Source organism: Coregonus lavaretus (genome assembly GCF_964263955.1).
Source record: "Coregonus lavaretus genome assembly, contig: HAP1_SCAFFOLD_1896, whole genome shotgun sequence".
Classification (NCBI taxonomy): Eukaryota; Metazoa; Chordata; class Actinopteri; order Salmoniformes; family Salmonidae; genus Coregonus; species Coregonus lavaretus.
Window position 1 is genome coordinate 15,712 of NW_028163501.1, and position 72,089 is coordinate 87,800.

The 72,089-nt window shown below is 44.6% G+C and overlaps 1 protein-coding gene across 1 annotated transcript; it reads right to left on the bottom strand.

The window, feature by feature from the left end:
- Positions 1-752: 752 nt before the first annotated feature.
- LOC311118056 (voltage-gated potassium channel KCNC1-like) lies at positions 753-54,787 on the bottom strand (the record flags this gene model as incomplete). Its single annotated transcript, XM_084192931.1, has 4 exons — positions 753-919; positions 9,120-9,296; positions 15,193-16,177; positions 54,206-54,787. The coding sequence occupies 4 exons, from the start codon at positions 54,785-54,787 to the stop codon at positions 753-755; spliced, it is 1,911 nt and encodes a 636-aa protein (XP_084049057.1).
- Positions 54,788-72,089: the final 17,302 nt, after the last annotated feature.

A 72,089-nucleotide genomic window follows, 5' to 3' on the forward strand; every position in this document is an offset into this window, starting at 1 on the left:
GTAGAGGAGAGAGGAGAGAAGAGAGCAGTAGAGGAGAGAGGAGAGAGCAGTAGAGAGGAGAGAGGAGAGAGCAGTAGAGAAGAGAGAGCAGTAGAGAAGAGAGAGCAGTAGAGAAGAGAGAGCAGTAGAGAGGGGAGAGGAGAGAGCAGTAGAGAGGGGAGAGCAGTAGAGAAGAGAGAGGAGAGAGCAGTAGAGAGGGGAGAGCAGTAGAGAAGAGAGAGGAGAGAGCAGTAGAGAGGAGAGAGCAGTAGAGAGGGGAGAGCAGTAGAGAGGGGAGAGCAGTAGAGAAGAGAGAGCAGTAGAGAAGAGAGAGCAGTAGAGAGGGGAGAGCAGTAGAGAGGGGAGAGCAGTAGAGAAGAGAGAGCAGTAGAGAGGGGAGAGCAGTAGAGAAGAGAGAGGAGTAGAGAGGGGAGAGCAGGAGAGAGGGGAGAGCAGTAGAGAGGGGAGAGCAGTAGAGAGGGGAGAGCAGTAGAGAGGGGAGAGCAGTAGAGAGGGGACAGGTCACATAGTGATAAGATTTATCCAGAAACATCCCATAGACACTTGTGGAGATCTGAGAGGATTGGAGAGGCTTAATTAAGCAATAATATATGGTGAGAACTCCACCTTGCCCTCTGATAGGCCAGGTGGAGCTATCACCATATTGCCTACACCTATCCAATCAGATCTCCACAAGTGTTTAGCAGGTAGTGGCTACCGCTAGGGGTTGAGTGTGGACAGGGCCAAAGTCTCCTAGTGAACCATGCTAGAGTTCAGAGAATGGATGGGATGGGGGAGTGTGAGTGCTGGATGAGACAGGATGGACTGCAGGGCAGGGCGGAAACGCAGGAGGACGACACTCCAGAGGTGTCATGGCCGCCCAGGCCGCTCACGCTCATGCCAGACATGCTGTTTAGGGCGCTCCAAGGCTTGTCATAACCTTCAGTTGGAAAACAGAGAGTGTTTTGAGTACAGTACAGTGCAGTGTTTTGAGTATAGTGCACTGAAAGTTGAGTACAGTACATTGCAGTGTTTTGAGTACAGTACATTGCAGTGTTTTGAGTACAGTACATTGCAGTGTTTTGCGTACAATACATTGCAGTGTTTTGAGTACAGTACATTGCAGTGTTTTGCGTACAGTACATTGCAGTGTTTTGAGCACAGTGCATTGCAGTGTTTTGAGCACAATACATTGCAGTGTTTTGAGTACAGTACATTGCAGTGTTTTTAGTACAGTACATTGCAGTGTTTTGAGTACAGTATATTGCAGTGTTTTGAGTACAGTACATTGCAGTGTTTTGAGTACAGTACATTGCAGTGTTTTGAGTACAGTACAAGCCAATATGAATGTTTCCCTTTATTTCTTACAACCTGTTGCTTTCTTCTTTTTGTTTTCCTCCAAACACAAAAGTCAACAGATTTCAGTCAGTCAGCCAGTGAGGTCAACAACAGCATTATTGTCCATGCATTGACTGTGTCAGTAGTACCTGTCTGCATCAGATGAAGCAGTAGCTAGTTCAACGGCATGCATGCAAAGGGTGGTACTGGAATGGTTTAGAAGAGCAGACAACACATGTTGACAGACAACTACGCCACCTGAGTGGGGTATACTATGTTGGCAGTCTGCTACAGTATATTGGAGAATATGTTGGCAGTCTGCTACAGTATATTGGAGAATATGTTGGCAGTCTGCTACAGTATATTGGAGAATATGTTGGCAGTCTGCTACAGTATATTGGAGAATATGTTGGCAGTCTGCTGCAGTATATTGGAGAATATGTTGGCAGTCTGCTACAGTATATTGGAGAATATGTTGGCAGTCTGCTGCAGTATATTGGAGAATATGTTGGCAGTCTGCTACAGTATATTGGAGAATATGTTGGCAGTCTGCTACAGTATATTGGAGAATATGTTGGCAGTCTGCTACAGTATATTGGAGAATATGTTGGCAGTCTGCTGCAGTATATTGGAGAATATGTTGGCAGTCTGCTACAGTATATTGGAGAATATGTTGGCAGTCTGCTACAGTATATTGGAGAATATGTTGGCAGTCTGCTACAGTATATTGGAGAATATGTTGGCAGTCTGCTACAGTATATTGTTACTCTCCCTGTATACTTTGGGATTTCGTCTTGTGTTCCAATTTCACTAGATCTATATTTACTAAAAGCCAAGAGATGAATCTCCTAATTTGAGGTTTTGCATAAATGATGCATCGATGGCAATAGGAGATTTGTTAGGTCACTGTTGGATCTAACCCCAATAGCACAATATCTTTTAGATACCAGTTAAAATAGTCTGGATTAGAGTTGGCGTAGTCATGCAATATCAAATAAATGCTAAAATTTCAGGTTGTCATAGCAAATCTGGTTAAATTAAAAAATATATAAATATACAAATCAGTTGGTATTATTTAAATGTTGTTCTTGAGTAACCTCATAACCCTGTACTCCTTTTGTGTTTGCTCCACCATCACCACACTAATAACACCCATCAGCAAGACAGGGCATGCGCCATAATGACAAGCTGATTCATAATCAACATGATTATCATTAGTAGAACAAACATACATGATACAGGCCAGTAAAACACAAACAGACATGATACAGGCCAGTAAAACACAAACAGACATGATACAGGCCAGTAAAACACAAACATACATGATACAGGCCAGTAAAACACAAACAAAACATACATCAACACTTTCTTCACAAGCACATTTTATTTCATAGAAAAATTATACAATTGGTTGTCTTGTGTAAAATATGGTAGCTACATTATGTATGATACATACATTATATATATATATATATATATATATATATATATATATATATATATATATATATATATAACATATAGAGGGATTGGGCTTCTTCTAGAGAAGATAAGATATGGTGATTGTGCTTGAGTTTAAGCTTCAGTCAGTGTGAATTATAGGATATTATACGATACTGTTTCCGTCAGTGTGAACTATAGGATATTATACGATACTGTTTCCATCAGTGTGAATTATAGGATATTATACGATACTGTTTCCGTCAGTGTGAACTATAGGATATTATACGATACTGTTTCTGTCAGTGTGAACTATAGGATATTATACAATACTGTTTCCATCAGTGTGAACTATAGGATATTATATAATACTGTTTGTCAGTGTGAACTATAGGATATTATATAATACTGTTTGTCAGTGTGAACTATAGGATATTATATAATACTGTTTGTCAGTGTGAACTATAGGATATTATATAATACTGTTTGTCAGTGTGAACTATAGGATATTATATAATACTGTTTGTCAGTGTGAACTATAGGATATTATATAATACTGTTTGTCAGTGTGAACTATAGGATATTATATAATACTGTTTGTCAGTGTGAACTATAGGATATTATATAATACTGTTTGTCAGTGTGAACTATAGGATATTATATAATACTGTTTGTCAGTGTGAACTATAGGATATTATATAATACTGTTTGTCAGTGTGAACTATAGGATATTATATAATACTGTTTGTCAGTGTGAACTATAGGATATTATATAATACTGTTTGTCAGTGTTTAAGAGAGCATGTTGATCTGGAGGTTTTAACGTAATATTTGAAGATGTTTGTTTTGCAAAATTGAAACGGCTGATTGAGGTGTTGATGGTTCTATATCCCTACAGCTATATGTATCCTGGTGCTCTCCTGAGATATAACTGCTAGTATATACACTGTACAATGTTGACTCTTTTTCATGAAAGCCTGTCCACCAAGATAGTTAGGCTCTACATCATAGCTGCAACGCAACTTCCAAAAGGATCACGTTCAAATAAAAGTGCTTTATTCGATCCAATGTCAGGATTATAAGACATTAAACCAACCATTACACCTTCAGGCCTGCCTAAGGGAATGTTCCCGTCTGATTGGTCTATTATATACATTTTATTTTTTATGTAACCTTTATTTAACTAGGCAAGTCAGTTAAGAACAAATTCTTATTTACAGCTATGGCCTACCAAAAGGCAAAAGGCCTCCTGCGGGGACAGGGGCTGGGGTTAAAAAATATATATATATATAGGACAAAATGGGCCCTGATCAAAAGTAATACACTATAAAGAGAATATGGTGCCATTTGTGTCCTCTGTAGCTCAGCTGGTTGAGCACGGTGCTTGTAACGCCAAGGTAGTGGGTTCGATCCCCGGGACCACAAATACACAAAAATGTATGCACGCATGACTGTAAGTCGCTTTGGATAAAAGCGTCTGCTAAATGGCATATTATATTATTATTATGTTATTTGGATACAAAACTCAATCTGATGGCCTCATGGGCTATTCAATAATGCCCAGTAATGTCCTGACCATCGGTTTTTGCCAAAGTATTTTTAGAAGTCCCTGGCTTTCGCAATAGAGTCCCCCCCAAAATGTGTTAAGCTCAAAACATTATTTTTTACGCTTAAGTGTGTGTACATTACTATATTTATACTGGGATATCGCTTTTCAACAGGAAAAGTAAAAACATAGCTGGAGTGCGTCTTCAATTACCCGTTATGTTCTAAGGAGGTCAGAGCCCTCGTCTCCAGAGCTACAGGAAGTACAAGTTGAATCTACAAAGCCTTTAAAAAAAGACGTTGGTCAAAAGTAAGACAAAACCTTTGTAAAGTGACTGCTATCTATTGTTAGGAGTGAGACGTCTAACCAGAATGCAGATCTATAAAAGGAGGTCAAACCAGAATGGAGATTTGCTGGAACAATTTACAAAACTCATTACAGTTGGATGTTGTGGTGCCGCTCTGGCAGTTTAAAGAGTTGGTTGAGTCCCTTGTAGCTGAGGACCTAGTCGCTGAGGACCTCGTGGCTGAGGACCTAGTGGCTGAGGACCTAGTGGCTGAGGACTAGTGGCTGAGGACTAGTGGCTGAGGACCTCGTAGTTGAGGACTAGTGGCTGAGGACCTCGTGGCTGAGGACCTCATGGCTGAGGACCTCGTGGCTGAGGACTAGTGGCTGAGGACCTCGTAGTTGAGGACTAGTGGCTGAGGACCTCGTAGTTGAGGACTAGTGGCTGAGGACCTCGTAGTTGAGGACGTATTGGCTGAGGACCTCGTGGCTGAGGACCTCGTGGTCGAGGACCTAGTGGCTGAAGACCTCGTGGCTGAGGACCTCGTGGCTGAGGACTAGTGGCTGAGGACTAGTGGCTGAGGACCTCGTATTTGAGGACCTCGTGGCTGAGGACCTCGTGGCTGAGGACCTAGTGGCTGAGGACCTAGTGGCTGAGGACTAGTGGCTGAGGACTAGTGGCTGAGGACCTCGTAGTTGAGGACCTCATGGCTGAAGGCCTCGTGGCTGAGGACCTCGTGGCTGAGGACCTCGTAGTTGAGGACTAGTGGCTGAGGACCTCGTAGTTGAGGACTAGTGGCTGAGGACCTCGTAGTTGAGGACGTATTGGCTGAGGACCTAGTGGCTGAGGACCTAGTGGCTGAGGACTAGTGGCTGAGGACCTAGTGGCTGAGGACCTAGTGGCTGAGGACCTAGTGGCTGAGGACCTAGTGGCTGAGAACCTCGTGGCTGAGGACCTAGTAGTTGAGGACCTCGTGGCTGAGGACCTAGTGGCTGAGGACCTAGTAGTTGAGGACCTTGTGGCTGAGGACCTCGTGGCTGAGGACCTCGTGGCTGAGGAATTTAACTGCTTTTCTTACATTTTGTGTTGGGCTGTATTTTGATTGTTGTTTTGTTTCACATTGTATTTTGATTGTTGTTTTGTTTCACATTGTATTTTGATTGTTGTTTTGTTTCACATTGTATTTTGATTGTTGTTTTGTTTCACATTGTATTTGATTGTTGTTTTGTTTCACATTGTATTTTGATTGTTGTTTTGTTTCACATTGTATTTTGATTGTTGTTTTGTTTCACATTGTATTTTGATTGTTGTTTTGTTTCACATTGTATTTTGATTGTTGTTTTGTTTCACATTGTATTTTGATTGTTGTTTTGTTTCACATTGTTTTTGATTGTTGTTTTGTTTCACATTGTTTTTGATTGTTGTTTTGTTTCACATTGTATTTTGATTGTTGTTTTGTTTCACATTGTATTTGATTGTTGTTTTACTGTGATCAGGGAACCCTTGAGAATGAGACCCTGGGACTTCCCAGAATGCAGGTGGGTGGGTGTGGGTGGGTGGGTGTGGGTGGGTGTGTGTGCGTGGGTGGGTGGGTGCGGGTGTAGGGCTGGGTGATATCGCCAAAACATAATATCCCAATATTTTTCTCATTTTGGACAGTGTGGTGGTATTTTATGTTTCGGAATAATAAAAGTTTGGAATATGTTTTATGAGTAGTGCATGACCCTTATAGGGCAACAAATGAGTTCTAAGTAGTTTTAATATCTTTCTAAATTCTGATAGTTTTCTCCTCAACCAAACTAGGACAAAGCTGACAGTGAAGTACAACAATTTGTACAACTTTTCATTTAATTTAGCACTGTATGAAAATATCGTTATATACAGCTGTGGAAAAAAATTAAAGAGACCACTGCAAATTTTTCTTAAATCAGCATCTCTACATGTATGACAGCCATTCCATTCCAGTGTCTGTTGAATTCCAACACAGGCACACCTCATTCTACTGAATTAGGTGCTGATTAGGTGATCACCTGAACCAAATCTTATTTAACGAGAAAAAGTATAAAAACCACTGCTGTGGTCATCACTATCCTCTTGCAATAGCACCAGCTGGATGGCAAAAACAGTGCTAATAGTACCTCAAAAGTAATATGAATAAAAAAATAACTATTGACCATGCCAAAAGAGTTGAAAAGGAAAGTTTTGAGTGAGGAAAAGAAGGGGTCAATTCTGGCTTTACTGGCAAAGGGATACAGTGAGCGTCAGGTTGCTTCCATCCTTAAAATGTCAAAGACGGCGGTTCATAAGAACAAGGTCAAGCAGCAGACATTGGGGACAACAAAGCTACAGACCGGCAGAGGGCGAAAACAACTCTACTGACCGGGATGACCGCCAACTCATTCGAATGTCACTCAACAACTGTAGGATGACATCAAGTGACCTACAAAAAGAATGGCAAACGGCAGCTGGGGTGAAGTGCACGGCGAGGATGGTTTGAAACAGGCTCCTAGGGGCAGGGCTGAAGTCGTGCAAAGCTAGAAAAAAGCCCTTCATCAATGAGAAGCAAAGAAGAGCCAGGCTGAGGTTTGCAAAAGACCAGAAGGATTGGACCGTAGAGGACTGGAGTAAGGTCATCTTCTCTGATGAGTCCAATTTTCAGCTTTGCCCAACACCTGGTCGTCTAATGGTTAGACAGAGACCTGGAGAGGCCTACAAGCCACCGTGTCTCGCACCCACTGTGAAATTTGGTGGAGGATCGGTGATGATCTGGGGGTGCTTCAGCAAGGCTGGAATCGGGCAGATTTGTCTTTGTGAAGGACGCATGAATCAAGCCACATACAAGGTTGTCCTGGAAGAAAACTTGCTTCCTTTTGCTCTAACATTGTTCCCCAACTCTGAGGATTGGTTTTTCCAGCAGGACAATGCGCCATGCCACACAGCCAGGTCAATCAAGGTGTGGATGGAGGACCACCAGATCAAGACCCTGTCATGGCCAGCCCAATCTCCAGACCTGAACCCCATTGAAAACTTCTGGAACGTGATCAAGAGGAAGATGGATGGTCACAAGCCATCAAACAAAGCCGAGCTGCTTGAATTTTTGCGCCAGGAGTGGCATAAAGTCATCCAACATCAGTGAAAGACTGGTGGAGAGCATGCCAAGACGCATGAAAGCTGTGTTTGAAAATCAGGGTTATTCCACCAAATATTGATTTCTGAACTCTTCCTAAGTTAAAACATTACTATTGTGTTGTTTAAAAATGAACATAACTTATTTTCTTTGCATTATTCGAGGTCTGACAAAAACTGCATATTTTTTGTTATTTTGACCAGTTGTCATTTTCTGCAAATAAATGCTCTAAATGACAATATTTTTATTTGGGAGAAATGTTGTCAGTAGATTATTGAATAAACCAAAAATGTAATTTTTCCCCAAACACATACCTATAAATAGTAAAACCAGAGAAACTGATAATTTTGCAGTGGTCTCTTAATTTTTTCCGCAGCTGTATATTGCCAAGCCCTGTGTGTGTGTGTGTGTGTGTGTGTGTGTGTGTGTGTGTGTGTGTGTGTGTAATAATAATAATAATAAGCCATTTAGCAGACGCTTTTATCCAAAGCGACTTACAGTCATGTGCGCATACATTTTTACGTATGGGTGGCGTTACAAGCGCAAAGCTCTACAAATTGAGCTACAGAGGTGTTTGTGTGTGTGTGTGTGTGTGTGTGTGTGTGTGTGTGTGTACATGCACGTGCGTCTGTGTGTCAGGTTAGCGTTTTTCATCATGTAACTTGTTCTGGAGGCAGCTCTGCTGAATTACTAGCTAGTAAAATCAGATTTGAACCCTACCCCTTAACCACACTGCTAAACCTAATGCCCAACCCTAACCTTTAAAGGGAAATTTAAAAAAATGTTCAGCTTCATATTCATCATTTCCAGCACCACCCCAACATCAACGTGTGTGAAATTTTTTTATGTTTTGTAGTAAAAAAAAGATAAGAGGAAGATAAGTGTTACCGATGACATCATCTGTGTGCATCGTGTGATTTTAACCAATTGTGAGTGGGCATTGCCTACTAATTGCCTACTAATTGGTTGATGATGTCATTGGAAACACTATATTATTTACTACAAAACTTAGAAACGCGCCATTTTCACATTTGTTGATGTTGGGATGGTGCTGGAGATGAATGAAGTAGATTTTTATTTATTTAAATTAAGACCAAAAAAGCAAATTTTTGTTTTCATACATTTTTACAAAATAGCCAATTTTAACTTTGCAGCTGGCCAATCTAAGGGGAAATCGCTCAGTTCTGGCTCCAGGACAAGACTCATGACAATAAACGTCAACCTGCGGTCTGTGTGTGTCAGACCACAGGTTGACGTTGTGTCTGTGGTTGTGAATAATCAAGTCGTAGGGAACGCAACACGTTTGATAGTGGCCTGTGTTTGGCTGTTACAGTACGTAACTCTCCTCCCTCCTCCCCCTGTGTGGTTGGGCTGTGTTTGGCTGTTACTGTAGGTGTACGTACCCCTCCTGACTCTTCCCCCTGTGTGGTTGGGTCGTTCTGCAGCTGTGGTGACGAGACAACAAGGCCGTTCTCTCTCACTGGGGCTGAAGATCTCCTCTGGCGAGATGGCCTGGTCTATATGAGGACAGTCCTCGTTGGCTAGTGCTGCGTTGGCCGCCTCCCCATTCAGCTTGGAATCTTCAGACAGACAGACACAAGAGATTCCATAGAAATAGAATTGGAACACCTATATGATCATTATTATTATTTAAATTTAGAAAATCTCTCTGGGAGATCCAGACAACACAATCAAACACTGATCAAAAAAAGCATTTGAAATGCTGCTTGTCCAACTGCCAAACAAAAGACTAGAGAAGATGAAAGTAGAGATATGGGGAACCAATTCAATACAACTTGATGTATTCCCTGGGAAGCTAACCTCCCTTCAAATCGGTGCTGAGCTCTGGCTAAAGTTTAATAATGAGGTTTAGTAACAAACCACTACTTTGCCAGTTTAATTATCCCACTTTGAAAATCTTAGAAGATGGGGTACAATAGCTTTATGTCAAGTGCTACATTCTGTACTGCACATATCCTAGCATGCTTCAAATCAAATATTACTGACTAAATGAATTATAATATCGCTGATTTCGACAGTCAACAGTAGGATCTGAAGCATTAGGATACTACAGTGTGTACAGTAGTATTGGTGCGTGATGGTGCATGGACTCAGATGGTTAGTGGGTGTAGTGGTGGGTGTATGGATGGTATTTTAGTATGGTACGTGGGATAGTGTCAATGTGAAAAAAATATGTTAGCCTAAAACATCAACCCTCTTGACAAGTAGTAACCTAGTACCTCAGTAGCAGCCTAGTACATCAGTAGCAGCCTAGTACCTCAGTAGTAGCCTAGTACCTCAGTAGTAGCCTAGTACCTCAGTAGCAGACTAGTACCTCAGTAGCAGCCTAGTACCTCTAACAGCCTAGTACCTCTAGCAGCCTAGTACCTCAGTAGCAGCCTAGTACCTCAGTAGTAGCCTAGTACCTCAGTAGTAGCCTAGTACCTCAGTAGCAGCCTAGTACCTCAGTAGCAGCCTAGTACCTCAGTAGCAGCCTAGTACCTCAGTAGTAACCTAGTACCTCAGTAGCAGCCTAGTACCTCTAACAGTCTAGTACCTCAGTAGCAGCCTAGTACCTCAGTAGCAGCCTAGTACCTCAGTAGCAGCCTAGTACCTCTAACAGCCTAGTACCTCAGTAGCAGCCTAGTACCTCAGTAGTAGCCTAGTACCTCAGTAGTAGCCTAGTACCTCAGTAGTAGCCTAGTACCTCAGTAGCAGCCTAGTACCTCTAACAGCCTAGTACCTCAGTAGCAGCCTAGTACCTCAGTAGCAGCCTAGTACCTCAGTAGTAGCCTAGTACCTCAGTAGTAGCCTAGTACCTCAGTAGTAGCCTAGTACCTCAGTAGCAGCCTAGTACCTCTAGCAGCCTAGTACCTCAGTAGCAGCCTAGTACCTCTAACAGCCTAGTACCTCAGTAGCAGCCTAGTACCTCAGTAGTAGCCTAGTACCTCAGTAGTAGCCTAGTACCTCAGTAGCAGACTAGTACCTCAGTAGCAGCCTAGTACCTCAGTAGCAGCCTAGTACCTCAGTAGTAACCTAGTACCTCAGTAGCAGCCTAGTACCTCTAACAGCCTAGTACCTCAGTAGCAGCCTAGTACCTCAGTAGCAGCCTAGTACCTCAGTAGCAGCCTAGTACCTCTAACAGCCTAGTACCTCAGTAGCAGCCTAGTACCTCAGTAGTAGCCTAGTACCTCAGTAGTAGCCTAGTACCTCAGTAGTAGCCTAGTACCTCAGTAGTAGCCTAGTACCTCAGTAGCAGCCTAGTACCTCAGTAGTAGCCTAGTACCTCAGTAGTAGCCTAGTACCTCAGTAGCAGCCTAGTACCTCAGTAGCAGCCTAGTACCTCAGTAGCAGCCTAGTACCTCAGTAGTAACCTAGTACCTCAGTAGCAGCCTAGTACCTCTAACAGCCTAGTACCTCAGTAGCAGCCTAGTACCTCAGTAGCAGCCTAGTACCTCAGTAGCAGCCTAGTACCTCTAACAGCCTAGTACCTCAGTAGCAGCCTAGTACCTCAGTAGTAGCCTAGTACCTCAGTAGTAGCCTAGTACCTCAGTAGTAGCCTAGTACCTCAGTAGCAGCCTAGTACCTCTAACAGCCTAGTACCTCAGTAGCAGCCTAGTACCTCAGTAGCAGCCTAGTACCTCAGTAGTAGCCTAGTACCTCAGTAGTAGCCTAGTACCTCAGTAGCAGCCTAGTACCTCTAGCAGCCTAGTACCTCAGTAGCAGCCTAGTACCTCTAACAGCCTAGTACCTCAGTAGCAGCCTAGTACCTCAGTAGCAGCCTAGTACCTCAGTAGTAGCCTAGTACCTCAGTAGTAGCCTAGTACCTCTAACAGCCTAGTACCTCAGTAGTAGCCTAGTACCTCAGTAGCAGCCTAGTACCTCAGTAGTAGCCTAGTACCTCAGTAGCAGCCTAGTACCTCAGTAGTAGCCTAGTACCTCAGTAGTAGCCTAGTACCTCAGTAGTAGCCTAGTACCTCAGTAGTAGCCTAGTACCTCAGTAGCAGCCTAGTACCTCAGTAGTAGCCTAGTACCTCAGTAACAGCCTAGTACCTCAGTAGTAGCCTAGTACCTCAGTAGCAGCCTAGTACCTCTAACAGCCTAGTACCTCAGTAGCAGCCTAGTACCTCAGTAGTAGCCTAGTACCTCAGTAGCAGCCTAGTACCTCAGTAGTAGCCTAGTACCTCTAGCAGCCTAGTACCTCAGTAGCAGCCTAGTACCTCAGTAGCAGCCTAGTACCTCAGTAGCAGCCTAGTACCTCAGTAGCAGCCCAGTACCTCAGTAGCAGCCTAGTACCTCAGTAGTAGCCTAGTACCTCAGTAGTAGCCTAGTACCTCAGTAGTAGCCTAGTACCTCAGTAGCAGCCCAGTACCTCAGTAGTAGCCTAGTACCTCAGTAGTAACCTAGTACCTCAGTGGCAGCCTAGTACCTCTAGCAGCCTAGTACCTCAGTAGTAGCCTAGTACCTCAGTAGTAGCCTAGTACCTCAGTAACAGCCTAGTACCTCAGTAGTAGCCTAGTACCTCAGTAGCAGCCTAGTACCTCTGTAGCAGCCTAGTACCTCTGTAGCAGCCTAGTACCTCAGTAGTAGCCTAGTACCTCAGTAGTAACCTAGTACCTCAGTAGCAGCCTAGTACCTCAGTAGCAGCCTAGTACCTCAGTAGTAGCCTAGTACCTCAGTAGTAACCTAGTACCTCAGTAGTAGCCTAGTACCTCTAGCAGCCTAGTACCTCAGTAGCAGCCTAGTACCTCAGTAGCAGCCTAGTACCTCAGTAGCAGCCTAGTACCTCTAACAGCCTAGTACCTCAGTAGCAGCCTAGTACCTCAGTAGTAGCCTAGTACCTCAGTAGTAGCCTAGTACCTCTAACAGCCTAGTACCTCAGTAGTAGCCTGTGAATGTAATCAATGGTCAGCACTAATGTGTCATACAGTTACTAAGTATAGTGTCCAGTACATTTCTCAACAACACCTCTAAGACAGGGCTGTCCAACCCTGTTCCTGGAGAGATACTCTCCTGTAGGTTTTCAATCCAACCCCAGTTGTAACTAACCTGATTCAGTTTATCAACCAGCTAATTATCAGAATCGGGTGTGATGGATTAAGGTTGGAGTTAAAACCTACAGAACGGTAGCTCTCCAGGAACAGGGTTGGAGTAAAACCTACAGAACGGTAGCTATCCAGGAACAGGGTTGGAGTAAAACCTACAGAACGGTAGCTATCCAGGAACAGGGTTGGGGTAAAACCTACAGAACGGTAGCTCTCCAGGAACAGGGTTGGAGTAAAACCTACAGAACGGTAGCTCTCCAGGAACAGGGTTGGAGTAAAACCTACAGAACGGTAGCTCTCCAGGAACAGGGTTGGGGTAAAACCTACAGAACGGTAGCTCTCCAGGAACAGGGTTGGAGTAAAACCTACAGAACGGTAGCTCTCCAGGAACAGGGTTGGAGTAAAACCTACAGAACGGTAGCTCTCCAGGAACAGGGTTGGAGTAAAACCTACAGAACGGTAGCTCTCCAGGAACAGGGTTGGAGTTAAAACCTACAGGACAGTAGCTCTCCAGGAACAGGGTTGGAGTAAAACCTACAGGAGGGTAGGTCTCCAGGAACAGGGTTGGAGTGAAAACCTACAGGACGGTAGCTCTCCAGGAACAGGGTTGGAGTAAAACCTACAGAATGGTAGCTATCCAGGAACAGGGTTGGAGTAAAACCTACAGAATGGTAGCTATCCAGGAACAGGGTTGGGGTAAAACCTACAGAACGGTAGCGCTCCAGGTACAGGGTTGGGGTAAAACCTACAGAACGGTAGCTCTCCAGGAACAGGGTTGGAGTAAAACCTACAGAACGGTAGCTCTCCAGGAACAGGGTTGGAGTAAAACCTACAGAATGGTAGCTCTCCAGGAACAGGGTTGGAGTAAAACCTACAGAATGGTAGCTATCCAGGAACTGGGTTGGAGTAAAACCTACAGAATGGTAGCTATCCAGGAACAGGGTTGGGGTAAAACCTACAGAACGGTAGCTCTCCAGGAACAGGGTTGGAGTAAAACCTACAGAACGGTAGCTATCCAGGAACAGGGTTGGAGTGAAAACCTACAGAACGGTAGCTCTCCAGGTACAGGGTTGGAGTAAAACCTACAGAACGGTAGCGCTCCAGGTACAGGGTTGGAGTAAAACCTACAGAACGGTAGCTCTCCAGGAACAGGGTTGGGGTAAAACCTACAGAACGGTAGCTCTCCAGGAACAGGGTTGGGGTAAAACCTACAGAATGGTAGCTCTCCAGGAACAGGGTTGGAGTAAAACCTACAGAACGGTAGCTCTCCAGGAACAGGGTTGGGGTAAAACCTACAGAACGGTAGCTCTCCAGGAACAGGGTTGGGGTAAAACCTACAGAACGGTAGCTCTCCAGGAACAGGGTTGGAGTAAAACCTACAGAACGGTAGCTCTCCAGGAACAGGGTTGGAGTAAAACCTACAGAACGGTAGCGCTCCAGGAACCTTTATAATAGCACTGTAATTTCCTACAGTAACAACATTGTTGTTATCGATGCCAAATGATTACATGGTAACAATCATTAACTTTGTACCAGAACTTTAGTTTATGGAATCCCTTACATATCTTTACATAAGCCTTACAAATCTATGCATTATCATTACATAATCATGACTTTACATAATCACCCGTGACAGATCTATAGGGGTGTGTGTGACACTGGTGCAGATGCCAGACAGGTTGTGTGAGTGCCAGGAAGGCGGCAGTGAGTCATTGGCTGCGTCCCAAACTGCACCCTATTTACATTTTAGTCATTTAGCAGACGCTCTTATCCAGAGCGACTTACAGTTAGTGAGTGCATACATGTTTTTTTGTTTGTTTCGCATCCCTGCCGGCCATTCCCTCCCCTACCCTGGACAACGCTGGACCAATTGTGCGCCGCCCCATGGGTCTCCCGGTCGCGGCCGGCTGCGACAGAGCCTGGATTCGAACCAGGATCTCTAGTGGCACAGCTTGCTCTGCGATGCAGTGCCTTAGACCACTGCGCCACTCGGGAGTTGTCTATTCGTCCCAAACTCCACCCTATTCCCTACATAGTGCACTGATTCTGACCAGGGCCCATAGGACTATAGGGAAAAGGGTGCCGTTAGGGCCATGAGAACTGAGAGAATCAATAGGGGGATTACTCATGGTCACACTCAATCTCCCTCTTTTCTCCCTTTCTCAAGAGTATCATTCTGTTAAGTCATAGAGCTTATTGATCCTTGAATGAGAGATTTCATTTGTTTAATCGGATGTGGCTGAGTCACATGATTGAGACACTGGTAGGATGAGGGGAGGGCGTCTACAGACTAAACAGTGAGAACGATGGAGTTGCAGGAGAACAGAGAAGAAAGGAAGTGGACAGAAAAAGAGATACAACGGTAACTCTATAAGACAGACTGTCAGCCTTTAGTTTACAGTTTACAAACACATCTATCATGGTTTCTTACCTGGAAACTTTACTTCGAAGACGTCGTCGTGTGTCAGAGCCATGTTTTGAGCCAGAGCCAAAACGGGGTGGACTAAGTTCGGGCTTTCAGGAAGGAGCGGTGCTTTATGGGGCGTTGGAGGAGAGTTGATGCTGGACTTACAGTAGTTGGGTGATCCCGGTTGGGGTGCTCGGGGGATATGCTTGTTCTTCTTCTTTGGTAGCTTCTGCTTCGCCATGGCCAGGGAGTAATACATTCCAAAGTTGTTGACGATCACGGGGACGGGCATGGCGATGGTCAGTACACCCGACAGGGCGCACAGTGCGCCGACCAGCATGCCCGACCACGTCTGGGGGTACATGTCGCCGTAGCCAAGGGTCGTCATGGTAACAACAGCCCACCAGAATCCGATGGGGATGTTCTTGAAGTGCGTGTGCTCGCTGGCGCGCGGGTCGGTCGGGTCTGCTCCCATCCGTTCGGCGTAGTAGATCATCGTGGCGAAGATGAGGACTCCCAGGGCGAGGAAGATGATGAGGAGGAGGAACTCATTGGTGCTAGCTCGTAACGTGTGACCCAGAACCCTCAGGCCCACGAAGTGACGGGTCAGCTTGAAGATACGCAGGATCCTGACAAACCTCACCACCCTCAGGAACCCCAGAACATCCTTAGCCGCTTTAGACGAAAGCCCGCTCAGCCCGACCTCCAGGTAGAACGGCAAGATAGCCACGAAGTCGATAACGTTGAGAGCTTTCTTCATGAACTCCATCTTGTCCGGACAGAATATGACTCGCATCATGAACTCAAAGGTAAACCAGACCACGCAGACGCCCTCGATGTAGGTGAGGTAGACCACCGTCTCCGTCTCCTGGTAGACATGCTCCACCGTCACGTTATCCACCAGCTCCAGCTCGGTGCGGTTCACGATGGGGTTGAAGAACTCGTGGGTCTCCAGGCAGAAGGTGGAGATGGACACCAGGATGAAGAACAGAGAGGCCAGGGCTATCCACTGTGGAGGAGGGGAGGGGAGAGAGAGAGAGAGAGAGAGAGAGAGAGAGAGAACGGGGGATAGAGTTCACTTTATTTGAAGGGTACCGTTAAAACACATTCCTAATACATTAATAACACATTGAGAACACATTAATGAGAAGTACATAGAACTACAGAAGAATGAAGAACAGGGCTATCCACTGTGGAGGAGGGAGAGAGAGAAGGGAGAGAGGGAGAGAGAGAGAGAGAGAGAGAGAGAGGAGAGAAAGAGAGAGAAAGAGAGAGAAAGAGAGGGGAGTGGAGGAGAGAAAGAGGGGAGTGGAGGAAAGAGAGGGGGAAGAGAGGGAGAGCGGGGAGTAGAGGGGAAGAGGGAGAGAGAGGGGGGAGGAGAGAGAGAGGGGAAGAGGGAGGAGAGAGAGAGGGAGAGAGAGGAGAGAAAGAGAGAGAGGGCAGGAGAGAGAGAGAGTAGGAGAGAGGAGGAGAGGGGAGAGAGAGAGTGGAGGAGATCCTCTGCATTATCATTAACAGCAGACTTGTACATTTCCTCAGTGAAAACAATGTACTGAGCAAATGTCATATTGGCTTTTTACCAAATTACCGTACGACAGACAACATATTCATCCTGCACACCCTTATTGACATACAAACAAAACAAAGGCAAAGTCTTCTCATGCTTTGTTGACTTCAAAAAAGCTTTTGACTCAATTTGGCATGAGGGTCTGCTATACAAATTGATGGAAAGTGGGGTTGGGGAAAAATATACAACATTATAAAATCCATGTACACAAACAACAAGTGTGTGGTTAAAATTGGCAAAAAACACAAATTTCTTTCCACAGGGGCCGTGGGGTGATACAGGGATGCAGCTTAAGCCCCACCCTCTTCAACATATATATCAATGAATTGGCGAGGGCACTAGAACAGTCTGCAGCACCGACCTCACCCTACTAGAATCTGAAGTCAAACGTCTTCTGTTTGCTGATGATCTGGTGCTTCTGTCCCCAACCAAGGAGGGCCTACAGCAGCACCTAGATCTTCTGCACAGATTCTGTCAGACCTGGGCCCTGACAGTTAATCTCAGAAAGACAAAAATAATGGTTTCCCAAAAAAGGTCCAGTTGCCAGGACCACAAATACAAATTCCATCTAGACACCGTTGCCCTAGAGCACACAAAAAACTATACATACCTCGGCCTAAATAACAGCGCCACAGGTAACTTCCACAAAGCTGTGAACGATCTGAGAGACAAGGTATGCCATCAAAAGGAACATAAAATTTGACATACTGTCACGAACCGGCTCAAAGTTCGTAACAAAAGGGAGACACCGTGGAGACAAGGAATACCAAAATATATATTTATTAACTAAAGTAAACTAAGCATAATTAACAATGGTGTGTGTAATCAGTAATCAGTAGTGTAAGTGAGTGTTTTGCATAAATGTAATAATGCAAGGTGTTGAAAGGTGCCAACGCAAACAACCAAAAAGCCACAAAAATACCACAACCAAAATCAATCAAGGTGTCTGCATGGAGAGAGTCTCCTCAATGAATGTGGAAGAGGTCCATTTATCCTGGGACACGCCCAAGCCCAGGTGTTTCCCATGTAGCTGACGACCCTCTCAACTCCGCCCACCGACATCCTAATAAGGAAACAAGAGCAAAGAGAGAGAATACGGCAGGCAGAGTGGGAGGGGCGTCACAATACCAATTAGGATCTGGCTAAAAATACTGGAATCAGTTATAGAACCCATTGCTCTTTATGGTTGTGAGGTCTGCGGTCCGCTCACCAACAAGGAATTCACAAAATGGGACAATCACCAAATTGAGACATAAAACCGGGGACCAACAAGGACCCCGGAACAACGTACCAGCCTCTGCGTCCCAAATTAACAAGTTGTTACATGTTCACACCTCCACTTGCCCCAGCCAACATCCTCCTCCCCAGACCTCAGCATCCTAAACATTCAGGAACAGGGCGCACGAGAGAGCGCATCAGCAATCACGTTATCAGTTCCCCGGATGTGCCGCACATCTAGATGGAAGGATTGTAAAAATAAAGACCATCTCATTATCCTCTGATTAGGACACATCATGGACCTTAAAAAGGTGAGAGGGTTATGGTCCACAATAGGTACTACTCCCGACCCGACATACACTTCGAAGTGTTGCAGCGCCCATATGAGTGCTAGCGCTTCTTTTTCAATGACCGAATAGTTCAACTGATAAATGGTTAAACTTTTTGGAAAAGAAACTAACAGGCCTCTCAACCCCAGACACATCTGCTTGCAGCAAAACTGCATCTGCCCCCACATGACTAGCATCCACCTGCAAGGTAAATGACAAATCCACACGAGGAGCAGCCAGTACCGGAGTTGAGGTAAGCAACCTCTTTGCATCTTCGAAAGCCTGTTGACAACGAGAAGACCATATGTACACAGCCTTAGCTTTCAGCAAATCTGTCAAGGGAGAGACCACAGTAGAGAAGTTCCTACAAAAACCACGATAATACCCAATCATTCCCAAGAAACGCATCAGTTCCTTTTTAGTAGTTGGTGGTGGAAAAGCATCAATAGCTACCACTTTAGCCCGAACAGGACTCACTTCACCCTGCCCAACCACCTTTCCAAGGTATGTAACAATCGCCTGAGCAAACTCACGTTTAGCCAAATTTATCGTGAGGCGACCCGCAACCAGACGTTCGAACAAGGCTTGGATACGGGACAGATGTTCCTCCCAAGTATCGGCATATATCACTACATCGTCCAGATAAACAGCGCACCTGGCCAGACCAGAGACAACCCTGTTCATAAGTCGCTGAAAAGTGGCAGGTGCATTACGCAGGCCGAAACTCAGTGACATCGTTTACCTTACGGTAGTCTGTACAAAATCTGTTTGTTCCATCCGATTTACTGACCAAGATACAGGGAGAAGCCCAACTGGAGAAAGAAGGCTCTGCCACTTTACTCTCCAGCATGTACCTGACCTCAGCATCCAGACAACGCAGTTTCTCTGAAGAAACTCTATAGAACCGTTGATGAATGGGGTCAGCATCTCCAATGTCAATATCATGTTCTATTACATTTGTAGGTGTATCAGAAAACAACCCTGGAAATCTCAGAATCAGACCAACCATCTCTTTCCGCCCATCAACAGGTAGAGTAAGAAGGCTATCTAAAATCTCCAGTGTCTCTGAATTTTTCAATCTACCCTGCAGTATGCAATCGTCGGGACCAGGAACATCTTCCTCCTCATGCAAAGACCTAGCATGACCAGAACCCAGGGAAATAACAGTATCAGCCAAAACAACAGTTTTACCGTCCTCTGTAGACTCCCACTGTTCAGTCTTAGAGGAACGTGCATAATAGGTTTTTAACAAATTTACATGGCACAGTTGGTGTGCTTTCCTCCGTTCTGGAGTGGCAACTAGATAATTTTGCTCAGTGTACTGGCGCACCACTGTATATGGACCTTGAAACTTGGCTTGAAAAGGAGAACCAACAATTGGCAGCAGAGCCAAAACCTGATCACCTGGACTAAAGTGACGAGGCTCAGCTCGGCGATCATATATGCTCTTCATCCTGTCCTGTGAAGATGATAGCTTCTCTTTAGCCATTTCACCAGCGGCATACAAGCGTCGCCGGAAATCACACACATATGATAACAGGGACTGAGGAGGCTCGGGAGACTTCCAGTCATCCTGGAAAACAGATAAAAGCCCACGCACCCTATGTCCAAACACAAGGTCATTTGGACTAAAACCCATGCTCTCCTGTGAAACCTCCCTAGCGGCTAACAGTAACCAAGGCAACCCCTCCTCCCAATCCATCTCAGTACAATAAGCTGTCAACAAAGACTTAAGTGTTTGATGGAAACGTTCCAGTGCTCCTTGACTTTGCGCATGATAGGCACTAGACAAGTTGTGTTTAATATGGAGCTGTTGGAGAACCTGACCAAAGAGATTAGAGGTGAAATTAGATCCTTGATCACTTTGAATGACCTTAACATCCTTATCATTTATTGCCCTCCAGGTTCCCTTGGAGAGTTCATCAATGAGCTTGACGCCTTGATAAGTTCCTTTCCTGAGGATGGCTCACCCCTCACAGTTCTGGGTGACTTTAACCTCCCTACGTCTACCTTTGACTCATTTCTCTCTGCCTCCTTCTTTCCACTCCTCTCCTCTTTTGACCTCACCCTCTCACCCCTACTCACAAGGCAGGCAATACGCTTGACTTCATCTTTACTAGATGCTGTTCTTCTACTAATCTCACTGCAACTCCCCTCCATGTCTCCGACCACTACTTTGTATCCTTTTCTCTCTCGCTCTCCTCCAACACTACTCACTCTGCCTCTACTCAGATGGTAATGCGCCGTCGCAACCTTCGCTCTCTCTCTCCCGCTACTCTCCCCTCTTCCATCCTATCATCTCTTCCCTCTACTCAATCCTTCTCCCTCCAATCTCCTGATTCTGCCTCCTCAAACCTCCTCTCCTCCCTTTCTGCATCCTTTGACTCTCTATGTCCCCTATCCTCCCGGCCGGCTCGGTCCTCCCCTCCTGCTCCGTGGCTTGACGACTCATTGCGAGCTCACAGAACAGGGCTCCGGGCAGCCGAGCGGAAATGGAGGAAAACTAGACTCCCTGCGGACCTGGCATCTTTTCACTCCCTCCTCTCTACATTTTCTTCCTCTGTTTCTGCTGCTAAAGCCACTTTCTACCACTCTAAATTCCAAGCATCTGCCTCTAACCCTAGGAAGCTCTTTGCCATCTTCTCCTCCCTGCTGAATCCCCCCCCCCCTCCCTCCCTCCCTCCCTCTCTGTGGATGACTTTGTCAACCATTTTGAAAAGAAGGTTGACATCATCCGATCCTCGTTTGTTAAGTCAAATGACACCGCTGGTCCTGCTCACACTGCCCTACCCTATGCTTTGACTTCTTTCTCCCCTCTCTCTCCAGATGAAATCTTGCGACTTGTGACGGCCGGCCGCCCAACAACCTGCCCGCTTGACCTTATCCCCTCCTCCAGACCATTTCCGGAGACCTTCTCCCTTACCTCACATCGCTCATCAACTCATCCTTGACCGCTGGCTATGTCCCTTCCGTCTTCAAGAGAGCGAGAGTTGCACCCCTTCTAAAAAAAAACTACACTTGATCCCTCCGATGTCAACAACTACAGACCAGTATCCCTTCTTTCTTTTCTCTCCAAAACTCTTGAGCGTGCCGTCTTTAGCCAACTCTCTTGCTATCTCTCTCAGAATGACCTTCTTGATCCAAACCAGTTAGGTTTCAAGACTGGTCATTCAACTGAGACTGCTCTTCTCTGTGTCACGGAGGCTCTCCGCACTGCTAAAGCTAACTCTCTCTCCTCTGCTCTCATCCTTCTAGACCTATCTGCTGCCTTTGATACTGTGAACCATCAGATCCTCCTCTCCACCCTCTCCGAGTTGGGCATCTCCGGCGCGGCTCACTCCTGGATTGCATCCTACCTGACAGGTCGCTCCTACCAAGTGGCGTGGCGTGAATCTGTCTCCGCACCACGTGCTCTCACCACTGGTGTCCCCCAGGGCTCAGTTCTAGGCCCTCTCCTCCTATTCTCGCTATACACCAAGTCACTTGGCTCTGTCATATCCTCACATGGCCTCTCCTATCATTGCTACGCTGACGATACACAACTAATCTTCTCCTTTCCCCCTTCTGATAACCAGGTGGCGAATCGCATCTCTGCATGTCTGGCAGACATATCAGTGTGGATGACGGATCACCACCTCAAGCTGAACCTCGGCAAGACGGAGCTGCTCTTCCTCCCGGGGAAGGACTGCCCGTTCCATGATCTCGCCATCACGGTTGACAACTCCGTTGTGTCCTCCTCCCAGAGTGCAAAGAGCCTTGGTGTGACCCTGGACAACACCCTGTCGTTCTCCGCTAACATCAAGGCAGTGACCCGATCCTGTAGGTTCATGCTCTACAACATTCGGAGAGTACGACCCTGCCTTACACAGGAAGCAGCACAGGTCCTAATCCAGGCACTTGTCATCTCTCGTCTGGATTACTGCAACTTGCTGTTGGCTGGGCTCCCTGCCTGTGCCATTAAACCCCTACAACTCATCCAGAATGCCGCAGCCCGTCTGGTGTTCAACCTTCCCATGTTCTCTCACGTCACCCCGCTCCTCCGCACACTCCACTGGCTTCCAGTTGAAGTTTGCATCTGCTACAAGACCATGGTGCTTGCCTACGGAGCTGTGAGGGGAACGGCACCTCCGTACCTTCAGGCTCTGATCAGTCCCTACACCCAAACGAGGGCATTGCGTTCATCCACCTCTGGCCTGCTGGCCCCCCTTCCTCTGCGGAAGCACAGTTCCCACTCAGCCCAGTCAAAACTGTTCGCTGCTCTGGCACCCCAATGGTGGAACAACTCCCTCACGACGCCAGGACAGCGGAGTCACTCACCACCTTCCGGAGACACTTGAAACCCCACCTCTTTAAGGAATACCTGGGATAGGATAAAGTAATCCTTCTAACCCCCCCCCCCCCCCAAAACAAAAACATATTGTAAAGTGGTTATCCCACTGGCTAAGTCGCTCTGGATAAGAGCGTCTGCTAAATGATGTAAATGTAATGTAAATGTAATTCCGTTGCGCCTCGATTAAATCGGAGCGGGATACAGATAACGGGATGACAGGGAAAACAGTAACAGACTTCTTTGTGGTATTCTCGTTAGCCAGTTCCGTGACCAGGTCGTTATGGATCATAGAACGCGTCACTGCACACACAGAACACCTCTGGGAAATTCTGCGCACTCTCATCAGGAATCCCTACAATTGACGGCTTAGTGGAAACCACTAAAGATGGAGACACGATAGGCCACACACGCTCCCCAGCCAAGTTATTCCCAAGGATCACGTCAATACCCTCAATAGGCAATGAAGGACACACCCCCACAACAACCTCACCTTTCACCAGTACACAATCCAACATCAGTTTATGCAATGGAACTGACAGAGTGTTCAAACCTATTCTCCTAATTAGAACACTATTCCCCGAATCAGTCTCCGCAGAGAAGGGTAACACAGATTCCAACACAAACGATTCAGGCATCTGTGTCTCTTAGGATCTTCATTGGCACTAAGTTCTTACTTCCTAACATAGACACAAAACCCTCCGTAATGAAAGGTAAATAGTCTGGATCAATATGGCCTTTCACATGCCCCTGGGTATGAGACAATGTGTCAGGAGTGAACTGATGTGGAACAGGCGCAGCTAACGCCGTAGGCTTAGATTTAACATAAGCACCTGTACTGAATTTACCCCTAGACCTGAGAATCGGACATTCGTTTTTCCAATGACCTAAGTCTTGACAGTAGTGACACTCTTGACCAAAGTCAGTTTTACCACGGGAATCGGGTTCAACCCTAGTTGAATGAAACTCTGCCCGTGAACCGAAGTATCTCGGTGAGCGAGGCCCAAATCTCTGTGAACGCCCCCACTCACTCCGAATACGGGGTTCTGCAAAAACATTTTTGTGAGTCAAAACATATTCATCCGCCAAAACCACAGCTTCAGCAACAGTCTTTATTTTTCGTTCGTTAACGTACGTCGCTATACGATCAGGGATTGTGTCCTTAAATTGCTCTAACATAATCAGATCACACAGCCCTTGGAAAGTCATAACTGCAGAGGCGGAACACCAGCGATTGAACTGTGAAGATAATTCTCTATGCTTCTTGCGCTTTACCAGTCAGCACACACTGCAACATCAAAGTGCAGTCAGAATCAGGCCAACTCCTAGCGTTAGCAACATGCTCAAACAACGAAAAGAATGTCTCCGTGTCCTTTTCATTAAACTGAGGCAACAACCGTAAGTTCCCAACAATATCAAATGTGTCTGGGTCACGACCAAAAGAGGAACGACCCCTAGGTAACTCTGGGTCACCTTCCCAGAGCAAACTCTCCCCTGAGAGCTTTCCTTCCCTAACCAACTCTAGTCGCTCTTGTTGCAGCTTGATTTTAGCATATTTAAATTCCAATTCCCTTTCATATTTTACACGATCATGCCCTAGCTGTAACAGAAGTAGTTATTTCTGCTGTTCAAAAAGAAGACTACTCTGACTAACCGATGGAGCGGTCATTGTAACATATCGGGGAAACGGGCTGCCCCAGTGGTAACATCCATCAAATTGGCCTTCAATATTAACCTAATATAATTTTATAGACGTTTATCACTAATTTCAACCTTGTAGTGTTCAGCAACCTTCAACAGCTGTTCTTTAGTACATAATTCTAACAGTTCATCTGATGGAAAGCGAATGAACTCATCTACATTAGACGCCATAATCAAGAGAAGAAAAAAATATATATATTATAATAATCTCGCTCAAACCCTCTGCTGAGCACGCCAGACACAACAAGAGAAATGACAATCACACCGAGCACCACAGAAGAGAGATGGGATATGGAGCTTCCCCAAAACCTACAATAACTCAACCCTAGTCTTCGTGCGGATTCGCGGTGGGTAATTACGCACTGTAGCCCGCTGGCAAGGAATTAAACCCCCCAGCACGCTGGTAGATTCCACCAAGCCACGGATGTGCCCCCGAGACAACTGCTCAGTCCACAGACACCACACAAAACTAACAAACATTTAACCATGCCCAACTTATTCCAAAACATAACACGTCACTAAGCCTATCAGGGGAAAAGGCTATAGCTCCGGGTAGCAAATGTCACTACCCTATCCAAATCTCCCACTGAGGTACACAGCCGATTGTACTCACCTCCTCAGACCGATGTATAATAATAATAATATAATATGCCATTTAGCAGACGCTTTTATCCAAAGCGACTTACAGTCATGCGTGCATACATTTTTTTGTATGGGTGGTCCCGGGGATCGAACCCACTACCTTGGCGTTACAAGCGCCGTGCTCTACCAGCTGAGCTACAGAGGACCACAGCGAGTAGAGCAAGAGTTTCCAGGCTGGGCAGGGCCTGGAAACTAACCAATGTACTCTCTCCAACGCAGTACACAACCCAAAAAAACCAAAGGCAACCAATACTGGGCCTATCAAACTCAACCAACCTAAAAAAAAATATACAACCAAAGCACCTACAGAATTTAACATTAACTCCACGTTTTCTCCCAAACACAACACTTTCAAGATCCCGGACGAGCCCCCACTTGTCACGAACCGGCTCAAAGTTCGTAACAAAAGGGGAGACACCGTGGAGACAAGGAATACCAAAATATATATTTATTAACTAAAGTAAACTAAGTATAATGAACAATGGTGTGTGTAATCAGTAATCAGTAGTGTAAGTGAGTGTTTTGCATAAATGTAATAATGCAAGGTGTTGAAAGGTGCCAACGCAAACAACCAAAAAGCCACAAAAAATCAATCAAGGTGTCTGCATGGAGAGAGTCTCCTCAATGAATGTGGAAGAGGTCCATTTATCCTGGGACACACCCAAGCCCAGGTGTTTCCCATGTAGCTGACGACCCTCTCAACTCCGCCCACCGGCATCATAATAAGGAAACAAGAGCAAAGAGAGAGAATACGGCAGACAGAGTGGGAGGGGCGTCACAATACCAATTAGGATCTGGCTAAAAATACTGGAATCAGTTATAGAACCCATTGCCCTTCATGGTTGTGAGGTCTGGGGTCCGCTCACCAACCAAGAATTCACAAAATGGGACAAACACCAAATTGAGACTCTGCATGCAGAATTCTGCAAAAAAAAAATCCTCTGTGTACAACGTAAAACACCAAATAATGCATTCAGAGCAGAATTTGGCCGATACCCGCTAATTATTCAAATCTACAACCACCTCAAAGGAAGCGATTCCCAAACCTTCCATAACAAAGCCATCACCTACAGAGAGATGAACTTGGAGAAGAGTCCCCTAAGCAAGCTGGTCCTGGGGCTCTGTTCACAAACATAAACAGACCCCACAGAGCCCCAAGGCAGCAACACAATTGGACCCAAACAAATCATGAGAAAACAAAAAGAGAATTACTTGACACATTGGAAATAATTAACAAAACACAGAGCTATTTGGCCCTAAACAGAGAGTACACAGTGGCAGAATACCTGACCAATGTGACTGACCCAAACTTAAGGAAATCTTTGACTATGTACAGACTCAGTGAGCATAGCCTTGCTATTGAGAAAGGCCGCCGTAGGCAGACCTGGCTCTCAAGAGAAGACAGGCTATGTGCACACTGCCCACAAAATGAGGTGGAAACTGAGCTACACTTCCTAACCTCCTGCCAAATGTATGACCATATTAGAGACACATATTTCCCTCAGATTACACAGATCCACAAAGAATTAGAAAACAAATCCAATTTTGATAAACTCCCATATCTATTGGGTGAAATACCACAGAGAGGGGAAGAGAGAGAAAGAAAGACAGAGAGGAGGAGACAGAGGGGGAGGAGAGAGAGAGAAGGGAGAGAGAGCAAGAGATGGAGGAGAGAGAGAGGGAAGGAGAGAGAGGGGGGATGAGAAAGAGAGGGGAGGAGAGAGAGGGGAGGAGAGAGAGAGGAGGGGAGGAGAGAGAGAGGGGGGGAGGAGAGAGAGCGAGAGAGGAGGAGAGAGAGGGGCGGAGAGAGACAGAGGAGAGAGAGAGGGGGAGGAGAGAGAGAGGGAGGAGAGAGAGAGTGGAGGAGAGAGAGCGAGAGAGGAGGAGAGAGAGGGGCGGAGAGAGACAGAGGAGAGAGAGGAGAGAGAGAGGGGGGAGGAGAGAGAGAGTGGAGGAGAGAGAGAGAGGGGGAGGAGGAGAGAGGAGGAGAGAGAGGGGCGGAGAGAGAGAGACAGAGGAGAGAGAGAGGGGGAGGAGAGAGAGAGAGGGGGAGGAGAGAGAGAGAGGGGGGAGGAGAGAGAGAGGGGAGGTCAGAGGGCTATAATACAGTCTGTCCACATCAGTGTAATCTCTCGTTACCATGGCTACTAGTGTAATCTCTCGTTACCATGGCTACTAGTGTAATCTCTTGTTACCATGGCTACTGGTGTAATCTCTCATTACCATGGCTACTAGTGTAATCTCTCATTACCATGGCTACTAGTGTAATCTCTCGTTACCATGGCTACCAGTGTAATCTCTCGTTACCATGGCTACTAGTGTAATCTCTCGTTACCATGGCTGCGTCCTAAATAGCAGCCTATTTCCTTTATGGTCCACTACATTTGACCACGGCCCATCTTATATTGAGAGGGATAGACTGAGGAAGAGAGAGAGAGAGGAAATGTCCCATTTTGGAATTAATAAAGTACTATTTTATATTGAGAGAGAGGAAATGTCCCATTTTGGGATTAATAAAGTACTATTTTATATTGAGAGAGAGGAAATGTCCCATTTTGGGATTAATAAAGTACTATTTTATATTGAGAGAGAGGAAATATCCCATTTTGGGATTAATAAAGTACTATTTTATATTGAGAGAGAGGAAATGTCCCATTTTGGGATTAATAAAGTACTATTTTATATTGAGAGAGAGGAAATGTCCCATTTTGGGATTAATAAAGTACTATTTTATATTGAGAGAGAGGAAATGTCCCATTTTGGGATTAATAAAGTACTATTTTATATTGAGAGAGAGGAAATGTCCCATTTTGGGATTAATAAAGTACTATTTTATATTGAGAGAGAGGAAATGTCCCATTTTGGGATTAATAAAGTACTATTTTATATTGAGAGAGAGAGAGAGAGAGAGAGAGAGGAAATGTCCCATTTTGGGATTAATAAAGTACTATTTTATATTGAGAGAGAGAGGGTCCCACTTTGGGATTAATAAAGTACTATCTTATATTGAGAGGTGAAAAATCTAATCAAAATCGAATTTTATTTGTCACATGCTTCGTAAACAACAGGTGTAAACTAACAGTGAAATGCTTAATTACGGGTCCTTCCCAGCAATGCAGAAGGAGAGAAAACAGAGAAATAATAGACGAGTAATAATACAAGTAATAGTAAATACAATGTCCCCTTTGGGAGATTAATAAAGTACTATCTTACAGTGCGGAAAAAAAGTATTTAGTCAGCAACCAATTGTGTAAGTTCTCCCACTTAAAAAGATGAGAGAGGCCTGTAATTTTCATCATAGGTACACGATGACAGACAAAATGAGAAGAAAAAAATCCAGAAAATCACATTGTAGGATTTTTAATGAATTTATTTGCAAATTATGGTGGAAAATAAGTATTTGGTCAATAACAAAAGTTTCTCAATACTTTGTTATATACCCTTTGTTGGCAATGACACAGGTCAAACGTTTTCTGTAAGTCTTCACAAGGTTTTCACACACTGTTGCTGGTATTTTGGCCCATTCCTCCAAGCAGATCTCCTCTAGAGCAGTGATGTTTTGGGGCTGTCGCTGGGCAACACAGACTTTCAACTCCCTCCAAAGATGTTCTATGGGGTTGAGATCTGGAGACTGGCTAGGCCACTCCAGGACCTTGAAATGCTTCTTACGAAGCCACTCCTTCGTTGCCCGGGCGGTGTGTTTGGGATCATTGTCATGCTGAAAGACCCAGCCACGTTTCATCTTCAATGCCCTTGCTGATGGAAGGAGGTTTTCACTCAAAATCTCACGATACATGGCCCCATTCATTCTTTCCTTTACACGGATCAGTCGTCCTGGTCTCTTTGCAGAAAAACAGCCCCAAAGCATGATGTTTCCACCCCCATGCTTCACCGTAGGTATGGTGTTCTTTGGATGCAACTCAGCATTCTTTGTCCTCCAAACACGACGAGTTGAGTTTTTACCAAAAAGTTATATTTTGGTTTCATCTGACCATATGACATTCTCCCAATCCTCTTCTGGATCATCCAAATGCACTCTAGCAAACTTCAGACGGGCCTGGACATGTACTGGCTTAAGCAGGGGGACACGTCTGGCACTGCAGGCTTTGAGTCCCTGGCGGCGTAGTGTGTTACTGATGGTAGGCTTTGTTACTTTGGTCCCAGCTCTCTGCAGGTCATTCACTAGGTCCCCCCGTGTGGTTCTGGGATTTTTGCTCACCGTTCTTGTGATCATTTTGACCCCACGGGGTGAGATCTTGCGTGGAGCCCCAGATCGAGGGAGATTATCAGTGGTCTTGTATGTCTTCCATTTCCTAATAATTGCTCCCACAGTTGATTTATTCAAACCAAGCTACTTACCCATTGCAGATTCAGTCTTCCCAGCCTGGTGCAGGTCTACAATTTTGTTTCTGGTGTCCTTTGACAGCTCTTTGGTCTTGGCCATAGTGGAGTTTGGAGTGTGACTGTTTGAGGTTGTGGACAGGTGTCTTTTATACTGATAACAAGTTCAAACAGGTGCCATTAATACAGGTAACGAGTGGAGGACAGAGGAGCCTCTTAAAGAAGAAGTTACAGGTCTGTGAGAGCCAGAAATCTTGCTTGTTTGTAGGTGACCAAATACTTATTTTCCACCATAATTTGCAAATAAATTCATAAAAAATCCTACATTGTGATTTTCTGGATTTTATTTTCTCAATTCGTCTGTCATAGTTGACGTGTACCTATGATGAAAATTACAGGCCTCTCTCATCTTTTTAAGTGGGAGAACTTGCACAATTGGTGGCACTACAGAGGGTAGTGCGTACGGCCCAGTACATCACTGGGGCAAAGCTTCCTGCCATCCAGGACCTCTATACCAGGCGGTGTCAGAGGAAGGCCCTCAAAATTGTCAAAGACTCCAGCCACCCTAGTCATAGACTGTTCTCTCTGCTACCGCACGGCAAGCGGTACCGGAGTGCCAAGTCTAGGTCCAAAAGACTTCTCAACAGCTTCTACCCCCAAGCCATAAGACTCCTGAACAGCTAATCATGGCTACCCGGACTATTTGCACTGCCCCCCCACCCCATCCTTTTTACGTTGCTGCTACTCTGTTAAGTATTTATGCATAGTCACTTTAACTCTACCCACATGTACATATTACCTCAACTACCTCAACTAGCCGGTGCCCCCGCACATTGACTCTGCAACGGTACCCCCCTGTATGGCCTCCCTACTGTCACTTTATTTTACTTCTGCTCTTTTTTTTCTCAACACTTTTTTTTTTGTAGTTGTTGTTTTATTTTTACTTTTTTTGTTTAAAATAAATGCACTGTTGGTTAAGGGCTGTAAGTAAGCATTTCACTGTAATGTCTGCACCTGTTGTATTCGGCGCATGTGACCAATAAAATTTGATTTGATTTGATTTGACTAAATACTTTTTTTCCCCACCGTATATTGAGGAAGAGTGGAGGAGTCCTGATCAATAGCTAATATACAATATCTCCTTCTTCCAGACATTATGGGCTGAAAGCCTATCACAAACCAACAGTCATGAAACCTGATCACCTAATCAATAATTGACAGTAGGAGGCGTTCTGCAGTTCAGTATGAGGTGTATTATATTGAGAGAGAGAGAAAATGTCCCATTTTGGGATTAATAAAGTACTATTTTATATTGAGAGAGAGAGGAAATGTCCCATTTTGGGATTAATAAAGTACTATCTTATATTGAGAGGTGAAAAATCAAATCAAAATCGAATTTTATTTGTCACATGCTTCGTAAACAACAGGTGTAAACTAACAGTGAAATGCTTATTTACGGGTCCTTCCCAGCAATGCAGAAGGAGAGAAAACAGAGAAATAATAGACGAGTAATAATACAAGTAATAGTAAATACAATGTCCCCTTTGGGAGATTAATAAAGTACTTATCTTATATTGAGGAAGAGTGGAGGAGTCCTGATCAATAGCTAATATACAATATCGCCTTCTTCCAGACATTATGGGCTGAAAGCCTATCACAAACCAACAGTCATGAAACCTGATCACCTAATCAATAATTGACAGTAGGAGGCGTTCTGCAGTTCAGCATGAGGTGTGTGTACAGTATGCCTGCATCTCAAATGGTACCCTACTCCCTACAGTGGCGCAGTGGTCTAAGGCACTGCATCGCAGTGCTAACTGTGCCACTAGAGATCCTGGTTCGAATCCAGGCTCTGTCGCAGCCGGCCGCGACCGGGAGACTCATGGGCGGCGCACAATTGGCCCAGCGTCGTCCAGGGTAGGGGAGGGAATGGCCGGCAGGGATGTAGCTCAGTTGATAGAGCATGGCGTTTGCAACGCCAGGGTTGTGGGTTCGGTTCCCACGGGGGGCCAGTATAAAAAAATATATATATATGTATTCACTAACTGTAAGTCGCTCTGGATAAGAGCGTCTGCTAAATGACATATATGTAAATGTACATAGTGCGATACTTTTCTAGTCAAAAGCCATTTGGGACACAATTTAAGGGCTCTATTCAATCAGATCACCTTTAGCCGACATCTGCATAGCGGTTGTTTTGTCAGTGTCGGAGGTGGAACTGCGATAGAACTGTCGAATCCACAAGCTGTTCCTGCCGTTATACCTAAAGCGAACATTGCCATTGGCTACAAGTTGGAACACTGGAATGTGAGATGTAATCTACGCCTCCATTAGGATGATAGAAATACTCATTATTTAGTTTAATGATTTTTCAATTTGAGCGTCATTATTTCTATACTGAACAAAAATAATTTCAACAATTTGACTGTTACAATTCATTTAAGGAAATCAGTCAATTGAAATAAATGTATTAGGCCATGGGTGGGTCTGGGATGGCTTAGGCCCACCCACTTGGGAGCCAGGCCCAGCCAATCAGAATGAGTTTCTCCCCACAAAAGGGTTTTATTACAGACATAAATACTCCTCAGTTTCATCAACTGTCTGGTCTCAGACGATCCCGCAGGTGAAGAAGCCGGATGTGGAGGTCCTGGGGTGGCGTGGTTACACGTGGTCTGCGGTTGTGAGGCCGGTTGGACGTACTGCCAAATTCTCTAAAACGACATTGGAGGTGGCTTATGGTAGATAAATTAACATTCAATTGTCTGGCAACAGCTCTGGTGGACATTCCTGCAGTCAGCATGCCAATTGTATGCTCCCTCAAAACTTGAGACATCTGTGGCATTGTGTTGTGTGACAGTACTGCACATTTGTGGCCTTTTATTGTCCCCAGCACAAGGTGCACCTGTGTAATGATTCTGCTGTTTAAATCAGCTTATTGATATGCCACACCTGTCAGGTGGATGATTATCTTGGCAAATGAGAAATGCTCACTGACATGGATGTAAACAAATTTGTGCACACAATTTGAGAAGCTTTTTGTGCATTAGGAACATTTATGGGATCTTTTATTTCAGCTCATGAAACATGGGACCAATACTTTACATGTTGCGTTTATATTTTGTTCATATACAGTACCAGTCAAACGTTTGGACACACCTACTCATTCAAGGGTTTTTCTTTATTTTTTACTATTTTCTACATTGTAGAATAATAGTGAAGACATCAAAACTATGAAATAACACATATGGAATCATGTAGTAACCCAAAAAGTGTTAAACAAATCAAAATAGATTTTAGATTCTTCAAAATAGCCACCCTTTGCCTTGATGACAGCTTTCCACACTCTTGGCATTCTCTCAACCAGCTTCACCTGGAATGCTTTCCCAACAGTCTTGAAGGAGTTCCCACATATGCTGAGCACAGGCTGCTTTTCCTTCACTCTGCGGTTCGACTCAAACCATCTCAATTGGGTTGAGGTGGGGTGATTGTGGAGGCCAGGACATCTGATGCAGCACTCCATCACTCTCCTTCTTGGTCAAATAGCCCTTACACAGCCTGGAAGTGTGTTGGGTCATGGTCCTGTTGAAAAACAAATGATAGTCCCACTAAGCGCAAACCAGATGGGATGGCGTACCGCTGCAGAATGCTGTGGTAGCCATGCTGGTTAAGTGTGCCTTGAATTCTAAATAAATCACAGACAGTGTCACCAGCAAAGCACAATCACACCTCCTCCTCCATGCTTCACGGTGGGAACCACACATGCGGAGATCATCCGTTCACCCACACCGCGTCTCACAAAATCTCAAATTTGGACTCATCAGACCAAAGGACACATTTCCACCGGTCTAATGTCCATTGCTCGTGTTTCTTGGCCCAAGCAGGTTACTCAGGTTACTCTGAGTTACTCAACCGTCCAACTGGCACAGGGTGTATTGGGATTTCCTCATGCTCTAGAGGAAGACTATAGTCAACGGTGACAGCAGTATCCACAGGCAGAACATCACTATGGTTTCCACCGTGTTCGCCGCCCGATCGTAGCGGGTGAAGTATGGTTTCAACATGTTGACATGACACAACCAGGTTTCTCTCCTGCGCTCCGGTGTGCCGATGATGTAATCCAGATTAGCAATCTTTTTCACTATGGGGGTAAGAGCCTGAAAAGCGAGCCTGCAACGGTGACCCCAGAACGGGCAATAAAACCAGGACTTGGTCACCCACATCGAAAGTGCAGTCTCGGGCCTTTCGATTGTACCAAACGTTCATTTTCATTTGCACCCTCTCCAGATTCTCACTGGCAAACTCACCGGCGCGGTGCAATCTGTATCGAAAAGCACTAACAACAGATTTGTTTTTGTGTTTAAGGTGTCGCCCTCCAACAACAACCTCTCTCTCAGCAAGCTCAAAGGACCTCTGACATGATGTCCAAACGCGAGCTCATTTGGACTAAAACTGAGAGATTCCTGAACAACCTTACGCACTGCAAACAGCACAAGACCCCTTAATTCCAGTCTCTCTCAAAGCAGTAAACTCTCAACATAGACTTCAAAGTCTGATGAAATCTCTCAAGAGCACCTTGAGACTCTGGGTAGTAGGCACTGGAGGGGCAGTGGGTTACACCCAACTGTTGTAGCACTTGGAAGACCTTTGACATGAAATCCGAACCGTGGTCCGACTGCACACTACCTGCAGAAGTCCAAACGTTGAAAATAATTTCACCATGGCCTTGACAATACTGGGAGGCCGTGATTTTCCTCAGTGGAATGACCTCAGAGAAATGAGTGGTAGCACACGTGATGGTCAAGAGAAACTGGTTACCACTCTTGGCTTTGGGCAAAGGACCAACACAATCCACCAGAACCCTGCTGAAAGGTTCCTAAATACGGTGCAAAGGTTGATTTGGTTTTAGCCGTCCGCTGGCAAACGCAACAGGATTTACAGTAAGCCACAACATCCTGTTTCAGACCAGGGCCGGAAGAAGTTATTCAAGATACGGTCGTACGTCTTGTTGACCCAAAGATGGCCTGCCACGCTACCATCGTGAGCCAACCTCAGTATCTCTTGTCGAAGTGTAACTGGAACGTCAATTTCAGATACACTGGGCCAATCGTCTTGCCCAGAAGTGCCGCAGGGAACGCCATTCCCCTCATCAGAACACCATCTCTCTCAAAGCAACCTACACGAACTTCATGAAACTCCTCCTCTGGATGTATCTCTGTTCAGCAATTAGCTGATTCCTAGACATCAAAGTGTCAACTGTAGGGACCTTCTCCTCCTTCAGCGGTCCTATAAACTCGCTCACCTTTGGGGTTTTCAAAGGAGAGGTCAACTCAGGATGTTTACCGAAATCAGGATCACACATAAACGTCTTAAGACAGATCGACCATGGTGGGATCACTGACATCCTCCTCAACACTAGACTTGCTCCTGGCAACTTTCTTAGACATAGCACATGTAACGGCACACTGTGGGAACACACTAGGGTACTTTTCTGATAACCCCATCAGGATCCTCTACTCTGGATTCCTTACAAACGACAGGATTTGGCACGACCTTCCCTCCAGTCAAATCATTCACCGGAAGGCTAGGCCTCGCTGCCATGACAACGGAACCAGAAATAAGATCAGACTAGAGTTCCACATTCTACAAAGGAAACTTCCATGCAACCCCATCTCCACGCCTTCTACTAACACACTGTAACCAGTTGCTGAAGTGTCGGACAACGGCAAAAACATGAAGAACTGGGCTGCCCCAGTGTCTCGCAGTATCTTCACCGGGTGTTTAACAGCATCACCACTCTGCAGAGACACGAACCCATCTGAAAAAAAAGGTTTCATACACATCTGATCCAAAATCTTGTTTAGGAGATACACCAGTCCCAACCAGAGAGTTAAACTGGCGGATATGAAAAAAACAACAGTTTTGTGCCGATCTTTATCTTTGGGCCACGGTAGAAATGGACTGAAAACCTCGCAGTAGGAGCTGACTCCTCTGGATTGCTTTTTGCGTAGGGAGAACTACTGGGTGCTTTGTTTGTGAAGGTAGTTTTATGTGTCAACACAAACTCATCTGCAAGAACTGCAGCTTTTCTCAAGAGTGAGTTCCTTTTGCTCATAACTGTAGGTCGCAACCCTTTCATGAAGGCAATTCTTTGAACTGCTCTAGAAGTCTTTAAATCCTCAAGGTCCTTGACCTCTTGAGGAAACATACCACCGATCAAAAAAGACATGCTTGTTCCCTTGCGAACTGAACATGGCTTTGTTATTCTGTCTTTTCGTAATTTAGGGAACTGTTGTCTGTATGCCCTCTGGGACCAACTCGTAAGCCCGAAGGATAGCAGCTTTAACAGTGTCATAATCTGAACTCTGGTTAAGAGACAAAGCGGCAAACACTTTCTGAGCTTTTCCCCATTAGAACACTATGGAGGAGCAGCGGCCATTTTAGAGATATGGCATCTCTCTGCCATTTTAGGAATGTGGCAATCCGCTCAAACAGAGTAAAATATAAATAAAATCAAATTTTATTTGCCACATGCGCCGAATACAACAGGTATAGACCTTACAGTGAAATGCTTACTTACAAAAAAAAAGTGTTAAGTAAAAAATAGCTAAGTAAAAAAATAAAAATAGCAAATAATTAAAGAGCAGCAGTAAAATAAAATAACAGTAGGGAGGCTATATACAGGGGGTACCGGTACAGAGTCAATGTGCGGGGGCACCGGTTAGTCAAGGTAATTGAGGTAATATGTACATGTGGGTAGAGTTAAACTGACTATGCATAGATAATAAACAGAGTAGCAGCAGCGTAAAAGAGGGGCTGGGGGTGGGGTGGTGGGGCAATGCATGCAAATAGTCCGGGTAGCCATGATTAGCTGTTCAGGAGTCTTATGGCTTGGGGGTAGAAGCTGTTAAGAAACCTTTTGGACCTAGACTTGGCGCTCCGGTACTGCTTGCCGTGCGGTAGCAGAGAGAACAGTCTATGACTAGGGTGACTGGAGTCTTTGGCAATTCTTAGGGCCTTCCTCTGATACTGACTGGTATAGAGGTCCTGGATGGCAGGAAGCTTGGCCCCAGTGATGTACTGAGCCGTACACACTACCCTCTGTAGTGCCTTGCGGTCGGAGGCCGAGCAGTTGCCATACCAGGCGGTGATGCAACCAGTCAGGATGCTCTCGATGGTGCAGCTGTATAACTTTTTGAAGATCTGAGGACCCATGCCAAATCTTTTCAGTCTCCTGAGGGGAAATAGCCTTTGTCGTGCCCTCTTCAAGACTGTCTGGGAAGAATCCCTGGAACAGTGGTCTGGAGTTTTTTTCCACTGGTTGCACATTTAATGCTGGTAGAAATGAGGTAGAATGGATTTGAGTTTCCCTGCATTATAGTCCCCGGCCACTAGGAGCGCTTCCTCTGGATGAGCGTTTTCCTGTTTACTTATGGCCTTATACATCTCATTGAGTGCAATGTTAGTGCCAGCATCGGTTTGTGGTGGTAAATAGACAGCTACAAAAAATATAGATGAAAACACTCTTGGTAAATAGTGTGGTCTACAGCTTATCATGAGATGCTCTACCTCAGGCGAGCAAAACCTTGAGACTTCCTTAGTATTAGATTTTATGCACCAGCTGTTGTTTACAAATATACACAGACCGCCAACTCTTGTCTTACCGGAGTCAGCAGTTCTATCCTGCCGATGTAGCATATATCCCGCCAGCTATATGCTATCCATATCGTCGTTCAGCCACGACTCGGTGAAACATAAGATATTACAGTTTTTAACGTCCCGTTCGTAGGTATACTCGCTCGCCGTCGGTTCCTTACAAGGCACCCCGACCTACGTCCACGATATCTCTGTCTCTTTCTCATGCGAATCACTGGGATTTGGGCCTTGTCGGGTGTCTGTAGAATATCCTTCGCGTCCGACTCGTTGAAGAAAAAATATTCGTCCAATACGAGGTGAGTAATCGCTGTCCTGATATCCAGAAGCTCTTTTTGGTCATAAGAGACGGTGGCAGAAATCTTATTTACAGAATAAATTACAAAAAAAACACATAATAGTACAATAGTTGGTTAGAGGGCTGTAAAACGGAAGCCATCTTCTCCTGCGCCTTTCAGGCGGTACAAGTCGGCTGTTCCGACCAAGACCAAACTCTGTTGAGAGTGCAGGATGGCCAGACTGGATTCGAAGTGCTTCCAGATCTATCTCTCAATCGAATGGCATGCTCACATTCCTGTTCCCTTTCCTTGTGCTCGAGCTCTCATGTCTGTTGTTCCCATTTTTGCCTTTAGTTCTACCTCTGGCAGTTGCACGTCTACAGGACTCACCCTACTTCCCGTAGGACCCTTTTCATCATCCTCCCTCTCTGGAAGGATTTCCTCCTCCACCAGAGCAGTTCCGATCAACTCTTTGACTACTGCTTTTGGATCGCCAGATGCCACCTTGATGTCATTATGCTTTGCAATGACGAGCAGATTCACCTTCGTACATTTATCTAGCATCTCCCATGTAGAGTTCTTCCACAAATGTTTCCAACTTAAAGTCCCTGGCTTTATTTTATTAGCCTGTGTGATAATTAGCCTGTGTGATAATTAGCCTGTGTGATAATTAGCCTGTGTGATAATTAGCCTGTGCATATGGAACTTTCAAAATTATTCTCCCAATCTTATAACCCCTCAGGGTGGATGTCAGTGACAGAAACTCTACCACAAAAGTGTATTCTGAACACTCAAATACCTGGACACAGCAGAGCTTCAGAGTAGGTGATTAGAGCGACTACCATACTCATGGGAAACAAGATCCCGGACGAGCCCCCATTGTTACGTTCCCCCAGCAAGAACACCAAATAATGGCACTCAAACAGAAGGAGGAACTAACAAAGAGTCATTGGCAACAACCAAAACGAAATAGACAGGGTTTTAGGAGGGGTTCTTCTGAAAGACACTCGTGGGGGTGTCCACTGAAAGTTGACTAGCAACAACAACTGTTACCTAAAAGACGCCAGAGGAGGCAAACACAATAGACCCCCACATCAAAACTGAAAGACAAGAAGCAAAACCACAAAGTGGAACAAAATGAAATCAAAAGGGAATGTTTTTTCTAGAAATCAAAATAGGGCAACGAAAGATGTAACACCTTCCCACTAATGAGATGGCAACCAGCACAGCTGTAACACATACTGACTAACGAGGTGACACCAATCAGTGCGTCCCTACGTGATAAGGAGCTATACGTGCTAAAGTCCAAACAAAAAATACTTTAAAAAATGGTAAAAACCAAAGCCTGTAACATATGGAACTAATAGAATAGTCATTAACCTCTCCCATCTGCCACGCCAGACAGGCTAAAACACTCAAAGTCTTTGAAAGATTTCAGATAGTAACTGAACCCAAACCTGGTACCCATAGAGATAGATATGTCTATGCTTCAACCAGGCAGACTAATGGAATTAATGATACATCTGGGAGGGTTGTGTGTGTGTGTGTGTGTGTGTGTGTGTGTGTGTGTGTGTGTGTTGCTAAGTGAGACAAGTCAGGGTATGAGTGAAGCTGAGTGGTGCTTCATACTCCAGGGAGTAAATGCAACACACGCACAGTCATCAGACCCTGACAATTAGCATTACATACAGTACAGAGAATAACATGCAAATTACCCCCTTGTCTTTAGCATAAGGCCATAACCCTAACCCAAACAGTCACACTCCAAACTCCACTATGGCCAAGACCAAAGAGCTGTCAAAGGACACCAGAAACAAAATTGTAGACCTGCACCAGGCTGGGAAGACTGCATCTGCAATAGGTAAGCAGCTTGGTTTGAAGAAATCAACTGTGGGAGCAATTATTAGGAAATGGAAGACATACAAGACCACTGATAATCTCCCTCGATCTGGGGCTCCATGCAAGATCTCACCCCGTGGGGTCAAAATGATCACAAGAACGGTGAGCAAAAATCCCAGAACCACACAGGGGGACCTAGTGAGTGACCTGCAGAGAGCTGCGACCAAAGTAACAAAGCCTACCATCAGTAACACACTACGCCGCCAGGGACTCAAATCCTGCAGTGCCAGACGTGTCCCCCTGCTTAAGCCAGTACATGTCCAGGCCTGTCTGAAGTTTGCTAGAGTGCATTTGGATGATCCAGAAGAGGATTGGGAGAATGTCATATGGTCAGATGTAACAAAAATATAACTTTTTGGTAAAAACTCAACTCGTCGTGTTTGGAGGACAAAGAATGCTGAGTTGCATCCAAAGAACACCATACCTACTGTGAAGCATGGGGGTGGAAACATCATGCTTTGGGGCTGTTTTTCTGCAAAGGGACCAGGACGACTGATCCGTGTAAAGGAAAGAATGAATGGGGCCATGTATCGTGAGATTTTGAGTGAAAACCTCCTTCCATCAGCAAGGGCATTGAAGATGAAACGTGGCTGGGTCTTTCAGCATGACAATGATCCCAAACACACCGCCCGGGCAACGAAGGAGTGGCTTCGTAAGAAGCATTTCAAGGTCCTGGAGTGGCCTAGCCAGTCTCCAGATCTCAACCCCATAGAAAATCTTTGGAGGGAGTTGAAAGTCCGTGTTGCCCAGCGACAGCCCCAAAACATCACTGCTCTAGAGGAGATCTGCATGGAGGAATGGGCCAAAATACCAGCAACAGTGTGTGAAAACCTTGTGAAGACTTACAGAAAACGTTTGACCTGTGTCATTGCCAACAAAGGGTATATAACAAAGTATTGAGAAACTTTTGTTATTGACCAAATACTTATTTTCCACCATATTTTGCAAATAAATTCATTAAAAATCCTACAATGTGATTTTTCTAGATTTTCTTTTCTCATTTTGTCTGTCATAGTTGACGTGTACCTATGATGAAAATTACAGGCCTCTCTCATCTTTTTAAGTGGGAGAACTTGCACAATTGGTGGCTGACTAAAAACAGTAGCCTCACTACTGTTATTTTATTTTACTTCTGCTCTTTTTTTTCTCAACAATTTTTTGTTGTTGTTTTATTTTACTTTTTTTATTAAAAATAAATGCACTGTTGGTTAAGGGCTGACTAATGGAATTAATGATACATCTGGGAGGGTTTTGTGTGTGTGTGTGTGTGTGTGTGTGTGTGTGTGTGTGTGTGTGTGTGTGTGTGTGTGTGTGTGTGTGTGTGTGTGTGTGTGTGTGTGTGTGTGTGTGTGTGTGTTGCTAAGTGAGACAAGTCAGGGTATGAGTGAAGCTGAGTGGTGCTTCATACTCCAGGGAGTAAATGCAACACACGCACAGTCATCAGACCCTGACAATTAGCATTACATACAGTACAGAGAATAACATGCAAATTACCCCCTTGTCTTTAGCATAAGGTCATTCACTAGGTACTATAAAAATGCTACTGAAAATGAGTCACATTTTGCATATTAACACACAGTAAATACCATGCAAATCACCTGCTTAACTTTAGCATACGGTCACTTACAGTAAGTACCATGGATCGTTTACATCAAATGATGTATATAAGCCCTGGATGAAGCCACCGCGCAGCCATTTTGGTACATTTCTTCATGTCTACATTCGTTTTTGACACATTTATTCTATTACAGACACCTTAATGCGTATATTTTAATTATATTATGTTAGCTAAACATAACAAAAAAATATATAAATATATATAATTTTCCTTAAAGTATTTATTTTAGAGAGTAATAATGGTACTGTCCCCACTATAACAACAACAAAAATTAAATGCATGTCATTTAGTCCTTGAAACATTTAATTGAAATACTGTAGAATTCCATTCATTCCTATGGAGGACTGCTCCTACTGGGGAGAGACAATATGGCCGACCGGTGGCTTCAAAGCCTCTCAATGACCAACACACAGCATCGTCAATCTAGGGTTTATACACATCATTGTTTATGTCACTATAGCCTGAGTACCATGGGATGGTTTACATCACTATAGCCTGAGTACCATGGGATGGTTTACATCACTATAGCCTGAGTACCATGGATGGTTTACATCACTATAGCCTGAGTACCATGGATGGTTTACGTCACTATAGCCTGAGTACCATGGATGGTTTACATCACTATAGCCTGAGTACCATGGATGGTTTACGTCACTATAGCCTGAGTACCATGGGATGGTTTACGTCACTATAGCCTGAGTACCATGGATGGTTTACATCACTATAGCCTGAGTACCATGGATGGTTTACATCACTATAGCCTGAGTACCATGGGATGGTTTACGTCACTATAGCCTGAGTACCATGGGATGGTTTACGTCACTATAGCCTGAGTACCATGGGATGGTTTACGTCACTATAGCCTGAGTACCATGGATGGTTTACGTCACTATAGCCTGAGTACCATGGATGGTTTACATCACTATAGCCTGAGTACCTTGTTTCATCGCGTGTAAAGGTAGTGGAATTATGATGGAATCAATTCAAGGTCAGAATACGGCATATCTGTAGACACACCTCCACCACCTTCATTTATTAGATCTCCACCCCAAACGAATAGTGGGTGAATAGCATGCTATTCTCATGCTTAAATTGGAAGGTCAGAATACGCATAGATAGAAAAGTGCATAAAAAGGGAATTAGGTTCCATTTATGCGCGCTTATCTCGGGTCGGAATCGGGCCCTAGTAAGTGAATAGGATGCCATTTGGGACGCAGGAGTGTTCCAGTCAAATTGCCTTGGTCTGATGGGGTTTGTCAGTTCCAGTCATTATATTTCTCTGCTTATGGGGTTAGGAAGCAGCACCGCATCTATTAATCAGGAGAACCCATCAACATCAACCGTTCATCACACACACACACACACACACACACACACACACACACACACACACACACACACTCTGAAAGAAACATCTCTACAGCTTCTGTGTCTGTTTCTCTTCTGTAGATGGACCAGATGGAACCGAGCGGTAGGCCTAGGATGCGTTCCAAACGGCACCCTGTGGGCTCAGGTCAAAAGCAGTGCACTATATAGGGAATAGGCTGCTATTTGGGACACAATCCTAGTTAGACGGCGTCTTCTGGACATCCATTCCATTCTGTCTGATTCGTTGTTATCCATCACAAACAGTCATGCAGGGTTCATATTACAAATCAGCCAGGTCCACAATCATAACTGAAACAAATCAGCCAGGTCCACCATCATAACTGAAACAAATCAGCCAGGTCCACCATAAGAACTCAAAAATCAATGTGGCCCTAAATATTGATGTCGGCCACCCCCCAAGAGATAAAAATACAATTTCAACCCTAAAACAGTCAGCCACACAGAAACAAACCATTAGAAACCTTTTGTTAAGAGACTTGGGAGACTTGGCACGAAGGTGGATTTTCTAAAAAGTTTCCCTTGGGCTGCTTTGTTTTGACAAATCACTCTTCAAAGGACTTTGCTGTTCAAAGGACTGTTTACTGATGTTCAAAGGCTGTTTCAATTAATACCATAAATCACTATTTGTAGTTTTGAAACAGGCCATGCTGCCTGTTGCTTGGCAGTGAACACAGTACAGCATCATCTGTAACACTTTCAGTGCTTCCAAAGAGATCAAGGCTTCTTTCATCACAGTCTCTTTCATGTTAGCACACTTCAATTACGTCCCTAATGGCACCCTATTCCCTATATAGTGCACTACTTTTGACCAGGACTCTGTTAAAAAGTGGTGCACTATATAAGGAATAGGGTGCCATTTGCAACACAGCCCCTCATTCCCAGTAATGTCCTCCTGCCACAGACACAGAGGATCAGCTCTGACCCTTCTGACATAGTTTAGTTTATCAGCTCGCAGGCAACCAGTGGAGGCTCCTCGGAGGAGGAAGGGGAGGACCACCATCCTCAGTGAATTTCATAAAAATCAAAACTGTAAAATATTAAAAAAGTTATCCTTCTTAGATAAAACTACACTAAATATAGTCACATGTCAACAAATAATTGATTAAAAAAAACACTGTTTTGCAATGAAGGTCTACAGTGGCCTCAACAGCACTCTGTAGGGTAGCACCATGGTGTAGCCGGAGGACAGCTAGCTTCTGTCCTCCTCTGGGTACATAGACTTCAATAGAAAACTAGGAGGCTCATGGTTCTCATCCACTTCCATAGACTTACACAGTAATTATGACAACGTCCGGAGGACGTCCTCCAACCTATCAGAGCTCTTGCAGCATGAACTGACATTTTGTCCACCCAATCAAAGGATCAGAGAATTAATCTAGTACTGAAAGCATAAGCTACAGATAGCTAGCACTGCAGTGCATAAAATATGGTGTGTAGTTGTCTCAAAGAGAGAGAAAGACAATAGTCGAACAGTTTTGAACAAATTAATTTCTTCAAAAATGAAGGACAAGCAAGAGAGAGATAGAGAGATTGTCTTTTTTATTTTTACTTTCAGGTTAACTTACTTAGCTAGCAAATGCAGCTAGCTAGTTTAGCCTACTCAAACACCCGGCTCAAACAAAGAGATGCTATGTTAGCTAGCTGGCTATGACTATCCAACACTGGAACTCTTCCAAGTCAAGGTAAGCTTTTGGTTTTACTAATTTATTGCCACCGAGGCCCGCCGGTGTAACTGCTTACTGACTATACAATGTAACATTACTGCATGATTGTAGCGGGTTTACTAACGCATTAGTTCTATTAGCTATGCTGACTAGGACGTTACTTTAGCTAATATGGTGACAACTATGTAGGATATGTGTAGTGGTTATGAAATGGTTTCGCTTCGAATGGTTTTTTCGCCTGGTCACATACAGCTGATGTGTTGTGCATTGAAGTCCACAAACGAAGGGAAAAGGCGCGAGGGGGAGACCTCGTAAATGCGAGAAGGAATACAATGTGGCTGCTATGAAAGTGAACTGTGTTTGCGCTTGATCCGGGGTGTATTCATTCCGCCCATTCTGCTGAAAAACGTTTCTTAAACGGAAGCAAACGGAATGAAACGGGGATAAACATACCTGAATTTGTCCAATAGAAACTATCGTTTGCAACTGTTGATTAACTAATGATTACACCCTAGATCAGCTAGATGCAGGCAAGAGTGTGCAAGGCGGAATTGAATGTGTCACTGTCTGTCCATGTGACTGTCTGTCACCTCAAATCTTTCTCTCAACCTGTGCGCACCTACGTTGTGAACTTTCATTCATGGGCTAGGTTGTAGCAACCTCATGATGGGTACAGGGACATTTAGAGTATCATGTAGTAGCCTAAACCTGACAGTCATCCAACATGCTGTAATAGAAATAAGGCCTTGCCGGGGCCTCCGGAGTGGCGCAGCGATCTAAGGCACTGCATCGCATTCATGCATTGCATTAAGGCATCACTACAGACCCGGGTTCGATCCCGGTCTATGTTGCAGACGACCGGGAGACCCATGAGGCGGCACACAATTGGCCCAGCGTCGTCCGGGTTAGGGGAAGGTTTGGCCGGCCGGGATGTCCTTGTCCCATCGCGCTCTAGCGACTCCTGTGGCGGGCCGGGCGCAGTGCACGCTGACACGGTCCCCAGTTGTACGGTGTTTCCTCCAACACATTGGTGCGGCTGGATTCCGGATTAAGCGAGCAGTGTGTCAAGAAGCAGTGCGGCTTGGCAGGGTCGTGTTTCGGAGGACGCATGGCTCTCGACCTTCGCCGCTCCCGAGTCCGTACGGGACTTGCAGCGATGGGACAAGACTGTAACTACCAATTACCCCCCCCCCCCAAAAAAGGGGGTGAAAAAATAAATAAAAAATCTAAATAAGGCAACAACATAGGGTTATATTAGTGTATAACATACTATACTATTGTTTGTATATAAATCAGAGTACAAAAGTGTACAGTGCCTTCGGAAAAGTATTCAGACCCCTTGACTTTTTCCACATTTTGTTAGGTAACAGCCTTATTCTAAAATTGATGAAATAGTTTTTTCCCCTCATCAACCTACACACAATACCCCATAATGAAGGCAAAAATTGGTTTTTAGATTTTGTTTTGCTCATTTATAAAAAATTAAAAACAGAAGTATCACATTTACGTAAGTATTCAAACCCTTTACTCAGTACTTTGTTGAAGCACCTTTGGCAGCAATTACAGCCTCAAGTCTTCTTGGGTATGATGCTACAAGCGTGGCACACCTGTATTTGGGGAGTTTCTCCCATTCTTCTCTGCAGATCCTCTCAAGCTCTGTCAGGTTGGATGGGGAGCGTTGCTGCACAGCTATTTTCAGGTCTCTCCAGAGATGTTCGATCGGGTTCAAGTCTGGACTCTGGCTGGGCCACTCAAGGACATTCAGAGACTTGTCTCGAAGCCATTCCTGCGTTGTCTTGGCTGTGTGCTTAGGGTCGTTGTCCAGTTGGAAGGTGAACCTTCACCCCAGTCTGAGGTCCTGAGCGCTTTGGAGCAGGCTTTCATCAAGGATCTCTCTATTCTTTGTTCCGTTCATCTTTGCCTCGATCCTGACTAGTCTCCCAGTCCCTGCTGCTGAAAAACATCCCCACAACATGATGCTGCCACCACCATGCTTCACCGTAGGGATGGTGCCAGGTTTCCTCCAGACGTGACACTTGGCATTCAGGCCAAAGAGTTGAATCTTCGTTTCATCAGACCAGAGAATCTTGTTTCTCATGGTCTGAGAGTCTTTAGGTGCCTTTTGGCAAACTCCAAGCGGGCTGTCATGTGCCTTTTACTGAGGAGTGGCTTCCGTCTGGCCACTACCATAAAGGCCTGATTGGTGGAGTGCTGCAGAGATGGTTGTCCTTCTGGAATGTTCTCCCATCTCCACAGAGGAACTCTGGAGCTCTATCAGAGTGACTTTTCGAGTTCTTGGTCACCTTTCTGGACCAAGGCCATCTCCCCCGATTGCTCAGTTTGGCCGGGCGGCCAGCTCTAGATTGATGGAGGCCACTGTGTTCTTGGGGACCTTCAATGCTGCAATCCTGTCTCGGAGCTCTACGAACAATTCCTTCGGCCTCATGGCTTGGTATTTGCTCTGGCATGCACTGTCAACTCCATCAAGTATCAGAGCAAAGGGTCTGAATACTTGTGTAAATATGTTTTTTATTCGTAATACATTTGTAAAAATGTCTAAAAACCTGTTTTTGCTTTGTCATTATGGGGTATTATGTGTAGATTGCTGAGTTTTTTTTATTTATTTATAAATTTTAGAATAAGGCTGTAACGTATTTTTTTTTTGGAATAAGTAAAAGGGTCTGAATACTTTCCAAAGGCACTGTATATCAGCCCCTTGCGGCCTCAATCCTTAATTCTGTTGCAACAGCCACCGAAGCTCAGCTCTAAACCTCTTGATATTGGAATTGAAATTGGAATTGGAATTTCAGTTTACTACCTGAATTGCATCAAAGCTGTGACCGAGAGACTGAAAAACAACCTCTATCTCAAGGCCATCAGACTGTTAAACAGCCATCTGTCGTGACGTGACTTATTTTAATGTATGACTGTTATTTATCGAATCACCTAACTATGTTTAATTGTCACTCTATTAAATTAATCATGTAACAATTAACTCATTAGGAATTTGGGGCACCACGGAAGAAGTTGTTTAAGGTGTTACCATCTGAAGTTTACATTCACTTAAGTTGGAGTCATTAAAACTTGTTTTTCAACCACTCCACTAATTTCTTGTTAACAAACTATAGTTTTGGCAAGTCGGTTAGGACATCTACTTTGTGCATGACACAAATAATTTTTCCAACAATTGTTTACAGACAGATTATTTCACTTATAATTCACTGTATCACAATTCCAGTGGGTCAGAAGTTTACATACACTAAGTTGACTGTGTCTTTAAACAGCTTGGAAAATTCCAGAAAATGATGTCATGGCTTTAGAAGCTTCTGATAGGCTAATTGACATCATTTGAGTCAATTTGAGGCGTACCTGTGGATGTATTTCAAGGCTTACCTTCAAACTCAGTGCCTCTTTGCTTGACATCATGGGAAAATCAAAAGAAATCAGCCAAGACCTCAGAAAAAAATGGTAGACCTCCACAAGTCTGGTTCATCCTTGGGAGCAATTTCCAAACGCCTTGAAGGTACCACGTTCATCTGTACAAACAATAGTACGCAAGTATAAACACCATGGGACCACGCAGCCGCCATACCGCTCAGGAAGGAGACGCGTTCTGTCTCCTAGAGATGAACGTACTTTGGTGCGAAAAGTGCAAATCAATCCCAGAATAACCTTGTGAAGATGCTGGAGCAAACAGGTACAAAAGTATCTATATCCACAGTAAAACGAGTCCTATATCGACATAACCTGAAAGGCCACTCAGCAAGGAAGAAGCCACTGCTCCATAACCGCCATAAAAAAGCCAGACTACGGTTTGCAACTGCACATGGGGACAAAGATCATACTTTTTGGAGAAAAAAAGTATATGTGGATATATTGAAGCAACATCTCAAGACGTCAGTCAGGAAGTTAAAGCTTGGTCGCAAATGGGTCCTTCCAAATGGACAATGACCCCAAGCATACTTCCAAAGTTGTGGCAAAATGGCTTAAGGACAACAAAGTCAAGGTATTGGAGTGGCCATCACAAAGCCCTGACCTCAATCCTTTAGAACATTTGTGGGCAGAACTGAAAAGGCGTGTGGGAGCAAGGAGGCCTACAAACATGACTCAGTTACACCAGCTCTGTCAGCAGGAATGGGCCAAAATTCACCCAACTTATTGTGGGAAGCTTGTGGAAGGCTACCCAAAACGTTTGACCCAAGTTAAACAATTTAAAGGCAATGCTACCAAATACTAATTGAGTGTATGTAAACTTCTGACCCTCTGGGAATGTGATGAAATAAATAAAAGCTGAAATAAATCATTCTCTCTACTATTATTCTGACATTTCACATTCTTAAAAAAAAGTGGTGATCCTAACTGACCTAAAACAGGGAATTTTTACTAGGATTAAATGTCAGGAATTGTGAAAAACTGAGTTTAAATGTATTTGGCTAAGGTGTATGTAAACTTCCGACTTCAACTGTATGTTATATATATATCGATAACAGTCACTTATTAAATAATTACCGCTTATCAGTCTCGTTCTGAATGTCGCATAATCCTTGAACCTGCAAGAACCCTAACCGTATTGATTAATCAGCAATACACAAATTGGCTTATTGATTTATTTACTAACTAACTAAATAATAACACAATACAAATACACATACACAATCGCATGACTGCTTGGGTAGAAGCAGGGTCAGAGTGGAAGGGAGAGACAGAGATTCAAACTATCGTAGTTACTTTGGAAAGTAATCATAATACTTATGCACCCTAATAATCGCTAATTCAGATTAGAAATGCAACATGTATTTACGTGTAGCTGTCCTCAAATAGTTGAGTTGATGATGTAGGACTCTGGTTTGCCCACCAGAGATCCCAATGTCCTTGGTAGAGTTTCTGGTCGTAATGGTGGTTAGAACGTATACTTCAGCGTACCCTGTAGTTCATAGAGTTGATCTGTTAGAATAGATACTTCAGATGTACCAGCGGTTGTCTGAGAGGGATTGTCCTCTCCTCTCTCGTGTCTTTAGTGAAAGTTCTCTAGACGACTATACATGCCAGCTGCAGACTGAGATGATAAGGTCTAGTACATTGTCTTCTTCTTCACCTCGTGTAGAGGTTGAGAGTTTCAGAGTTTCTCCATTTCAAACGTGTGGACTAACGTCTCACGTTTTCTGGTCTTTCTGGTCTAACCATTTTGTAACGTGTAGCTTCAGCTTCACGCTTCTTGGTCTTGTAGAAATTCAACCATTTGCAACGTTTGGCTCACGCTTCACATCTGCTGGTCTAAAGGATGATTTGTTTTTCAAGGCTTTTTATGCACTCGGGTAAAAGGGGCATTTCATCATGTTTACACGATCTCTGATGTCACTCGGGGCGTGGCTAGTCACTGTGCATAGTTGTGGTCCTCTGTAGCTCAATTGGTAGAGCATGGCGCTTGTAACGCCAGGGTAGTGGGTTCGATCCCCGGGATCCCCCATACGTAAAAATGTATGCACACATGACTGTAAGTCGCATTGGATAAAAGCGTCTGCTAAATGGCATATTATTATTATTATAGTTTATATGAAAAACTATTATCTCATTAGAAGACTAAAATCACATTCCTATCTTCACCAAAATACTCTCATACTTAATCATATATTTTCTACAACATTTAGATGTAAACTTGATAGATAGAATATGTACACTTTCCAAGTTACATTTATTACTTGATACCATCCTTAATGACATCACAAAATAATAAACAATATGACATGATTATTCTTTAGATCCCCACTGACCATTTCCCACATTCTTTTAAATAGGAATATTGTTTCATTATCCACTTTTGGATGTTGGAGTCTTGGCGGAAGACTTCCTTTGTCTCACAGGGAAATTCTTTATTCCCTAGAGACCAAAAGGAGTACTTTTCTGCAAACTGTTAATGACCGGCTGTTAAGTCATAAAACTGGCCCCCAGGAAAGGGGGTGTTCAAACCTTTGCCTAGCAGGAATCTTTGATCCTCAACCCATGAGGGCAAGTCATGACACATCACTAGCACAGAGGCGCTGCTGCCTACATACAGACTTGAAAATCACTGGCCACTTTAATACATGGAACACTAGTCACTTTAATAATGCCACTTTAATAATGTTTACATATCTTGCATTACCCATCTCATATGTATATACTGTATTCTGTACTATCTATTGCATCTTAGACTATGCCACTCTGATAATGACATTGCTCATCCATATATTTATATATTCTTATTCCATTCCTTTACTTAGATTTGTGTGTATTAGATATTTGTTGTGGAACTGTTAATTATTACTTGCTAGATATTGCTGCACTGTCGGAACTAGAAGCACAAGCATTTCGCTACACTCGCAATAACATCTGCTAACCATGTGTAAGTGACCAATACATTTGATTTGATTTGATTTTGCATTGACTGAATTGAAATGGAATTGAACCCAACCCTGATATCATGCAGCTCACATGGCATGCCCGTATATCTTTGCCAGGTCATACAGTAAACATTCTGGCCTTTGATGGTGATCACTAAGGGAGGTTTTGGCCTGGCTCGTGTTCATTAGGCACCAAACGGAAGCAAACAGACTGAAACAGGGGGAGGGATCTACCTGGGACTTGTCCAATAGGAAACACTCATTTTAGTTTTCCGTTTTAAAACATGAATGCCCTAATGAACACTACCCGGTCTAGCTAATCCCTGTTGATGTTCATAGGAGTGACAGGCATAAGGCAGCCCCTTACATTAGCTGGGAGTGACAGGCATAAGGCAGCCCCCTTACATTAGCTGGGAGTGACAGGCATAAGGCAGCCCCTTACATTAGCTGGGAGTGACAGGCATAAGGCAGCCCCCTTACATTAGCTGGGAGTGACAGGCATAAGGCAGCACCTACATTAGCTGTCTTTGACAGGACATACAATGAACATGATTCTGGCCTATAGTGATGATCACTGCGGCTTGTTTGGCCCTGGTTTGCTAATTGGCTAATCCCTGTTGATGCCCCTGGGGAGAGACAGCTATAAAGCAGCATTTGCCAGGCCATTCACTGAACATTCAGGTTTTGCCTATAGAAATACAATTATTTGATAATGACTAGATTATATTTCTATGATTTTGTCCTGGTTGGCTAATTCCAGGCTGTTGATGTCTCTAGGAGTGACAGGGCAGACAGTGGTAGGCGGCAGGTAGCCTAGCGGTTAAGAGCGTTGGGCCAGTAACTGAAAGGTCGCTGGTTTGAATCCCCAAGCCGACTAGGTGAAGAATCTGTTGATGTGCCCTTGAGCAAGGCACTTAACCCTAGTTGCTCTGGATAAGAGCGTCTGCTAAATGAGTGGTAGGAGGCTGTTCCACTATGATGTGAATACTACAGTCTGTAATTAACAGACACTGATCTAATTAACCACATGCTGTGCTCTGTGAAGCTCTGTCAAACTTCAGTCTACTGAGGTTTTGTCTTGCTCACACTGAAATGTATGGGCGGTTCGAGTGCTGGGCCAGTAACCGAAAGGTCGCTAGTTCGAATACCTGAGCTGACACAGTGATAAATCGGTCCATGTACCCTTGAGCAAGGCACTTAACCCTAGTTTGCTCCAGGGGTGCTGTACTGCTATGGCTGACCCTGTAAAACAACACATTTCACTGCACCTATCATTTAAAAAATATATATGTATTGGCTTTCACACTGAAATATGGAAACTGCGCAGTTATTGTGTGGGTGGTGTAGGCTCCTTTCACTCTGTTTAATAATCATCACTCATCAACTCATCTCCCCTGTCTACCACACAACAACGGCCAGTAAGGCATGACCAATCAATCAACAACTCCAGCAATTTCAATATGAACTGCTACTCACTTAATAATCTACTGTATTTCTGACCTGAACTGGGTTTTTGTATTTGGACCTTAATAACGCTTATTTTTATAGTGTGTGATTCCATCAGAGTGTTAACTGCATGTTGATTGGCCGTGTGCCCGGCTCCTTAATCCTGTAATTAGACCAATCACCACGTTACACAGCTGCAGGAGCAGCAAGAGGTGCAAACGTGTTTTATTATCATCGACATCAAGGGGCATTGGACCAGGGCCAGGTCAAAGGGAAGCCTGCCCGTAAAAAACAGGTCCAAGACTGTCACCTCTCCCAACTTGCGTTCTGTATCAGTCTGGAGATCTGCCATTAGGTAGGCTACTGTTGCTGGTGGTGCTAAAGATCTGGTGCACTAAATAGGCTGAACTGAACTGTTTAACCAATATCCAACATCCACCCAGACAGGTATTCTAACCAAACTGTCAACATCCCAGGTATTCTAACCAAACTGTCAACATCCCAGGTATTCTCAAACTGTCAACATCCCAGGTATTCTCAAACTGTCAACATCCCAGGTATTCTCAAACTGTCAACATCCCAGGTATTCTCAAACTGTCAACATCCCAGGTATTCTCAAACTGTCAACATCCCAGGTATTCTAACCAAACTGCCAACATCCCAGGTATTCTAACCAAACGCCAACATCCCAAGTATTCTCATATTGCCAACCAGGGTTGGGGTCAATTCAGAATTTCAGAATTTAGTTCAATTCAAACAATGGAATCAGAATTGTAATAGAAATTGAATTGAAGGAATATAATTTCATTCAAAGCAATTCAAACCAATTAAACTAAGACATGAAACATGAAAGTCTCATTTGACAAATATTTTATCAAAAGCATATGCCACTTATTAATGCAAAGAATACACATACCATTTCAAATATTAGTTTGATAATAACTCAAAGGTGTCACACTGTATTTTTATTTGTCATGAGATGTTAGATTCCCTCTATACTGCAGTATTTGATCTAATGCATTCTGGAAAATGCATTCTGATATTTTAAAACATTAAGGGGATTATTAATTATTGTAGACAACCCACAACATGATCTTAGAATATTTCCAGACCACTTTAATTACTTAAAAATGTTTTAAGAGAATTCGTTTTAAAAATGAAATGTTTTAACCTTATGCTACGTGGTAGTGGTAACCTATACATGATATCAAAATAAACATTACTATGGTGATGTGTTGAAAAATAAACTATTTCAATTTCATTGAATCAAATTCTACTTCCTTTAATTCAAATTCTATTCAAATTCTGATTCCTGTGGGGTGTGGCCAATTAAAATTCAATTAAAATGCAATATTTTAATTGGAATTAAAGAACAATTCACAACTAAATTCAGAATTGACTCCAACCCTGCTGACAACACCCCAGGTATTCTCAAACTGTCAACATCCTAGGTATTCTCAAACTGTCAACATCCCAGGTATTCTCAAACTGAAAAAAAACTAGGTATTCTCAAACTGTCAACACCCCAGGTATTCTCAAACTGTCAACACCCTAGGTATTCTAAAACTGTCAACACCCCAGGTATTCTCAAACTGTCAACACCCCAGGTATTATTTGTATTATGTTTTAGGAGTGGGGCAGTCCCACTCCTTTATTTATTTGTTTTTAATTCTTTGAATTTTGATTAGATAGGACAGTGAACGACTGACAGGAAAGGTATGAGGAGATGGTGTGTTAGAATAGCAGTGGGTGGAATTCAAAACGCACGCTCGCACCGGTACATAGAACGCTAAACACCCCAGGCCACACCTCCCAGGTATTCTAACCACACCCCACTCAGGTATTTTATTCTCATGTCCAGGAGTAGCCTGCTGGTTGGCGCTGTCTTGCAAAACTTCTATGGCCATTGTCACACTTAGCAAGACAGCACAGACAGATCTGGCACCAGGCTAGTCCAGGAGGTCTCAGCCCAAAGACCTGCTGGGCTCATAATGGTATTCATTCAGACACGTTTTTCCTCTGTTTGCTTGCGGACATCATTTAATCAACACACCATGTAGTCTCATGTCCAAGAGGTTCTGGGTCCAAAGACCTGTAGTACCTTTTCACACTATCGTGCCAACCTTAACCAGGCCAGCTTGGCTTGGTTCGGCTCAGCTTGGCTTGGTTCGGCTCAGCTTGGCTTGGTTCGGCTCAGCTTGGCTTGGTTCGGCTCAGCTCAATAGTGTGGCAGGGATATAAGAGTCACAATAGGATTCAGACAGCTTTCTCTGTTTGCTGACATGTAGGGGTTAAAGTAGGCTAGTCGTTATTGGCCTGGTTATAAATGCCATCTGTCAAATCAGAGGATTCATTGGTGAATATTTCTTCCTGCCTACCTCACTGTTAAAACAGTTTCCTGCTGTGGAGCTCCCTGTGGAGTGGACTAGCCTACCATCTCAAGGTCACTCTCACACAGACCTTAGCCACATTACATGGCTGGAGACACTATCAATCTGCATCTCTGTCAATCTCTCATTCATTCATCATTAAAAACATATCACCTGGAGAGGAAAATATACATGTAGAGAAATCTCTCTCCTACTCACCCTTGCATATTTAGAGGAGTAGGGGTCTTCAAACAGAGCCCACATGCGTTTCTGCCAGCGGCCCCAAAGCCCCCCTGCCTTGGCGTCTGGAGAGTCCCCCTGCGCCAGCCTCCTCGTCATCTCATCTGCCTCATCACCAACCCCGTCCCCCTGGTCGGCCGCAACCTCCGGGTCTGGATCATCGTTACCAGTCAGGTCGAGCAGTGCCCCCCCACCAAAACTATCAAGCGCCTCTTCCGCCTCCCGATGCTGGCTATAGGTCATCCAACAGCACGGCTCCACGTCCGTCTCGTCGATGCCCCAGAAGGCCAGTTCCTCCTCATACAGTGGTCCGCAGACATCCGCAGGGCAGTGCAGTTTACCTGTCCGGTAATAATTAAGGATATGTGCGAAAACAGCCGGGTGGCGGTCGAAGAAGAATTCCTCATGTTTGTCGTCCCAGTCGAAGTGGCTAGGCGCGTCGGGTTCGGCGAGCCAGGATAAGCGGGTGCCGGGCAGGGTACGCAGGGTACCGCGGTATGTCTGATGTTTGATCCCTCCCACGTTTATCACAATGCGATCCTTTTCATCGCTCAAGCCCATTGCGTCCCTTAGGCATGTCTCCAGCAAGTTCCCGGCATCACAACGGTAACTCTACGAGCACCGCACGCCTCAACGGGAGGGAGGGAGAACGCTTGCAAGTGCAACACATGCACACCCGGGATTACCAGGGGAGGGGGGGAGAGAGTAGGCTGCTGCTATTACAGGCTACAGATCCTCAAACAATAAATGTATAGGCCTAATTTAGCACATATGCCCACTGATGATGCCAGATAACCCCAATGGTTCTCCAACCTGTCGTGGAAATCAATCACCAACCAGACCTACTGGAGGGTAACATTTAAATCCAAAATGATTGTAGCCAATGGCTTCCCATAAACAATGGACGTCAACTCATAGTGGTATAAATCCGAGAGGTAAAGAAGATGATAAAATTGGTGTTTTTCCTTTTTTAAAATCCGAATCCAACGCAACTCTCCTCCTGTTGTGGTGGTTTGGGTAGAACCAGTTTATGACATCCACGGGCAGCAAGGTGCCTGCTGTGCCGGGGGTGACTGCTTTCCGTGGTTCTGAAAGGACAGCACCAGTCACTCTCTTTCTCTCTCTCTCCCTCCCTCCCTCCCTCCCTCTCTCTCTCGGAGACACCCTCCTTGCTATTCAGACTGCTACCCTTCCTCTCATGTATCTACTTTCGCTTACCTCCTCCCCAAAACGACACAGAAAAATCCATTTTTCCCGTTGAACGAAACCGATAGCTGTATAGATCAGGCGACACGCCTGTGAGTGACTGTATATTTATCTTCAGCCGGTAATTGTTGTTTTGATGTATGCATTTGGCGGACGGATGCCTGTGATTCCCTCGTGCTTAGAGCCTGCAGGAGGGTGAGCAGTCAACCGTGTTCACCGTGTGAAGTCTGGAGAAGAAACGACGGAAGGCAAGGAGGCACGCCCACGTCCTCTGTTCTCTTTATTTGTGCTCTGACCAGCTAGTGCTCGCTGTGGGGAACGATTCTCTTTACAATTGCCTCGAACTCGAAGAGCGTTGGTTCTGCAAACACCGTGGAAGAAGAAGAAAAATAAAAATAAAGTATAAGAAGAGGAAGGAGGACTGTCAGGCTAGAATCACGAAATGTCCCTAAAAAAAAAAAAAAAAAAAAATATGAGCTAGGAAGTAATCATTGTTGACAGCTGGTTCCCAACCTCCTTAGTTTTAACTCGTCTCAAATAACATGGAGCATGCCAAGTCATTACTATTATTTTGTTGAAATTGACTGTCTGTCATGGAGTTAATGCATTCACCAGGCAGCCCCGGCCCTTTTCCTTCCTCCGCGTCGTTATTTGTTACGGTAGACTAAGTATTTTTGGACTATTGTCCAAACCGACAGTCTGACATAGTCAATTGGTTTTATTTTGAGGTCTTGCTGGATATGACCATCAAATCATTTGGCTAAACGCCCCATCCCATCCTACATAAAACACGTAAATTAATTTATGCCTTTGAATCAAATGTAACTTTATTTATAGAGCAAATTTCGTACAGGGGATGCGTTTCATAGTGCTTAACGAAATACCCCCCCCCAAAAAAGAAAAACGATTATAAATTAATATAAACAAAAAACAGAATATAAATGAATAGAGAGAGTTTATGGAAATGTGCAATGTGTTCCACTTTTCATACAACGTGATTTTGTATGAACAAAGATGGCCTATTTATTGCCTTACCTCCATAACTTACTACATTTGCACACACTGTATATAGATTTTCTATTGTGTTATTGACTGTACGTTTTGTTTTACCCCATATGTAATTCTGTGTTGTTGTTGTTTTTATCGCACTGCTTTGCTTTATCTTGGCCAGGTCGCAGTTGTAAATGAGAACTTGTTCTCAACTGGCTTACCTGGTTAAATAAAGGTGAAAAAAAAAGACAGCCAGTGATGCCAAAACAGCCTCTGAATTCAATTACCTCTCTCCACCATATGGTAGCCTATAATAAAATCATTATGGTGTCATTATGGCCATAGCCAACAGAGAGCGCTATTGTACACTGAACAAAAATATAAACGCAACATGCAACAATTTCAAAGATGTTACTGAGTTATAGTTCATATAAGGAAATCAGTCAATTGAAATAAATTCATAAGGCCCTAATCTATGGATTTCACATGACTGGGAATACAGATTTCCATCTGTTGGTCACAGATACCTTACAAAAAAAGGTAGGGGCGTGGATCAGAAAACCAGTCAGTCTCTGGTGTGACCACCGTTTGCCTCATGCAGCGCTACACATCTCCTTCGCATAGAGTTGATCAGGCTGTTGATTGTGACCTGTGGAATGTTGTCCCCCTCCTCTTCAATGGCTGTGCGAAGTTGCGGGATATTGGCAGGAACTGGAACACGCTGTCGTACACGTTGATCCAGAGCATCCCAAACATGCTCAATGAGTACGCAGGCCATTGAAGAACTGGGACATTTTCAGCTTCCAGGAATTGTGTACAGATCCTTGCGACATGGGGCCGTGCATTATCATGCTGAAACATGAGGTGATGGCGGCGGATGAATGGCACGACAATGGGCCTCAGGATCTCGTCACGGTGTGTGCAAATGTAGTAAGTTTCTTTGTGCATTCAAATTGCCATCGATAAAATTGTATAACACATTTCATGCAATTCTACTCATTTTGCCATGGGGGTGGAGAGAAAAAAGTTGCAGTTTTACAATTAATTTCCTGCAATTCTACACATTTTGCCATGTTTTATGCTAATATGATATCTGAGTGAGAGTGACTAACAAAACCAATGGGGTCGCCTGGAGGTCAGGGGCTGTGAGAATTAGAATTGCAATGCATTCTTTTTCCACATGACATGTCTATCTTCAATAACATGTAGATAATTGGCAGAATCTAACGCACACCCAAAACGATGAGTGAAGGTGCTGGAGGTAAAATACAAAACTGAAGAGACAGGGGAAAGTCTCCGCACACAATAACATGCTCATCCAGAGGCGGCAGGTGATTTTATACAGGAAAACTGAAATCCGTTTTAACTCATTTCTACCAGCATTTCACCTGTGGAACTAGAGGCGAAAAAACTCTAGATCAACTTTACTCCACACACAGAGACGAATACAAAGCTCTCCCTCGCCCAAAGCCCTCCATTTGGCAAATCTGACCATAACTCTATCCTCCTGATTCCTGCTTAAAGCAAAAACTCAAACAGGAAGTACAGTGAGGGAAAAAAGTATTTGATCCCCTGCTGATTTTTTACGTTTGCCCACTGACAAAGACATGATCAGTCTATAATTTTAATGGTAGGTTTATTTGAACAGTGAGAGACAGAATAACAACAACAAAAAATCCAGAAAAACGCATGTCAAAAATGTTATAAATTGATTTGCATTTTAATGAGGGAAATAAGTATTTGACCCCTCTGCAAAACATGACTTAGTACTTGGTGGCAAAACCCTTGTTGGCAATCACAGAGGTCAGACATTTCTTGTAGTTGGCCACCAGGTTTGCACACATCTCAGGAGGGATTTTGTTCCACTCCTCTTTGCAGATCTTCTCCAAGTCATTAAGGTTTCGAGGCTGACGTTTGGCAACTCGAACCTTCAGCTCCCTCCACAGATTTTCTATGGGATTAAGGTCTGGAGACTGGCTAGGCCACTCCAGGACCTTAATGTGCTTCTTCTTGAGCCACTCCTTTGTTGCCTTGGCCGTGTGTTTTGGGTCATTGTCATGCTGGAATACCCATCCACGACCCATTTTCAATGCCCTGGCTGAGGGAAGGAGGTTCTCACCCAAGATTTGACGGTACATGGCCCGTCCATCGTCCCTTTGATGTGGTGAAGTTGTCTTGTCCCCTTAGCAGAAAAACACCCCCAAAGCATAATGTTTCCACCTCCATGTTTGACGGTGGGGATGGTGTTCTTGGGGTCATAGGCAGCATTCCTCCTCCTCCAAACACGGCTAGTTGAGTTGATGCCAAAGAGCTCAATTTTGGTCTCATCTGACCACAACACTTTCACCCAGTTCTCCTCTGAATCATTCAGATGTTCATTGGCAAACTTCAGACGGCCCTATATATGTGCTTTCTTGAGCAGGGGGACCTTGCGGGCGCTGCAGGATTTCAGTCCTTCACGGCGTAGTGTGTTACCAATTGTTTTCTTGGTGACTATGGTCCCAGCTGCCTTGAGATCATTGACAAGATCCTCCCGTGTAGTTCTGGGCTGATTCCTCACCGTTCTCATGATCATTGCAACTCCACAAGGTGAGATCTTGCATGGAGCCCCAGGCTGAGGAAGATTGACAGTTCTTTTGTGTTTCTTCCATTTGCGAATAATCGCACCAACTGTTGTCACCTTCTCACCAAGCTGCTTGGCGATGGTCTTGTAGCCCATTCCAGCCTTGTGTAGGTCTACAATCTTGTCCCTGACATCCTTGGAGAGCTCTTTGGTCTTGGCCATGGTGGAGAGTTTGGAATCTGATTGATTGATTGCTTCTGTGGACAGGTGTCTTTTATACAGGTAACAAACTGAGATTAGGAGCACTCCTAAGAGTGTGCTCCTAATCTCAGCTCGTTACCTGTATAAAAGACACCTGGGAGCCAGAAATCTTTCTGATTGAGAGGGGGTCAAACACTTATTTCCCTCATTAAAATGCAAGTCAATTTATAACATTTATGACATTAGTTTTTCTGGATTTTTTTGTTGTTATTCTGTCTCTCACTGTTCAAATAAACCTACCATTAAAATTATAGACTGATCATTTCTTTGTCAGTGGGCAAACGTACAAAATCAGCAGGGGATCAAATACTTTTTTCCCTCACTGTACCAGTTACACGCTCAATACGGAAGTGGTCCAATGAAGACGATGCGAAGCGACAGGACTGTTTCTTTAGCACAGACTGGACTATATGTTCCAGGACTCATCCGATGACATTGAGGGGTTTACCACATCAGTCACCAGCTTCATTAATAAGTGCATCGATGACATCATCCCCACAGTGACCGTACGTACATACCCCAACCAGAAGCCATGGATTACAGGCAACATCCGCACTGAGCTAAAGGATGGAGCTTCTGCTTTCAAGGAGCGGGACACTAACCTGAACGCTTATAAGAAATCCTGCTACGCCCTCCAACAAACCATCAAACAGGAAAAGCGTCCATACAGGACTAAGATTTTTATTTTTTTATTTCACCTTTATTTAACCAGGTAAACCAGTTGAGAACAAGTTCTCATTTACAACTGCGACCTGGCCAAGATAAAGCAAAGCAGTGCGGAAAAAAAAACAACAACACAGAGTTACATATGGAATAAACTAAACGTACAGTCTGTCACGCCCTGGCTCTGGGGACTCTTAAATGTTGAGCCAGGGTGTGGATTTTCTATGTTTTGGTTTCAGTTCTAGATCGTTTATATCTATATTGGCCAGGGTGGTTCCCAATCAGAGACAGCTGTAGCTCGTTGTCTCTGATTGGGGCCCATACTTAGGCAGCCTTTTGGCACTTTAGTATTGTGGGATCTTGTTCCAGAGAGGTTTGTGTTGTGTTTACCTTAGGACTTCACGTATCGTTTTGTTGTTTTGTTGTTTGTGTAAAGTACTCATTAAAAGATGTACGCCTATCATGCTGCGCCTTGGTCCGGTTCCTATAACGATCGTGACACAGTCAATAACACAATAGAAAATATATATACAGTGTGTGCAAATGTAGTAAGTTATGGAGGTAAGGCAATAAATAGGCCATAGTGCAAAATAATTACAATTATAATTTAGTATTAACACTGGAGTGATAGATGTGCAGAAGATGATGTGCAAATAGAGAAACTGGGGTGCAAATTAGCAAAATAAATAACAATGTAAATAACAATATGGGGATGAGGCAGTTGGGTGGGCTAATTACAGATGGGCTGTGTACAGGTGCAGTGATCGGTAAGCTACTCTGACAACTGATGCTTAAAGATAGTGAGGGAGATAAGAGTCTCCAGCTTCAGAGATTTTTGCAGTTCGTTCCAGTCATTTGCAGCAGAGAACTGGAAGGAATGGCGACCAAAGGAGGTGTTGGCTTTGGGGATGACCAGTGAGATATACCTGCTGGAACGCATACTACGGGTGGGTGTTGCTATGGTGACCAATGAGCTAAGATAAGGCGGGGATTTGCCTAGAAGGGATTTATAGATGACCTGGAGCCAGTGGGTTTGGTGACGAATATGTAGTGGGGGCCAGCCAACGAGAGCGTACAGGTCACAATGGTGGGTAATATATGGTGCTTTGGTGACAAAACGGATGGCACTGTGATAGACTACATCCAATTTGCTGAGTAGAGTGTTGGAAGCTATTTTGTAAATGACATCGCCGAAGTCAAGGATCGGTATGTTTAGCAGCATGAGTGAATGAGGCTTTGTTGCGAAATAGGAAGCCGATTCTAGATCAAATCCTACTACACCGGCTCTGAAGCTCGTCGGATGTGGCAGGGCTTGCAAACTATCACGGATTACAAAGGGAAATCCAGCCGAGAGCTGCCCAGTGATGCGAGCCTACCAGACGAGCTAAGTGCCTTCTATGCTCGCTTTGAGGCTAGCAACACTGAACCATGCTTGAGAGCACCAGCTGTTCTGGACGACTGTGTGATCACGCTCTCCGTAGCTGATGTGAGTAAGACCTTTAAACAGGTCAACATTCACAAGGCCGCAGGTCCAGACGGATTACCAGGACGCGTACTCAGAGCATGCACTGACCAACTGGCAAGTGTCTTCACTGACATTTTCAACCTCTCCCTGTCTGAGTCCAACATGTTTCAAGCAGACCACCATAGTCCCTGTGCCCAAGAACACTAAGGTAACCTGCCTAAATGACTAGCGACCCATAGCACTCACGTCTGTAGCCATGAAGTGCTTTGAAAGGCTGGTCTTGGCTCACATCAACACCATTATCCCAGAAACCCTAGACTTACTCCAATTCGCATACCGCCCGAAGATGACGCAACCTCTATTGCACTCCACACTGCCCTTTCCCACTTGGACAAAAATAACACCTACGCGTGAATGCTGTTCATTAGACTACAGCTCAGCGTTCAACACCATAGTGCCCTCCAAGCTCATCACTAAGCTAAGGACCCTGGGACTGAACCCCTCCATCTGCAACTGGATCCTGGACTTCTTGACGGGCCGCCCCCAGGTAGTGTGGGTAGGCAACAACACATCCGCCACGCTGACCCACAACACGGGGGCCCCTGTTTAGTCCCCTCCTGTACTCCTTGTTCATGTTTACTGTATGACCTGGCAAAGATATACGGGCCATGCCATGTGAGCTGCATGATATCAGGGTTGGGGTGAATTCCATTTCACTTCAGTCGATTCAGGTAGTAAACTGAAATTCTGATTTCAATTCCAATATCAAGAGGTTTAGAGCTGAGCTTCGGTGGCTGTTGCAACATAATTAAGGATTGAGGCTGCAAGGGGCTGATATACGGTTCCTTCGGAAAGTATTCAGACCCTTTGACTTTTTCCACATTTTGTTACGTTACAGCCTTATTCTAAAATGAATAAAGAAATAAAAAATCCTCAGCAATCTACACACAATACCCCATAATGACGAAGCGAAAACAGGTTTTTAGACATTTTTACAAATGTATTACAAATAAAAAACGTATTTACATAAGTATTCAGACCCATTGCTATGAGACTCGAAATTGAGCTCAGGTGCATCCTGTTTCCATTGATTATCCTTGAGATGTTTCTACAACTTGATTGGAGTCCACCTGTGGTAAATTCAATTGATTGGACATTATTTGGAAAGGGACACACCTGTCTATATAAGGTGCCACAGTTGACAGTGCATATCAGATCAAATACCAAGCCATGAGGTCGAAGGAATTGTCTGTAGAGCTCAGAGACAGGATTGCAGCATTGAAGGTACCCAAGAACACAGTGGCCTCCATCATTCTTAAATGGAAGAAGTTTGTAACCACCAAGACTCTTCGTAGCGCTGACCGCCTGGCCAAACTGAGCAATCGGGGGAGAAGGGCCTTGGTCAGGGAGGTGACCAAGAACTCGATGGTCACTCTGACAGAGCTCTAGAGTTCCTCTGTGGAGATGGGAGAACATTCCAGAAGGACAACCATCTCTGCAGCACTCCACCAATCAGGCCTTTATGGTAGTGGCCAGACGGAAGCCACTCCTCAGTAAAAGGCACATGACAGCCCGCTTGGAGTTTGCCAAAAGGCACCTAAAGACTCTCAGACTATGAGAAACAAGATTCTCTGGTCTGATGAAACGAAGATGCAACTCTTTGGCCTGAATGCCAAGCGTCACGTCTGGAGGAAACCTGGCACCATCCCTACGGTGAAGCATGGTGGTGGCAGCATCATGTTGTGGGGGTGTTTTTCAGCAGCAGCGACTGGGAGACTAGTCAGGATCGAGGCAAAGATGAACGGAGCAAAGAATAGAGAGATCCTTGATGAAAGCCTGCTCCAAAGCGCTCAGGACCTCAGACTGGGGCGAAGGTTCACCTTCCAACAAGACAACGACCCTAAGCACACAGCCAAGACAACGCAGGAGTGGCTTTGCGACAAGTCTCTGAATGTCCTTGAGTGGCCCAGCCAGAGTCCAGACTTGAACCCGATCAAACATCTCTGGAGAGACCTGGAAATAGCTGTGGAGCAACGCTCCCCATCTAACCTAACAGAGCTTGAGGCTCTGCAGAGAAGAATGGGAGAAACTCCCCAAATACATGTGTGCCAAGCTTGAAGCGTCATACCCAAGAAGACTTGAGGCTGTAATTGCTGCCAAAGGTGCTTCAACAAAGTACTGAGTAAAGGGTCTGAATACTTACGTAAATGTGATATTTCTGTTTTTTATTTTTTATAAATTAGCAAAACTAAATCTAAAAACCTGTTTTTGCTTTGTCATTATGGGGTATTGTGTGTAGGTTGATGAGGGAAAAGAACGATTTTCATCAATTTTAGAATAAGGCTGTAACGTAACAAAATGTGGAAGAAGTCAAGGGGTCTGAATACTTTTCCCAAGGCACTGTACACTGATGTACTCTGATTTATATACACTGCTCAAAAAAATTAAGGGAACACTAAAATAACACATCCTAGATCTGAATGAATGAAATAATCTTATTAAATACTTTTTTCTTTACATAGTTGAATGTGCTGACAACAAAATCACATAAAAATGATCAATGGAAGTCAAATTTATCAACCCATGGAGGTCTGGATTTGGAGTCACCCTCAAAATTAAAGTGGAAAACCACACTACAGGCTGATCCAACTTTGATGTAATGTCCTTAAAACAAGTCAAAATGAGGCTCAGTAGTGTGTGTGGCCTCCACGTGCCTGTATGACCTCCCTACAACGCCTGGGCATGCTCCTGATGAGGTGGCGGATGGTCTCCTGAGGGATCTCCTCCCAGACCTGGACTAAAGCATCCGCCAACTCCTGGACAGTCTGTGGTGCAACGTGGCGTTGGCAGAACGTTCTCCACGGCGTCTCCAGACTCTGTCACGTCTGTCACATGTGCTCAGTGTGAACCTGCTTTCATCTGTGAAGAGCACGTCGGGCCCTCATACCACCCTCATGGAGTCTGTTTCTGACCGTTTGAGCAGACACATGCACATTTGTGGCCTGCTGGAGGTCATTTTGCAGGGCTCTGGTAGTGCTCCTCCTGCTCCTCCTTGCACAAAGGCGGAGGTAGCAGTCCTGCTGCTGGGTTGTTGCCCTCCTACGGCCTCCTCCACGTCTCCTGATGTATTGGCCTGTCTCCTGGTAGCGCCTCCATGCTCTGGACACTACGCTGACAGACACAGCAAACCTTATTGCCACAGCTCGCATTGATGTGCCATCCTGGATGAGCTGCACTACCTGAGCCACTTGTGTGGGTTGTAGACTCCGTCTCATGCTACCACTAGAGTGAAAGCACCGCCAGCATTCAAAAGTGACCAAAACATCAGCCAGGAAGCATAGGAACTGAGAAGTGGTCTGTGGTCACCACCTGCAAAACCAGTCCTTTATTGGGGGTGTCTTGCTAATTGCCTATAATTTCCACCTGTTGTCTATTCCATTTGCACAACAGCATGTGAAATTTATTGTCAATCAGTGTTGCTTCCTAAGTGGACAGTTTGATTTCACAGAAGTGTGATTGACTTGGAGTTATATTGTGTTGTTTAAGTGTTCCCTTTATTTTTTTGAGCAGTGTACGAACAATAGTAGTATATAGTAATATAACCCTATGTTGTTGCCTTATTTAAATTATTATTATTATTTTTCACCCCCTTTTTTTTGGGGGGGGTAATTGTCCCATCGCTGCAAGTGCCGTATGGACTCGGGAGCGGCGAAGGTCGAGAGCCATGTGTCCTCCGAAACACGACCCTGCCAAGCCGCACTGCTTCTTGACACACTGCTCGCTTAACCCGGAAGCCAGCCGCACCAATGTGTTGGAGGAAACACCGTACAACTGGCGGCCATTCCCGCCACAAGAGTCGCTAGAGCGCAAAGGTACAAGGACATCCCGGACAAAACGTCCCCTTAACCCGGACGACACTGGGCCAATTGTGTGCCGCTTCATGGGTCTCCCGGTCGTCTGCAACATAGACCGAGATCCAACCAATCCAATCCAACCCGGGTCTGTAGTGATGCCTTAATGCAATGCTTATTTCTATTACAGCATGTTGGATGACTGTCATTCATATTCCATTCACCCAGCTCAATGTAACATTGATAGGTTTAGGCTACTACATGATACTCTAATTGTCTCTATACCCATCATGAGGTTGCTACAATGTATGCCCATGAATGAAAGTTTTCAACGTAGGTGCGCACAGGTTGAGAGAAAGATTTTAGGTGACAGACACTCACATGGACAGACAGTGACATATTCAATACAGCCTTGCACACTCTTGCCTGCATCAAGCTGATCTAGTGTGTAATCATTAGTTAATCAACAGTTTCAAACGATAATTTCTATTGGACAAATTCAGGTATGTTTATCCCCGTTTCGTTCCGTTTGCTTCCGTTTAAGAAAAGTTTTTCAACAGAATGGGCGGAATGAATACACCCCGGATCAAGCGCAAACACAGTTCACTTTCATAGCAGCCACATTGTATTCCTTCTCGCATCTACGAGGTCTCCCCCTCGCCCCTTTTCCCTTCGTTTGTGGACTTCAATGCACAACACATCAGCTGTATGTGACCAGGCGAAAAAACCATTCGAAGCGAAACCATTTCATAACCACTACACACAGCCTACATAGTTGTCACCATATTAGCTAAAGTAACGTCCTAGTCAGCATAGCTAATAGAACTAATGCGTTAGTAAACCCGCTACAATCATGCAGTAACGTTACATTGTATAGTCAGTAAGCAGTTACACCGGCGGGCCTCGGTGGCAATAAATTAGTAAAACAAAAAGCTTACCTTGACTTGGAAGAATTCCAGTGTTGTGTTGGATAGTCATAGCCAGCTAGCTAACATAGCATCTCTTTGTTTGAGCCGGGTGTTTGAGTAGGCTAAACTAGCTAGCTGCATTTGCTAGCTAAGTAAGTTAACCTGAAAGTAAAAATAAAAAAGACAATCTCTCTATCTCTCTCTTGCTTGTCCTTCATTTTTGAAGAAATTAATTTGTTCAAAACTGTTCGACTATTGTCTTTCTCTCTCTTTGAGACAACTACACACCATATTTTATGCACTGCAGTGCTAGCTATCTGTAGCTTATGCTTTCAGTACTAGATTCATTCTCTGATCCTTTGATTGGGTGGACAAAATGTCAGTTCATGCTGCAAGAGCTCTGATAGGTTGGAGGACGTCCTCCGGACGTTGTCATAATTTCTGTGTAAGTCTATGGAAGTGGATGAGAACCATGAGCCTCCTAGTTTTCTATTGAAGTCTATGTACCCAGAGGAGGACAAAAGCTAGCTGTCCTCCGGCTACACCATGGTGCTACCCTACAGAGTGCTGTTGAGGCTACTGTAGACCTTCATTGCAAAACAGTGTTTTTTTTAAATCAATTATTTGTTGACATGTGACTATATTTAGTGTAGTTTTATCTAAGAAGGATAACTTTTTTAATATTTTACAGTTTTGATTTTTATGAAATTCACTGAGGATGGTGGTCCTCCCCTTCCTCCTCCGAGGAGCCTCCACTGGTTGCCTGCGAGCTGATAAACTAAACTATGTCAGAAGGGTCAGAGCTGATCCTCTGTGTCTGTGGCAGGAGGACATTACTGGGAATGAGGGGCTGTGTTGCAAATGGCACCCTATTCCTTATATAGTGCACCACTTTTTAACAGAGTCCTGGTCAAAAGTAGTGCACTATATAGGGAATAGGGTGCCATTAGGGACGTAACTGAAGTGTGCTAACATGAAAGAGACTGTGATGAAAGAAGCCTTGATCTCATTGGAAGCACTGAAAGTGTTACAGATGATGCTGTACTGTGTTCACTGTCAAGCAACAGGCAGCATGGCCTGCTTCAAAACTACAAATAGTGATTTATGTTATTAATTGAAACAGCCTTTGAACAGCAGTAAACAGTCCTTTGAACAGCAAAGTCCTTTGAAGAGTGATTTGTCAAAACAAAGCAGCCCAAGGGAAACTTTTTAGAAAATCCACCTTCGTGCCAAGTCTCCCAAGTCTCTTAACAAAAGGTTTCTAATGGTTTGTTTCTGTGTGGCTGACTGTTTTAGGGTTGAAATTGTACTATCTCTTGGGGGATGGCCGACATCAATATCTTTGACAATTGTCAGGGGGGCCACATTGATTTTTCAGTTCTGATGGTGGACTTGGCTAATTTGTTTCAGTTAGGATGGTGGACCTGGCTGATTTGTTTCAGTTCGGATGGTGGACCTGGCTGATTTGTTTCAGTTCTGATGGTGGACCTGGCTGATTTGTTTCAGTTCTGATGGTGGACTTGGCTGATTTGTTTCAGTTCTGATGGTGGACCTGGCTGATTTGTTTCAGTTCTGATGGTGGACCTGGCTGATTTGTTTCAAGTCTGATGGTGGACCTGGCTGATTTGTTTCATTTCGGATGGTGGACCTGGCTGATTTGTTTCAGTTCTGATGGTGGACCTGGCTGATTTGTTTCAGTTCTGATGGTGGACCTGGCTGATTTGTTTCAGTTCTGATGGTGGACCTGGCTGATTTGTTTCAGTTCTGATGGTGGACCTGGCTGATTTGTTTCAGTTCTGATGGTGGACCTGGCTGATTTGTTTCAGTTCTGATGGTGGACCTGGCTGATTTGTTTCAGTTCGGATGGTGGACCTGGCTGATTTGTTTCAGTTCTGATGGTGGACCTGGCTGATTTGTTTCAGTTCTGATGGTGGACCTGGCTGATTTGTTTCAGTTCGGATGGTGGACCTGGCTGATTTGTTTCAGTTCTGATGGTGGACCTGGCTGATTTGTTTCAGTTCTGATGGTGGACCTGGCTGATTTGTTTCAGTTCGGATGGTGGACCTGGCTGATTTGTTTCAGTTCTGATGGTGGACCTGGCTGATTTGTTTCAGTTCTGATGGTGGACCTGGCTGATTTGTTTCAGTTCTGATGGGGGACCTGGCTGATTTGTTTCAGTTCGGATGGTGGACCTGGCTGATTTGTTTCAGTTCTGATGGTGGACCTGGCTGATTTGTTTCAGTTCTGATGGTGGACCTGGCTGATTTGTTTCAGTTCTGATGGTGGACCTGGCTCATTTGTTTCAGTTCTGATGGTAGACCTGGCTGATTTGTTTCAGTTCTGATGGTGGACCTGGCTGATTTGTTTCAGTTCTGATAATGGACCTGGCTGATTTGTTTCAGTTCTGATGGTGGACCTGGCTGATTTGTTTCAGTTCTGATGGTGGACCTGGCTGATTTGTTTCAGTTCTGATGGTAGACCTGGCTGATTTGTTTCAGTTCTGATGGTGGACCTGGCTGATTTGTTTCAAGTCTGATGGTGGACCTGGCTGATTTGTTTCAGTTCTGATGGGGGACCTGGCTGATTTGTTTCAGTTCGGATGGTGGACCTGGCTGATTTGTTTCAGTTCGGATGGTGGACCTGGCTGATTTGTTTCAGTTCTGATGGTGGACCTGGCTGATTTGTTTCAGTTCTGATGGTGGACCTGGCTGATTTGTAATGTGAACCCTGCATGACTCTTTGTGATGGATAACAACGAATCAGACAGAATGGAATGGATGTCCAGAAGACTCCGTCTAACTAGGATTGTGTCCCAAATAGCAGCCTATTCCCTATATAGTGCACTGCTTTTGACCTGAGCCCACAGGGTGCCGTTTGGAACGCATCCTAGGCCTACCGCTCGGTTCCATCTGGTCCATCTACAGAAGAGAAACAGACACAGAAGCTGTAGAGATGTTTCTTTCAGAGTGTGTGTGTGTGTGTGTGTGTGTGTGTGTGTGTGTGTGTGTGTGTGTGTGTGATGAACGGTTGATGTTGATGGGTTCTCCTGATTAATAGATGCGGTGCTGCTTCCTAACCCCATAAGCAGAGAAATATAATGACTGGAACTGACAAACCCCATCAGACCAAGGCAATTTGACTGGAACACTCCTGCGTCCCAAATGGCATCCTATTCACTTACTAGGGCCCGATTCCGACCCGAGATAAGCGCGCATAAATGGAACCTTATTCCCTTTTTATGCACTTTTCTCTCTATGCGTATTCTGACCTTCCAATTTAAGCATGAGAATAGCATGCTATTCACCCACTATTCGTTTGGGGTGGAGATCTAATAAATGAAGGTGGTGGAGGTGTGTCTACAGATATGCCGTATTCTGACCTTGAATTGATTCCATCATAATTCCACTACCTTTACGAGCGATGAAACAAAGAATAAGATGGAGCGAACTTGCCGGTTCGAAGTGGGAAAAGCATCTCCTTTATTTTTTCCTATAGAAATAACGGCATTCTCCGTGCACTGTACTTCATAAATTGATAAGAGCTATTGATAAAAGTTAGGTAAATTAGTCATCCTTTGGAGAAGGGGATTGTAAATAAAATACAAATTGTTTTCGATGATTTTTCCTTATGATCCCTGGAGATGAATGTGAAACCAGTCATATGGAAGCAAACAAAAATTAATATCAACATGACATGTATTGCGGCCCCTTTTACACAGTAAAGTAGACCATAAATAGCTTTGCCGTTATTCAGAATTGTAATTTTGTGCCCTCATAATTTGCGTGGAAGATATTTGGAGACCCAAGCTATAGGCTTCTGTAAGGCTGAACCTGCCGAGTTCATGTATGCGCTTTAGAATGTTTTAATTACATGCCCGGGCTTTTCTCCGTTTTATTTTACAATTTGTATCATGTTAAATATTAGCCACTATCGGGAGCCACCGTGATTGTATGTTTTGTTTACCCCATATGTAACTCTGTGTTGTTGTTTTTATCGCACTGCTTTGCTTTATCTTGGCCAGGTCGCAGTTGTAAATGAGAACTTGTTCTCAACTGGCTTACCTGGTTAAATAAAGGTGAAATAAAATCTAATAAAATAAAAACATAAAAAATAAATATTTTTATTTACTCTCTTGCACTGGCTCTATGCACACTCACTAATACTATACTGACACTCCAACACACACACACACACACACACACAAACCCCTCCTCATACCCCTCCTCATACCCCTCCTCATACCCCTCCTTATACCCCTCCTTAAACCCCTCCTCATACCCCTCCTCATACCCCTCCTCATACACCTCCTTAAACCCCTCCTCATACTCCTCCTCATACCCCTCCTTATACTATCCTCATACCCCTCCTCATACCCCTCCTTATACTATCCTCATACCCCTCCTCATACCCCTCCTCATACCCCTCCTTATACTATCCTCATACCCCTCCTCATACCCCTCCTCATACCCCCCCTCATACCCCTCCTCATACCCCCCCTCATACCCCTCCTCATACACCTCCTCATACCCCCCCATACCCCTCCTCATACCCCTCCTTAAACCCCTCCTCATACTCCTCCTCATACCCCTCCTTATACTATCCTCATACCCCTCCTCATACCCCTCCTTATACTATCCTCATACCCCTCCTCATACCCCTCCTTATACTATCCTCATACCCCTCCTCATACCCCTCCTCATACCCCCCCTCATACCCCTCCTCATACCCCTCCTCATACCCCTCCTCATACCCCTCCTTATACCCCTCCTCATGCCCCTCCTCATACCCCTCCTTATACCCCTCCTCATACCCCTCCTCATACCCCTCCTTACACCCCTCCTCATACCCCTCCTCATACCCCTCCTCATACCCCTCTTCATACCCCTCCTCATACCCCTTCCTTACACCCCTCCTCATACCCCTCCTCATACCCCTCCTCATACTCCCCCATACCCCTCCTCATACCCCTCCTCATACCCCTCCTCATACCCCTCCTTATACCCCTCCTCATGCCCCTCCTCATACCCCTCCTTATACCCCTCCTCATACCCCTCCTCATACACCTCCTTACACCCCTCCTCATACCCCTCCTCATACCCCTCCTCATACCCCTTCCTTACACCCCTCCTCATACCCCTCCTTACACCCCTCCTCATACCCCTCCTCATACCCCTCCTTATACCCCTCCTCATACCCCTCCTCATACCCCTCCTTACACCCCTCCTTATACCCCTCCTCATACCCCTCCTTACACCCCTCCTTATACCCCTCCTCATACCCCTCCTCATACCCCTCCTTATACCCCTCCTCATACCCCACTCATATACCCTCCATATACCTCTCCTCATACCCCTCATCATACCCCTCCTCATACCCCTCCTTAAACCCCTCCTCATACCCCTCCTTATACCCCTCCTCATACCCCTCCTTTAACCCCTCCTCATACCCCTCCTCATACCCCTCCTTTAACCCCTCCTCATACCCCTCCTCATACCCCTCCTCATACCCCTCCTCATACTCCTCCTCATACCCCTCCTCATACCCCTCCTCATACCCCTCCTCATACTCCTCCTCATACCCCTCCTCATACCCCTCCTCATACCCCTCCTCATACCCCTCCTCATACCCCTCCTTTAACCCCTCCTCATACCCCTCCTCATACCCCTCCTCATACCACTCCTTATACCCCTCCTCATACCCCTCCTCATACCCCTCCTCATACTCCTCCTCATACCCCTCCTCATACCCCTCCTCATACTCCTCCTCATACCCCTCCTCAAACCCCTCCTCATACAAGAGATTGCAGGCATTTGTAGTCTTGCATGATGTCTACTTTGATGCTAATTAGCATTTTTCGAATCTTAGAGTAAATTGAGCCGAATATATTGATAAAAGTCACCTTGTCCTAGAGATAATTACATGGTTATCAAAACGTCACACCAGGGTCAGCCTACAC